This window comes from Nelumbo nucifera, chromosome 3 (genome assembly GCF_055504915.1).
Source record: "Nelumbo nucifera cultivar China Antique chromosome 3, China Antique-T2T, whole genome shotgun sequence".
NCBI lineage: Eukaryota > Viridiplantae > Streptophyta > Magnoliopsida > Proteales > Nelumbonaceae > Nelumbo > Nelumbo nucifera.
The window spans coordinates 21,804,336-21,876,424 of record NC_142651.1 but is presented as its reverse complement, the minus strand read 5'-3'; the positions used below and the strand labels follow the sequence as shown (position 1 = coordinate 21,876,424).

The 72,089-nt window shown below is 37.0% G+C and overlaps 3 protein-coding genes and 5 long non-coding RNA genes across 10 annotated transcripts; 3 read left to right on the top strand and 5 right to left on the bottom strand.

Annotated features, from left to right (window-relative positions):
* The first annotated feature begins 1,980 nt into the window (after positions 1-1,980).
* On the top strand, positions 1,981-3,523 carry LOC104601382 (zinc finger protein WIP6-like). The gene is made up of 2 exons (XM_010264683.3): positions 1,981-2,769; positions 2,899-3,523. The coding sequence occupies exons 1-2, from the start codon at positions 2,371-2,373 to the stop codon at positions 3,349-3,351; spliced, it is 852 nt and encodes a 283-aa protein (XP_010262985.1). The 5' UTR covers positions 1,981-2,370; the 3' UTR covers positions 3,352-3,523.
* Positions 3,524-10,837: 7,314 nt separating this feature from the next.
* LOC148801015 (uncharacterized) lies at positions 10,838-11,639 on the bottom strand. Its single transcript, XR_016083569.1, has 2 exons — positions 11,345-11,639; positions 10,838-11,058 (listed from the first exon to the last, which is right to left on the bottom strand). It is a non-coding gene; the product is annotated as an uncharacterized LOC148801015 (long non-coding RNA).
* A 2,830-nt stretch (positions 11,640-14,469) lies between these two features.
* On the bottom strand, positions 14,470-15,096 carry LOC148801014 (uncharacterized). The gene is made up of 2 exons (XR_016083435.1): positions 14,968-15,096; positions 14,470-14,851 (listed from the first exon to the last, which is right to left on the bottom strand). It is a non-coding gene; the product is annotated as an uncharacterized LOC148801014 (long non-coding RNA).
* A 5,347-nt stretch (positions 15,097-20,443) lies between these two features.
* On the bottom strand, positions 20,444-21,245 carry LOC148801013 (uncharacterized). The gene is made up of 2 exons (XR_016083505.1): positions 20,951-21,245; positions 20,444-20,664 (listed from the first exon to the last, which is right to left on the bottom strand). It is a non-coding gene; the product is annotated as an uncharacterized LOC148801013 (long non-coding RNA).
* Positions 21,246-23,107: 1,862 nt separating this feature from the next.
* LOC148801012 (uncharacterized) lies at positions 23,108-24,768 on the top strand. Its single transcript, XR_016084676.1, has 2 exons — positions 23,108-24,011; positions 24,476-24,768. It is a non-coding gene; the product is annotated as an uncharacterized LOC148801012 (long non-coding RNA).
* A 7,959-nt stretch (positions 24,769-32,727) lies between these two features.
* Positions 32,728-34,075, bottom strand: LOC148801011 (uncharacterized). The gene is made up of 2 exons (XR_016084530.1): positions 33,735-34,075; positions 32,728-33,367 (listed from the first exon to the last, which is right to left on the bottom strand). It is a non-coding gene; the product is annotated as an uncharacterized LOC148801011 (long non-coding RNA).
* Positions 34,076-37,104: 3,029 nt separating this feature from the next.
* LOC104601371 (transcription factor AS1-like) lies at positions 37,105-39,545 on the top strand. The gene has a single exon (XM_010264673.3). The coding sequence runs from the start codon at positions 38,292-38,294 to the stop codon at positions 39,450-39,452; it is 1,161 nt and encodes a 386-aa protein (XP_010262975.1). The 5' UTR covers positions 37,105-38,291; the 3' UTR covers positions 39,453-39,545.
* A 1,343-nt stretch (positions 39,546-40,888) lies between these two features.
* LOC104601358 (methionine aminopeptidase 1B, chloroplastic-like) lies at positions 40,889-71,209 on the bottom strand. Of its 3 annotated transcripts, XM_010264653.3 has the most exons (10): positions 69,844-71,201; positions 69,660-69,744; positions 67,245-67,482; positions 62,487-62,648; positions 62,331-62,372; positions 60,059-60,130; positions 59,815-59,894; positions 58,585-58,682; positions 43,376-43,423; positions 40,889-41,295 (listed from the first exon to the last, which is right to left on the bottom strand). In XM_010264653.3, exons 1-10 carry the CDS (start codon positions 69,977-69,979, stop codon positions 41,150-41,152), a joined length of 1,107 nt encoding a protein of 368 aa, XP_010262955.1. In that variant the 5' UTR covers positions 69,980-71,201; the 3' UTR covers positions 40,889-41,149. The 3 variants fall into 3 exon arrangements, with proteins under 3 accessions (XP_010262955.1, XP_088757901.1, XP_088757902.1); XM_088901775.1 differs by lacking the exon at positions 62,331-62,372 and having other exon boundaries at positions 69,844-71,206; XM_088901776.1 differs by lacking the exons at positions 62,331-62,372; positions 62,487-62,648 and having other exon boundaries at positions 69,844-71,209.
* Between the last annotated feature and the right edge of the window lie 880 nt (positions 71,210-72,089).

Below are 72,089 nucleotides of genomic sequence, written 5' to 3'. Positions count from 1 at the left end.
ATACTAGAGTTTCATTTGAAAAAGATTTTGAGTCTTCTGACTTATATATAATTGGATTCAATACATAAAAGAAATTGGACAAAATGTTTTGAATGCTTCACAATGACAATTATCTAAACAACCGAATTGAATGGCTAATTCTAGCAAATTGCACAAGAATCCATATTTTAAAGACTCTGAATTCATACTTATTATTTCCATGCCCCTCCCCCCTCCGTGGTAGAGGTCTCAGGGATATTTAAATTTTTGTGCTAGAAACGACCAATTGATTAGAAAAAGGTGTGAGGTCACATTTTCTTCCATGTGTCACGACTCATGAGACACGTAACATGTACTAATATTGCAGGAACAGTGGGCCAACTATTACTACGTTGGGCATTTGTCCACAAACGCATCGTCCATAGATCATACTTATGATCCATCAAGATAATAATAAAGAAAGAAAGAAGCACTAACTCACTAATAAGTAATAACTGACCTGATTCAACACAAGCAGTGAAGCAGAGAGTTTGGTTTTACTTTGCTTTATACATATAACATATATTGATATATATTATTTTGTAAAGCTGGAAACTTAGTGGAATTGCAGTCAAGTTGACATGATCTGTCTGTCTCTTCGTTTGTTTCTTCTGGCCAAACAACTCTATAAAGAGTTATAGATTAGAACTGGGTAATATATAATGGCCATCCCGATCGAGAAGGTGGTCCAAGAACAGAAATTAATTAATTAAAATTGTTGACATGGTGACATGCATAAAGCCAGAAAATCAACTTCCATTATGGTTGCATTATGAAAAATCACTATTCATTTTTTCTCTCTTCTGTTTGAAACTCTGCAAAGTGGGGACAGAGAATTTGCACATTTTTCTTTTACTTCCTTTCCCCAACAGTTAAGGATTTCTTCATCTGATGCCAAGTTGCCCAACAAGGAAAGATGTGGTACATCTATCTTTATTGTTAGGGGCACGCCATTTTACTAGTTTTTTGATTCATAAAATTAAACATTGTCAAAAATATAAAAAAAAAAGAAAGTAAAATCCCTCTTCATTTCACATTTCTTAAGGTATATATGGTTCAAATAATCAATACATGCGGTGCGGTACACAATTTTTGCGTCATGACCTGGCCAGCACAATCGCATTGATTGGTTTTATAAATTGCAATACTAGTAGTCTAGTACTAATAAATTTGCTATTTCCACTCTCTTCTAATTAATTAGTTTTAAGACAAGTTATATTGTAGTCATGGATAGATAAGTTTTAAAAGGGGGACATGCTTCAATGAATTGAGTCGGGGCTTGACCCCCCATATATAACTCGAGTTTGCTATCTGGGGTTCTGCAATAGTGCTAGTTCAAGCATCAGCAGCAGCACAGCAGTTGGAAGGCGGCTTGAGCTTGTGACACAGCATCAGCCAATTAAGTGTCGTAGTCGCAGCATCAAGTCTGGGACCATGCATCGATCAGGCTCCTCTTCTAATACTATATATGATGGTCAACTGAAACATGGACATGGGGTTGTGTATATGTATGTATGTTTTGACATCATCAACCAATCAAGTGATCAACCCATTTGAATAGAAAGAGCCAACCATGTGATCCCCCTGCTACCGAAATCAGACGGGCCATCAAGAAAATAGACAAAACATGGGAGAGACCTTACTGAATCAATGGCTACTTTTATCGCCAGGCTGTGATCCCAAAACTTGGTGACTAGCAAACCAAAGTGTGACAAATGCTAAACTTTACACTACGATATATAGGGTCCTAATTTCTTCATGGATTACATTCGACAACGTAGCGTTTCTCCATTGCTAAAGTGTGTACTACTGTCTATGACTTCCCATGCATCCCTATCAAACTGACTGAAAGGTACGAGAGAGAGAGAGATATATATATGGAGATAGAGAGGTAAAAGAGAAAGAAAGCGGGAGTAGAGAAAGCAGAAAAAGAAGGGCTGGAGTGAAGGCTCGGAAACCGAGCAGAGCAGCAGCACAAACGCAATGAGAGAGTGTGTATTTTTGGTACGCCATTCCATGCATCTCTCCCTCCCCACCTCTCCTTCTTTGACGGTCTCTTGTCTCCCCCATTCCCAAACACGCCAAAACTAATTTCCACCCGCTCCACGTGCATACCGCCATGCCCCCCTCCCTCTCTCTCTCTCTCTCATATTAATCCAAAGAAACTAAAACCCTACTCAAATCAAATCATTCCCCTGTTGTGTTTGTTTATTTACTTCTCTTCTCTTCTCGTCTCGTCCCCACTCATCTTCCCCGGCGGAACCCAAAAACCCCAACATATATCCCTTTTCATTTTTGTTTTGTTTTTTTTATTTTTTATTTTTTATTACATACATCCATCGATCGATCACCATGCCAACTCCTTCTCTTAGCCACTTCTCTACAGAGACTACTGAGAGTACTTGTTTAGAAGCGAATGAAGAAGATGAAGAGTCAGTCCTTCTCACCCTTCGCCCTCCAGGCCAACACATTTCCAAAGTGGTCAGTCTTTCTCGTCGTCATCATCATCATCAGTACTCCTCCGACCAGGCTGAGAGTGGTTTTGTGAACCATAGCAGTGAAGAGAGTGTAACCGTAGCTCTTCATATCGGACCCCCTAGTGTCGGCATTAGCACAAGCAATGGCATTAACAATGGTGCCCCGGTCGAGGGACAGTACTGGATTCCCTCGCCTGCTCAAATCCTTGTCGGCCCAACTCAATTTTCTTGCTCTGTGTGCAACAAGACCTTCAATAGATACAACAATATGCAGGTTCTTCAAAATGGCCGACCACTATCACTTATTTTAATTGGTCTAAGCTAAGGATTTCTGCACTGGATCATTCTAGCTTAGGTTAGCTAATTCTTTCTTTGTGTTTTTTTTATTTCTCTGTGTTGGTAGATGCATATGTGGGGGCATGGTTCACAGTATCGCAAGGGTCCAGAGTCACTGAGGGGGACGAAGCCAGCGTCATCGATGCTGAGATTGCCGTGTTACTGCTGTGCTGAAGGATGTAAGAATAATATTGAGCACCCGAGATCGAAGCCATTGAAGGACTTCAGGACACTACAGACGCATTACAAGAGAAAGCACGGAGCCAAGCCATTTGGGTGTCGTAAATGTGGCAAGGCTTTTGCAGTACGGGGTGACTGGCGTACTCATGAGAAGAACTGCGGAAAGCTCTGGTTTTGTATTTGTGGCTCTGATTTCAAGCACAAGAGGTCCCTGAAGGACCATATCCGTGCCTTTGGAGGCGGTCATGCACCCCACGGCGTCGAGTTCTGTGAGGATGAAGATGACGATGAAAATGATGAGGATAATGGTAATGGAGGCCATGTCTCTGCGTACTATTAATGTGCATGCATATGAGTTTACAAACTTCTGTTACTCCTTGAGTTTTAAATTTTTTTAGGTAGTATATGGCTATATGCAGTGGTGAGAGAGAGAGAGAGAGATGATGATGAAGACCATGGTTCATTCTGTGTATTATTATTAGTATATGAAGTTTAGACTTTTAGTCTTGTACTAATTAAGAATGGTTATCACATGTGGATGTCTTTGTTAGATAGATAGATAGATGGGTAGAGAGAGAGAAACAGGGATAAGAGAGAGAGAGAGAGAGAGAGAAAGGGCAGAGAGATATCTATTGCTATGAACATGAACAGCAGAATCTGAGACTGTTCTGTACTCATCTGTTGTCATCTGCAGTCACTGAATTATTTACTTGACCACCTTCTACCGGGCTCTCTCTCTCTCTCTCTCTCTCTCTCTCTCACAGTTCTGAGCTCCGACTACCACTATTACTAACACTTTCTTCGACCCTTTGTCAGTAGCCCAGTTACACCTTTAGGTTACGTGGGACCACTGAATTCACTGTTTTTGGGGTTTCACCCAAAGAGCTGCTTCTTTCCTTTTCAGTCCAACAACAAACAGAAACTACGAAAGCGTCTGTGACTGAGACACCTGTTCAAATAATGTGCATGGGGGGGCACGACACACTAGCTATCATGAATTCTCGTCTCTTTGATTGCTTTGATCTCTCATCTTTGCCTCTATGTGCATGATAATGCATGTGAGATGATGATCATCATTATGTTATGATCACGAGGGTCCTTGATAATGGCGATGATAGGTGCATGCACGCTCTTATAGTAACATATATTATTATTTTTCTTATCTTAGAAAGGAAGAAGAAAAGGAGAGTTGTTGAAGCAGTGAAGTACAGGATCCGAGGCACGTTTATGCAGGTATATATAAGATTCTTGTCATCTTCAATGGGTCTCGGTAAAAATTGTGTTTTTGAATCTACAGTTCCCTTTCTTATTTAGTTAGTTAGTCTGTATCTATTAGTTCTATTCCTTTCTTTAGTCTGTGCATCTTTTCTATTTCTGGGGCCGGGGACTACTTGAAGAGGAGGAGCTAGCTCAACACTTCAGTTTAATTACTTACTCCTCAACTCAACTCAAACCAGTCTGACTTATTAGAGCCCCCTGCAATGGGCGCTTGAGGTCATTTGCCTAGCTAAAAAACTAAAAGCATTTCGTTCTCGACACATCTCTCATTGTTGTTAAACTGGGAAACTGATGGGCTTGCTCAGTATGGCTATATAGCTGACTGGATCAGTGACCTACTAACGGATGCAACTCAGCATTCAGTAAAAGAAATTACATATAAATCTGCTACTTTCCAGTCTAATAACAATGCCCAGATCACATTCTAACTTGATCAAGAGGTTATTATATATATATATTCAACCGAAAGCCCAGGACGCAAATTTTCAATACCATTTGATCAATCTACCAAAGCTCCGAGACACTAGGTTCTGTCGAGAAGGAATGAAATCAGAGGAAGAACCTTGTCTCGGTGGAATGACTACCACCTGAGGCCCTGAACAAGAACACTGCATTAAAGTATGAATGCATAAGAATTGGTTTTACAGAAAACCGCTGCTTTGAAGTGAATGCATGCAAAAGTTTGGTGCTTCGTAGCATTAGGAAATGGTGATCAAAGAAATAGGATAACGTCGATCTATATGGAGGAAAAATGCATCCGACGATTGGCTCAATTCAATATATCTATATATTTTGTATATCAAAGGTCTGTGGTTTTCATTCGTTGAGAGAGAAAAGGGCATAAACTAATAATGGAGTGGATGGAGCAAGCAAAGTCTAAGGCATGATCTAATCAGTACTTGTCTAAGACGAAGGGTCTACAACAAATCTCCAGAAATAATTTTCATTCAGTTGTGTTTTAATTAAATTTACGTTGAGAGTTAACTCAAGTCATTGAACAGTTTCAGAGCTAAGAGCCACCCACTGCGTCAGTTGTTGTGATATAGGAAAATGGAAATGGCGCTCGGTAAAAGTACGTATTGTAGAAACCAAAAATTTCCCTCCATATAAAAATACCACTACTTTCTACGTCTTTACGGGATTCTTCAGGCGTCTAGAAACCCAGTCTATTCAGTATTTGGTTGGATGATAGAATTTGAATATCGATCACAGAAGAGAATACTAAAAATGACAGAGACAATTAATAAAAAAGAAAGAGAGATAACTGAAACAATATTGAAAGGTTTAGAGGAAGTTGCAGAAGTTTCTATTTTGAAGATTCAACGAGCTTAGATAGCCTGACGAATATGCCAATATCCCAAGATAATTTTGTTTTTCAAATATAAGGGAAACCTCAGTGAAACTACTTTGTGACAGAACCCATAAGAAGATGTGATCACTGTTGCAATTTAAAGTTAAAGGGGCTAAAAGGAGTAGGAGTAGACAAAAAGAACAAGGGCGAGAATAACAAGCAATGATTTAAGCACCATATAGTTGGCAAAGACTGGATGATGATGATGATGAAATCTCAAGCGATATATATAGATAGTTGAGAGAGAGAGAGAGAGCAGTTGAATGAGTAAGCTGTGTGTTTTGAATCGTCATCGTCTGAGGGTGTGGAATTATTCGCAAGGTTCTAAGAATCCGTATCAGAAAGGCAATTAAGAGATGTACCTATGTTTCACATTTGTATGCTAATCACACATGCATTAATGCATTAATCTACTAAAAAGGTTTATAATATTATACCTAAAGAATTTATAACCAATCAACTGTATTCAAAATTGAACAATCTATATTTATACTACCTATATAAAATAAGGAATGCCCTTTCTTTTTGAAATTTTCATAGTGGAGGACATAAAGAGGGCTTAGAAACTGCTCACTTGTAACCATTCATAAACTATCCATGAATTATAAATAACTTTGTCTTAAACATACTGTCACGTACAAATGCACAAATGCAGCGTACACGTTTACTAATATATTATACATATAAATAATAAAATTTATGCATTTTACAAGTATTAGAAGATATACATTTTTGTATTATATTTTAATAGAATTAAAAACATAAAAAACTTAATATTTAGTAATTTAGATATGTATTGAAATTTAGTCTCTATTACTCAAAGGGTATATTCTGCCCCTCATCAGCCCAATTGTATCAGCTTATTGTATTGGCTACATTGTATCCATGCCTAATTTGAACCTTGTTAAGATTTCTAACCTAAGTCTCCATCTGCTGCACAAGCACAAAGCACAAAGAAGTGCAGCAGATCCTGGATCTTCTAACTTCACTGTGGTACAGTGACCATTCTAAATCCTGAATTTTTTTTTCCTTGGTAACTACACAAATTAAATCTCACGCCTAGACACTCTTCTCTGCTATAAAGGTGTACGTAATAAAGTGATTAGATGTATGGAATCATTATGAAATGTCCACTGATCTTCTGAACAGTGATTAACATTAATTATTATTATTATTATATAAAAACCAACCATAGCACACTCAAACATACAATAGTAGCATTCTTTGAAAAGCTACCTTAGCTTTCAGCATAAAAGTAACTCTCCTTGGAAAAAGAAAAAAAATAAAATAAAAACAAAAAACATTAATTGGGTCTTAATCCTTTGACGGCATAAACAAAAGACTTTGTCATCATCTAGAGCGGGACAAGCAAATTTCATAAAGGAAAAGGTACTCATCAGAGAGAGAGAGAGCTGTGGGAATCTCTATAGATTTATTTTGTTGTCTCACCCAATGTATGTCAGACTCAAACCGGATAAAGAAACCCAAAAGTTCTTTTGGGTCACGATTTTACTGGTTTAACCATCAGTGAGATCGTTCAGACCATAAAAACTGTCAAATCTGGGACCCATAAAACTCACTGGGTCAGCGGTTCGACTGCTGGGTCCGATCTGAGTCTTCTGACAACATTGGTCTCAACTGTATGATCGAGCATTATCCACTTAACTTTTCTTGGGAAATTATCTCAAATCTCCTTCACTTTATACAATGTCTAAGACATTCCCCTTTTAGGTACCCCCACCGAAACCCCTCTCACAAGGTTTTGTAAATCATATATTTACCTTATACCTCATGAAAAGTAAATTTTAAATAACAAAAATACCCCTATCATATGCTATAACCATCTTTTTATCTTTTTTTTCACTCATATATCTAAACTATATAAAGCGGATATTTGATTTGGGTTTAATAAAAGTGAAATCAAAACATCATATATCATATACCAATAAAGAAACAAAGAAGTACATTGATGTGGTTGTTCATTGGCATTACCTAAATTGAAATATAAAAACCGAGTCATGTAATACTTGCAAAGATCTTTGACCATGGCCATGCCATCCATTTAATGCACCAGCACCTGACATTGATACATCCTCATGCTCAACAATGTCACTTAAAACAGGTCCTTCATCTCTAGGCCAGTGGCACTTTGTTCATTTATAGAACACCCATTATTTAAGGGCAATCTGGGTATAATAAAATATACATGTTTGGATAGTATACTGTGTGATGGGTAGAGTACTAATTGTGCATTCTCTTGCTTGTCATTTAATGGAACATCTCTGATGATAAGGGGTTGTTTGAACACATCTATATCTAAGTGAGGGGAGGTTTTACACTTATCATTAATATGAAGGGGGGTTTTAGATAATTTCACTAAAATTAAGTGAAGGTAATGCAAGAGACTACTACTACTACTCTCACACCACACCACACCATGTGTACCAATAACATATCCTAGGAGGAGATGGTCAGAAGGTGTGGATCATATGTCACTTCCTATCTATCTATTATTTCCTAGAGAAAAGGAATCTTTTTTGGTTGTTTCACCACCTTCATAAAGACTAAAGAGGATGCACACCCCTAATGCAACGTTCCATCCAAATGTAGGCTTGCAGCTTTAACTCCTAATAAGGCTGCATTTGTTTCCATGTAAAGGGGTGGAAGACAAAGTTTTAGTCACAAAAAAGGGTGAAAAAAAAAAAACTAAAATTTTACAGATCGAAAATTTTTCTTCCCCTTTTAAAATGAAACCAGCGGAGACTAAGGAAAAAAGTATGAACAGTGAATTACCTTTTCAAATCTATGCATTGGGGTGTGAGTTTAACAAACATTTGGAGGAAATAAAGCACTTAGAAGGAGAAAGGGTGGTAGAAAAGAAGTTGTTGTACACCAATAAATGAAAATTCAATATCATATTGCAGTTGCAGTACCAGTTATGTTTTTTTTTTTTTTGCTTAAGATATATAGGTTCTCTGAACTCTGAGAACTATCTCTTAAATAGAGGTTTTAACTGAATAGGTAGAGAGTAAGGAGAAGAAGATCAAATTCCTTGCAAGGACAAGTTGCATGCTAAACTAAGGATTGTTTACCAACTCTACTGGTTAGACCCGAGGATTCAGGCCCATTTAGATCAAAAGGCATTCTCTAGACTCTAGAGTAGGCTGAGTAGCAATTGGTCAGGTTCATGTTACTGGGCCTACTATTTTCTATTGTAGGAACAAATGGTCCATTGATGCATGGCTGAAGTATTCTGAAAATACATCGATCATTTGTCCAATACATAGAAGAGGATAATGGGATTGAATATTCAGAGGGTTCCCTGCTGGAGGGTAAGTTAGGTCACTATGATATGTGGAAGGAGATAAATATATAGTGCCATTTGGCAGCTTGCAAATTGCATCTTCTAGGTTCAATTTATGCACCATAAAAACTCTCCACACATTTATGCTAAATGCTAAGACATCCCTTGTTGGGTGATATCATGGGACAAAAACCTTCCCTCCCCTCCATTAGGAATCCATCAAAATCTAGGTAATATGGCCTCACCTGCAGCTAAATATTTTTAAAAACCCAATGTCACCCCTTTCATAGTCGTTTTAGTTGGGACAAAGACCTCCCCTCACAAATGTTTTTCCGTTAAAATCTTGGTAATATTACTGGTTGTATGAAAAGCTAGGGAGGACTGTGTTCTTCTTCTTTGTGAATAAGTGGTAATGGTATATACTGCCTTACGAAAAGAAAATGGATAAATACTTAAACTTCCTTTAATGTTGTGTTTGGTTTGAAAGTAAAAGGCAGAAAAAAAAGAAACAAAATGTAGGGAGCCCAGTAAGAACATTGTATCGGTTTCCCCACCTCTCTTTACCTTTTCTTTCAAATCAAACACAATAATTTTAAGGCTGAGTTTGTACAAATGCAAATATGTACAGTGCAAAATCTTATATTTTATATTATTTTGTATGTATTTGTGTTGTACATATTTGCATTTGTACTGCTTCCAAACTGAGCCTAAGGGATATAAATCAGTTTCCATGCTGCACTAAAAGGGCAAAAACGTACTATACTTAGAGAACCGGTGTAAAACATTTATTATGCTATGAGAAACTTGGAGAATCGATACAAACTTTTTATGCTGTTTCATTTTTAAAATTCCAAATATTTTTAGGAATGACTCAAATTGACCCATGGATCAATTCTAACCTTAACATTTAGGGTTATACTCTAACGTTTGCTGGCTCAACCCGGCCTGAAGTCAATCCGATGTATCTTAATCCAACCCAAACCCGACCTACCCAACCCAATTACAGACCTCCCCATCTAAGAGTAATTCATTGCCATTGCCTGCCAATGAAGTTTGACAAGGAGAAACTCCGATAGAGTGGTTGATTGGTTATAGGCGTACATTGGCATGCATGGACCATGGAAACAAGAAAATAGGAGTGGGCTCTACTAATTTTCCTCATTTTAAGCCTGTTAAGATCGGTCCATCACGAGCACTGAGCAAGCCGCTGTAGGCCCAAGCCAAGCCTACACAATCTTTAAGTGGGCTGGCCTGGATTGGTGATTTAAAATGGGCCCTACTGGACGCAGGCCGAAAGGTTAAACTAAAGATACAAGTTGTGGTTCAAATATTTGGTCTAGCTCCCGACATTTACAACCCTGATGAGCATGGCTACGGCCCAACTCCCTGCTTGGGTCGGCCTCTATTGTGCATGTATATTGGGTCGGCTTCAGCCTTCAGGTTGGGATTAGGATGAAGCAGTATTGGGCTACCTAAGGGTTAGGCTCAATGCCAATCAGAACTTTTGGGACCAGGCTCAGTTCAAGGACTATAAATCCAAGTCCATCCCATGTAAAATTGTGGGATCGATTGGTTCGGGTTCGGATTGGACCCACTAAAATTGTATTTCCTATTCCATAATTCTGAATTGAATAGAGTGAATAATTAGTAATTACTATTGGAATGACCTTCTTGGTTGGTTCAGAATTGCCTCCTTTAAATTGTTCACGTTTTAATTAAGAACAAAGAAGGCAAAAGCCACTCTTTTATTTAAAATGGTATGCATTTGATTAGAAGAAGAAATGGTAGAGAGAAATAAAGGAAATAAACAACTAGTGCAATTAAAATTAATTATTGTTTATTTAGAGGAAGCAGAAATCTTCCATGATGATGATGATGATGAAAAGGGAAAAGGGAAGAGAAAGAGAGAAGGATGGATTATTGATTTATTGATCAATTACAATTGTAGACACAAACACAGCGAAAAGAACCAAATCCAACAGGAGCGCAAAGACCATTGCCATTGTAGGACTGGAGGCACCACTGCCGGCATGAGGCCAGATCACAACCCCTCCCTTCCTGACTAACTTGGCATCTTTTTGCACCATCCGAACCCGCCACCATTGATGCTGCAACTGCACCATCCATCCATCGTTAATTAGTTACACATTTAATTAAAATTCTAATTAAGAATATTTATAGAGCTAAACACAAATTAATCTATACATACTAATTAAAATCAAAGAATAACAGAATAACGATATTGGACCGTGTTGAAGGTTGCACCATGCATGTGATGTGACCATGGCAGTGTCAGTGTGGAATGAAGATGCATATATATTCGTGTACTATGTTATAAAAATGATCATCATAAAACGCATATTCATGTGGAAATTAATTATATTATGTTTAAGAAGAAACCTGAAAGGAGTAGGAGGACAAAGAAGAAGAAACTGCGGAAAAGCTTAGCCATCTTTCTTTCTGTCAACTACTTAGAAAAATTTCTTATCTTCTCGATCGATATGGAAACGCTGATGAGCTGTAGGGGAATTTATATACAGAGTTGTGGTGGGTCTGTAGATTTATTATTCCTAAATAGAATTCAATTGGGCACAAAGTCAGGTCAAATATGCATCTGATCACTCACTTTTCTAAGCCATGAGATATTACAACTTGGGAGGAAAATACTCAAACAGATTAGGTCAAGACTCAAGACTCAAGAGGGTATGTTGTTTGACTGTGGCAGTGGCACACAAATCAAAGACAATTAATGCTAATTCACTCAATGTTGTTTGAGGGTATGTATGTATGTATATATGTTTCTAAATTCTAATCCAATTTTGCATGGCCTAATGTCAAAGGGTTGATCAGTTGAATGAGCAAATAAAATCTTGGCTCATCCCCACCGGTTTAAGTTTAGGCTCTTACGGTCCTACCTGTAGGCTGTAGATGAGATGGTTGTGTCCGGTGACTCCATACCGGAAAACACAGCATTTCTCTGCTACATATATGGTAGCAGCAGCTGCCAGCAGTAACAAACACCAAGTTACTTTGAAGTTTTAAAACCTTGGTGAAAGGCCCATACGGTGCCATGTTAAAAAGGCTCACCAATCATACGTACTGGAGGAGCTATTGTCTTTTATAGATTTTTGGACTATCTTACATCCATTTGCCGGAAACACATGTGATTGGTAGATAAAAATTCATCTGATTGGTTGTAAGCTTTTCAGTATTACGTCTTTCCGGCATCGTAGTCAACAAACTCTTTCTTATATATATATATATATATATATATATATATATTGTCTTGCCAAATTCAACAATTTGTTGATGAAAACTCACTTTTAAATGAATTCTTGTTCCTTTCTCTCTTTTTCCATTTAAGCATTTCCAGCCAATATATATTCAAGCAGCAAATTAACCATTCATACCATACCTAACATTCTCAGAATCAGTGCCATCTCTAACATTTTCAGAATCAGCGCCTGTTTGGGAGGGCTGAAGCGCAGCAACTTCTGCTTTTCTGAGGTGGGCCAATATGAACAATAATAAGCTATGTTTGGTGAAAAATCCAGAAAATCCAGCCAAAAGCTGAGACAAAGTTGATTGAATCTACTCTCTAGAATTAAGGGTTTTAGAGAGGCCAATTAAAAATAAAATAAAACTCACAAAGAGACGTTCAAGTGAAGTGATTGACTCATCCACAAGGAAATTAATGCTAACCCATGCCACCATGGACCTGTTGCTGTTGGTTTGGATTCAAAAGTATAAAGGTTAATTGGTGGTTTTGGGGGCATCCTGCGAATTGAATGGGGTGGGTGACAATGAGTTGGAACATATCAGGTGAATCTGGCTCTGATTTATAGCCTAAAGTTGGCCTAATTTCTACGTGGAAACGTCATATTGGTCTGGTCTACCAAGCATTCAAAATACATAATAATAATAATAATATATTTCAAGCAATCAGATAAAAATTTATAAAAATATTTTTGCAAAATTTGTAGAGCCCTCAATAGGGATTTACTTTCTATATTCAATTTGCAAAAATTTACAATATATTTCAAATATTTAAAAACATTAGAGATCTTTGAAATTTCTGATCATAGTCTTCATTCTTTCAAATCTTCAAATCAAACATATGAGCAAGTGAGAGAGGGATAGTGGTGGTGCAACGGTGACCTTCAAACAGTAAATCTAAGCAAGCGTGTGCATGCGAGAGAGAGAGAGAGTTTTGGGAGAATAAATCTAACCCTAAGTGACCCTTTTTCCCTAACTCGTCATTCAGGGGCAGTTTGGTCATGAAAAATGTATTTATGCTGATGTGGACAATTTCTGCTAATGAACACTAGTGGTTCCCTGATGGAAGGTGGGTTTTAGAAAAGAAAAACTCACTGACATGGGGTTCTCTAGACGTTTTAAAATGCTATGGTGAGTTTAAGAGAAATGCTGAAAAGTCATTATGAGTTTTAGACAATTTCCCTAATAATAAATTATACTAAGTCGCAAAGAAATCTACTTAAACACAAGTCCCAAAGAGACCTGGATATGTGTTTGTACATTTATAGATCCTAAATTGCAGAAGTTGCAGATTTAAATATGTGTAACAGATTTGTTACACTATGCAGTGACAATATAGATTAGGTCCGAAAGATGTTCATTTTCAATTCATTGGTTTCATATGGGATAATAAAATAGTTTCACTACATAAAAGAATACCAAAATAAGGTTAAGGTATTAATCCTGTGCCAATGTCTGATTGAATTATTCTTTAGGTTCAGTATGGAAGGAGTACAAATGCAAATATGTAAAGTGCAAAACCTTATATTTTGTATTATTTTACATGTAATTGCACTATACATATTTGCATTTGTAGTACTCCTTCCAAATTGAGCCTGAAATGGAAAAGAGTACAAATACAAATATGCTATCAAAACCTTGTATTTGCATTCTACATGTTTGTATTTATATTTTTTCCAAAACTGAGACTTAATTTAGACTAGAATAGAGCCCATGCTAAAATTTAGGCACCCATCTGGTAGACTGGGAGCTAGAATGTTGTATCATCCTCATGGGTGAGAGAGAGAGAGAGAGTAAAGAAAATTTTCTGAAATATTATAAAAAAGGAGAAAAAATAAATTTCACCCTTTAAATAGCACTACGATCATGATGTAGGGACATGTTCCACTTAGCAGTGGCGTTATTCCAAAATTTGGGAGCAATTAATACTTGGCTCCTACCACGTTGGAGGGCAGGCCTCCTACCCTTACCACCTAATTCTAGATCTAAACCCTAAATTTCCTAAGCTCTTAAATCTTAAACCCTGAGCCCCTAAATAAATCAGTTTGATTGATTCCTCTAGATCTATATCATATTCGATTTCTGAATGGCTTAATAAAGAGAATTTATTCATGTAATTGTGTGAGAGAATGGCTTCTGATTTCTGAATGGTCCACTCCCGTTCCAACTTCCAACCTACACTTTTCAAAGCTTCCTTTTCGTTTAGAGTGAGTAATGAATGACCTTAATATTTGATACAGAAACCAGAATTGCCTGCTCTAAAGTGTATACAACTTTACATTCTGATTCTGATGAGAGCATACAAGATGACAAATAATGAAACACTGTAAGCTTAATTTCCACTCTGCTTTGATTTATTATATATGCATTTATTAATTTAAAGGAAGGGATGGTAGAGGGAGGGAGAGAGGGAGAGAGAGAGAGAGGAAATTAATAACTAGTAATTGGATGGAGTTAATTAATTACAAATGTAGAAACAGATACATCGGCTAGGATTAGGGTTGCAAAGAGCACGGCCATTGTACTGCTGGGAGCACCACTGTTGACATTGTTCCAACTGGGCACAACCAAAGCCCTCGCGAACAACATAACAATTCTTTTGATCACTACTGCACCTTCCCATTGATGCAACTGCAACAATTAACCATCATCATTTCCATCAACTATAACAAAATGTACGTGAGGAAAGTTTAAAAGTGTAGCTTGCAACTGTCCAAACAAATGAAAGTGAGGAAAGTTTAAGAAACCTGAAAGGAGTAGGAGGACAAAGAAGAAGAAGCTGCGGAAAAGCTTAGCCATCTTTCTTTCTGTCAACTACTTAGACAAATTTGCTCTATAGTATTGTGCGTACAAAAAAGCTGTGTCTGTGTATCTTATTCTTATCTTCTCCATCGATATGGAAACGCTAATGAGTGTAGGGGGGTATTTATATATAGAGTTGTGGTGGGTCTGTAGATTTACTATTCCTATATAAATAGCATTCAATTCTAAGGTGCATCAATTCATCAAAAAAATTTCTAAGCCATGAGACACTAGAACTTGGAAGGAAAATTTTCAAACAGCTGATTGGGTCTTCCGTTTGTAAAGGATACACGACGGGGTAGCTAGCTAGCCCATACCCTGTCCCAACCCAAGTGCAGGCGGGGTTTGATCCCAGGTCTCCACTACGACAAACAGGAGACCTTATCAACCAGCCAGCTGGCCCTTTCTCAAAGAGATTGGGTCAAGAGCATATGTTGTTTTTTTGATTGGCACACAAATCAAAGAGCAGCCTGTGTGGCAAAGAAAAGCTACTTCGATCTCAGAATGTAAAACCTGTACCGTAATAGAATTGGGTTCATTTTCTACGAGGGTTGCAGCCTGTGTGGGCCCAACCCGACCCAGATCAATCCAAGGTGCAATTTTATACGGCATAAACACATATTAGCATGCATACAACATACATGCATAAATATATATACACATACATATATATCAATTACTATTGTGAGTTATTTGACCAACTTGAGCCTAGCTTGGGCCTGACCGCAACCTGAGCGTATCAAATTTTAGTGTGGTTCGGGCTTGGAATGGATACCTTAGGCGTTAGGCCCAATTCTTTGGGATGCACCTGGATTGAGATAAAACATGTCCCAGCCCGGCCGCCCAGTTTGCACTCCATTTTTCTATTATGATTTAATGACTTTGTGTTTATTCTAATTTCTTAGACAAAATATAATAATAATAATAATTAAGGGTGAGCATTATTTGGTTAAAATCGATAATTTGAATTGAAAAAATTTTGTATTTCAAAATGAGAAGTTTTGTTAACTGAAAATTTTCAATTGAACAGAATTTTGGTTTCAGTTTGGTTCTTTGTTTTTAATTTCTCGGTTTTTAGAATTTCATTTTACTGGATTAGTTTTTAAATCAAATAAATCGAATGCTCATCCCTATAGTTTCATGATTTTATTTATACCTACTCTATAGTTTTCATTTGACTAAAACATCCACTATAGTTTACAACTTATTTACTTAATTGACCTTTTACTAAGAAGTGTTTGTTCTTCCAACCGAAAATAATAGCAACATGATGGCATAAAGTGAGTGGAAATGTTCAAGGGCATGGACCCATGATTATTTGTTCCAAAAGTACTCCTAACAATTCTTCATAGAAAACAAAAAGGATTAAAAAGCACGAATGGCCTCAAGAATATTACTGGAATTTTCTAAGGATAAAATTTATCCCTCTATATTTAAATTTATTGATAAAAAATGAGGGCAAATAGCGTAATAGGTTCTTGATATTAAATGAGTTGAAAAAGATGTAATTTAAAGATATTCAATGCATTCAATTCTCTCTGATTAAATCCAACATTTAAGTGATTAACTTGCATTAATGTTCATTGAATCATATATTTAAGCCATTTTTGTTTCTTCTCATCATTAAGTTCTATTAATTGAATCCATACTTAATAAATTAATAATTCCAATAACATAAAAACTTATACTTTTAAAATCTACCTAGCAAAAATAGTGTTTTCATCTAGGTGGTGATAAGAAATTAAATTATTTTGGGTCAAATGGGTTAATCCATGTTGCCATGATTAAATAATAAAATTAAATAATAGATAAAATGAAAAAAAATAGAAACTTAAAAAATTGGGATCATTTTTAACAGACATATTAAACAATAATAAGTATTATAAATAAGAAATATTTTTATTAATGATGAAAATTGAATGTAAAATTTTAAACAAAATGGGAATAAAAATATTTTCCTATTCTCTCTCATTAAATCCTATATTTAAGATATATTTTTCTCATCATTAAATTCTTGCAATTAAATCCACAATATTAATTTTAATAGTAAAAAAATAAATATTTTGAAAAGTAATTTGAAAACAAAACCATTTTCTTCCTTCCCAGTGGTGGGTAAGCAATTCGACCATTTGGGGTCAAATGGATTAAAAAATAATGTCATAGTTTAATGATAAAAATTTAAAATAAATAACTATGAAATGTAGGAAGTATTTTTATTAATGATGAAATTGGAATGTCAAATTCAAAATCTACCTAGAAATGAAATGATATCATAGTCAAATAATAAAATTTTTAATACTAGAAAATACAAAAATCACAAAAAAAATGATAGAGAAAATTTTGGTCACATATCTAGAGTTGTCATCCACAACTCAGGGCGGCTAGCAGCACCTCGTCTAGGGCCGACTTGTGGTACCTCATTAGTACCGGCCGAAGTGACATCGACGTGAGAAGCGACCTCCCTTGAAGGCTCACCGACCTGATTGAGGTCTAGGTGGCGACCTACGAGACGTGCTCGTCGATCAACTTTGCATACATTATGTCACTCTCGGGTCTCTTGGAAGTCAATTCTCACATCGAGTGTTCCGGAGGAAACCGAGTAAGGCACAAAAGTCAGCCTACATGCACAACTACCTCTAAGGACTTTAGACCAGTTAGGCACCTCTTCCAAGAGATATTGGACACGGTGCGTGATGCCCATGCCAAACAATGCCTATATAAAGGCCTTACCTCCAACCTCAGTAGGTAGATGCACAACGTAGCTCTCTAGCTCTTTTACTTTTAGCTTTCACAAAATCTTCGCATTCGCTAACTTAAGCATCGGAGTGCCCACCTTGGGTAAAGAAGCCCGGGCACTCTGACACAGTTTCCTTGCAGGTCGAACCAATAAACTATGTAGCTCGCCACTTTTAGCTAGGGACAATTCAGCTAAGAGTCAGAGCCACCTTCCAAGTAGGGAAAGTTCAGCTAGGCATCCCAACCACCTTCCAGCTCGTCACCATTCAGCTAGGCGTCCGAGCCACCTTTCAGCTAGGAACCATTCAGCTATATGTCCAAGCTACATTCCAGGTAGGAATTGTTCATCTAGGCATCTGAGTCATCTGCTAGTCGGTAGCTACCAAAACATGCATCATCAATGACTGCACCAACACCTGACATTGATATATCCTCATGCTCAATAATGTCACTTAAAATAGGTCCATCTCTAGGTCAGTGGCATTTTGTTCATTTATAGAACACCCATTATTTAAGGGCAATCTGGGTATAATAAAATATACATGGAACATCTTTTATTAAAGAACTTCCACTTTGTTAGGGGTCATTTGAAAACTGCTGAATTGGCTGAACCCAATTGCTTATTGGTAATACATAGTGTACTGTGGGTGGAAGATACATAGTGCCATTTGGCACCTTGCAAATTGCATCTTCTAGGTGCAATTTATGCACCATAAAACTCTCCACACATTTATGCAAAATGCCAAGACATCCCTTGTTGGGTGATATCATGGGACAAAAAGCCTCACCTGCAGCTAAATATTTTTAAAAATCCAATATCACCCCTTTCATAGTCGTTTTAGTTGGGACAAAGACCTCCCCTCACAAATGTTTTTCAGTTAAAATCTTGGTAATACTACTGGTTGTATGAGAAGATAGGGAGGACTGTGTCATTCTTCTTTGTGAATAAGTGGTAATGGTATATACTGCCTTACGAAATATTTAAACTTTCTTTACTGTTGTGTTTGGTTTGAAAGAAAAGGTAGAAAAAAAAATGAAGGAAAATGTAGGAAACTCAGTAAGAACGTTGTACCGGCTTCCTCACCTCTCTCTACCTTTTTTTTTCAAATCAAACAAAATGTTAAGGTTTTCTATAAATACTAATGTCGTATTTGACGATCCTTATTTTAAGGACTTATTTCTTTTTTTACAGTTAAAATGCCCCTAAGAAAACTGAGTTGTTAACTAAGAAAGGAGATAAATCCTTAAAATAAGGATTGCCAAAATACAGCTTAAAACCTCCTTTAATGATTCTGGCCTCCCTTGTGGGGTGGGGTGGGGTCATTAGACAAATAGTACCTTCTGTTATTAGTTATTCATCATGTTAATTGGGTTTGCATGCACAATTTATATTATTTCAAAAACCCAAATTTGCCCTTCTTTTATGATTGAACACAGAAATTTCTTCATAGAAACTAAGATACCCGTATTACATGATTTACAGATGCTAAAGGGATTTAATTCAATTTCGATGCTGCACTAAAAGGGCAAAAACGTACTATACTTAGAGAACCGGTGTAGAACATTTACTACGCTATGAGAAACTTGGAGGATCGATTCAAACTTTTTATGCTGTTTCATTTTTAAAATTCTAATTATTTTTAGGGATGACTCGAATTGACGCATGGATCAATTCTAACCTTAACGTTTAGGGTTATACTCTAACGTTTGCTGGCTCAACTCAGAATTAATCCGGCCCGAAGTCAATCCGATGTATCTTAATCCAACCCAAACCCGACTTACCCAATCCAATTACAGACCTCCCCATCTAAGAGTAATTCATTGTCGTTGCCTGCTAATGAAGTTTGATTAGGTGAAACTCCGATAAGAGTGGTTGATTGGTTATAGGCGTACATTGGAATGAATGGACCATGGAAACAAGAAAATAGGAGTGGGCTCTACTATTTTTCCTCATTCTAAGCCTGTTAAGATCGGTCTATCTCGAGCACTGAGCAAGCCGCTGTAGCCCAATCCAAGCCTATACAATCTTTAAGTGGGCTGGCCTGGATTGGTGATTTAAAATGGGCCCTTCTGAACGCAGGCCTAAAGGAAAGATACAATCATGGTTCAAATATTTGGTCTAGCTCATTATGAAGCCTACATTTACAACCCTGATGAGCATGGCTACGGCCCAACTCCCTGCTTGGGTCGGCCTCTATTGTGCATGTATATTGGGTCGGCTTCAGCCTTCAGGTTGGGATTAGGATGAAGCAGTATTGGGCTACCTAAGGGTTAGGCTCAATGCCAATCAGAACTTTTGGGACCAGGCTCAGTTCAAGGACTATAAATCCAAGTCCATCCCATGTAAAATTGTGGGATCGATTGGTTCGGGTTCGGATTGGACCCACTAAAATTGTATTTCCTATTCCATAATTCTGAATTGAATAGAGTGAATAATTAGTAATTACTATTGGAATGACCTTCTTGGTTGGTTCAGAATTGCCTCCTTTAAATTGTTCACGTTCTAAATAAGAACAAAGAAGGCAAAAGCCACTCTTTTATTTAAAATGGTATGCATTTGATTAGAGGAAGAGATGGTAGAGAGAAATAAAGGAAATAAACAACTAGTGCAATTAAAATTAATTATTGTTTATTTAGAGGAAGCAGAAATCTTCCATGATGATGATGATGATGAAAAGGGAAAAGGGAAGAGAAAGAGAGAAGGATGGATTATTGATTTATTGATCAATTACAATTGTAGACACAAACACAGCGAAAAGAACCAAATCCAACAGGAGCGCAAAGACCATTGCCATTGTAGGACTGGAGGCACCACTGCCGGCATGAGGCCAGATCACAACCCCTCCCTTCCTGACTAACTTGGCATCTTTTTGCACCATCCGAACCCGCCACCATTGATGCTGCAACTGCACCATCCATCCATCGTTAATTAGTTACACATTTAATTAAAATTCTAATTAAGAATATTTATAGAGCTAAACACAAATTAATCTATACATACTAATTAAAATCAAAGAATAACAGAATAACGATATTGGACCGTGTTGAAGGTTGCACCATGCATGTGAAGTGACCATGGCAGTGTCAGTGTGGAATGAAGATGCATATATATTCGTGTACTATGTTATAAAAATGATCATCATAAAACGCATATTCATGTGGAAATTAATTATATTATGTTTAAGAAGAAACCTGAAAGGAGTAGGAGGACAAAGAAGAAGAAACTGCGGAAAAGCTTAGCCATCTTTCTTTCTGTCAACTACTTAGAAAAATTTCTTATCTTCTCGATCGATATGGAAACGCTGATGAGCTGTAGGGGAATTTATATACAGAGTTGTGGTGGGTCTGTAGATTTATTATTCCTAAATAGAATTCAATTGGGCACAAAGTCAGGTCAAATATGCATCTGATCACTCACTTTTCTAAGCCATGAGATATTACAACTTGGGAGGAAAATACTCAAACAGATTAGGTCAAGACTCAAGACTCAAGAGGGTATGTTGTTTGACTGTGGCAGTGGCACACAAATCAAAGACAATTAATGCTAATTCACTCAATGTTGTTTGAGGGTATGTATGTATGTATATATGTTTCTAAATTCTAATCCAATTTTGCATGGCCTAATGTCAAAGGGTTGATCAGTTGAATGAGCAAATAAAATCTTGGCTCATCCCCACCATTTTTAGTTTAGGCTCCTACCCATACCTGTAGGCTGTAGGTGAGACATGTCTGAAATGCAAGCTGCTTCATTGTGGTAAGGGGGGGGTCTGAGTCGTCTGACGATGGTTGTGTCCAGTGACTCTCCATACCGGAAAACACAGCATTTCTCTGCTATATATATATATATATATATATATATATATATGACGCTGCCAGCAGCAACAAACACCATGTTACTTTGAAGTTTTTGGTGAAACACATGTTGTGAATTTTGAATTTTGATGAAAACCCGTTTCATTGGTTGTAAGTTTTTTCAGTATCACATCTTTCAGGTATTGTAGTCAATAAACTATTTCTTATATGCCCAACCAACCATTAGAGGTATAGAATTTGATAGTAATACACACACAGGGAGAGTATTTATGTTTAACTGCTCAACCAGCCTCTCTTGTCTTGGCAAATTCAACAATTTGTTGATGAAAACAAACCAACCTTTAAATGAATTCTTGTTCCTTTCTTTCTTTTTTCATTTAAGTATTTCAAGCAGCAAATTAACCATTTATACCATACCTAACATTCTCAGAATCAGTGCCATCTCTAACATTTTCAGAATCAGCGCCTGTTTGGGAGGGCTGAAGCGCAGCAGCTTCTGCTTTTCTGAGGTGGGCCCAATATTAACAATAAGCTATGTTTAGTAAAAAATCCTGTGAACCCAGTCAAAAGCTGAAAACAAAGCTTATAATTTTTTAGATAAATTCAAAACTGAGTTTTATAAGAAAAAAGCTAATTTTTCAATCAAGTATGTAGGTATAATTTCTCATGTAATTGACCAATCAAACCTATTGGATTTAATTTCTTATGAGATTAAAATCCAACAACAACAACAACAACAACAACAACAACAACAACAATAATAATAATAATAATAATAATAATAATAATAATAATAATAATAATAATATAAAAAAAGGTCAGTAGATATAAGATTGACAACTGTGGTACCTGATAACCACTAACCAACCTGGGAAAAACTCCATTGGTCTAATGGGTCAGGCCAACAACTAAATCATAAAATTATATAACACCTACCCATGCATCGATGGATTCTTGTTCACTGATTATGCATGCACGAACAGGCGTGCGTCTATAAGATGTAAAATTTGAAATGCATATATATACACCCACCTTTTTGGTAGGCAACTTGGAGCAATAAAAGAGTTAAAAAGGCTTTAGTAAATTAAAAGCCAATCCAATCATAACAACTAGATAAAATATTATCCTAAACTAATGGAGATGAGTCAAGATCTTCTCAGCTTGGCCTCTGGCTCAATAATTGATGGTAGGGCTCAGGTCAGTTCAGTTCATTGAAGTCAATCCTTTGATATTAGGCCAAAACTGGATTAGAAATATACAGCCCCAAATGCGAGACCACAGTAATTATTTGAAGATGGTGAATAAATAAACACCATGTTTAGCAATATGCAGCTTTACTATCTCTTAAGAGATGGCATTTACAGTACTTGTACGCTTGATCCTAACCAAAAAGTATAGAAAAACTTTACTTGCTTACTTTGTTAGCAAATAATTTGTTAGTTAATAGGACAGAGAACAGGTGGATCCACTAATTACTTGGTAAGTGGACACAATTAAGTCCAATAGTGTGGAATAAGTTTTGAATTGTCCTAATTTGATGGATTGTAGGATAAAATTTCTTCATGTTAAGCTTTATCTTTCATTGTTAACCAAGTTCCAAGCTTCTTAATAAGATGTGCTGGACCCATTTGGTACTTCAAAAGTTGATACCATCCACTTGTTTACTAAGTTGGAATGAGCACATGACTACTCGAGCCCATGTCATTTGCTTTCCTTTTGTGGGGTGGGTGGTAATTACCAACTAGAGGCACTGCTCCGCCCTATCTCATGCTTCTATAGAGAACATACTTAGCCATCTTCCCACCAACATGGAGGTAAAACTGGATTCCAACACCAAATCTCATTCATAAACTGAACTATTTCTGATGACCAGTCAAGTTGAGGATTAGATACAGATCGTTCTATGGGTTAAGAGTATCTTTAAAAGATGGGCATATGGCCCCCATTCATCAAGGCTGTTCCACCCATTGAAGTTACACTGTCTTTGATTTGTGTGCCAATCTAACAACATATACTCATGACTCGATGTGTTTGAAAATTTCCCTCCCAAGTTCTAATATCTCATGGCTTACGAAACTTTTCTACCAAAAAATATGGATTAAAAAACTGAGATGCATAGTTGAGCTGACCTTGGAACAAACAAAAAAAATTTGAGCTGACCTTTTGCCCAACTAAAAGCAAACTATTCTACTCAAAACTGATTTTGTTAGCAATCCAAAACCTAGAACCTAGATTAAGGCCTTAGAGTGCTCTTTATGAATAAATCTACAGACCCACAACTCTATAAATACCCCCCCTGCAACTCATTATCATTTCCATATCCTGAAGATACACAGTTTTCTTGCACAATAGGACACTCTGCAAATTTGTCTAAGTAGTTGACAGAGAAAGATGGCTAAGCTTTTCTGCAGTTTCATCTTTGTCCTCCTACTCCTTTGAGGTTTCTTAAACTTTCCTCAGTTTCATTTGTTTATCTCTCTTTACCCATCTGTTTATGATCATTTCTATATACACGAACACATTTTTGTGTACCAGCATCCAAAGCAGACATGCTATTTGTGAAGTTGCAAGCTACATTTCTCCCACACTTCATTGCAGCCATGCATGGTCGCACATCACAGTAGTGCACCACATAACATCACATAGTGCAACTGTCAACATTCCAACATTGTTATTCTTTCTTTTGTTTTTAGTATTGATATATAAATTTGTGGCTCTATATTCCTAGAATTTATAGAGATTGCCTTCTCTTTCTATACATGAAGCCATTTATGGGTGACAATGGGAATTAATCCTGGTGCAATAGATACAGACTTGGTGTGATTCCCCCACCCCCCACGCACCCTTTTTTTAATATTCATTTGCTTAATTATTGTATAAACGATCGATGCATGGTTGTTGCAGTTGCATCAATGGTGCCCAGTTCGGATGCTGCCTTATGTCGAGCTGTTGGGAATGGCAATGATTGTGATCTGGCCTCATGCCGGCAGTGGTGCACCCAGGAGTACAATGGCAATGGTCTTTGCAGTGGCAGTGGATTTAATCCCTTACGCTGTGTCTGTATCTACAATTGTAATTAAGTAGTTTAATTAATAATCTCTTGCCTGTTTGTTGGTGATGCATGGATTATTAATTCGGCTTCATCTAATTAATTAAATAAACGAGAATTGCACTACTAGTAGTTTGCTTTCTCTCTACCATCTATTCCTCTAAGTAATTAAATGCATATTAAATAAAGTGTCATTGCTCTTTCTTGTACTAATTGAAGACAAAACAGTTTCTTTAATTTTTGTTTTCTGCTTTAATTTGTATGTTCTTAATTAGAACGTGAACAATTTAAAGGAGGCAATTCTGGACACTAACCAAGAAGGTCCAAGTCAAATCAATAGTAATTAGTAGGAAGCTTATAGCGTTACTCAATTCATGGTTGGGACGCCAATTTCTACCTTACTAGGTGGGTACGCACCCCTATCCTCCTCAATGGGGTGTTTTTTCACTTGGAAAACTGACTTTTGGGGCAGGGACGATTTTTGAGGTTTCACAATTTGTACGAGTACAGATAGGTTATGGTATTGGGCTAAACCCAATCCTCCGTGACCTGTATATTGTTGGAAGTAGGGGTGTCAATTGGACTGGATTTGGTCAAACCTGACCAAGTCCAATGTGAATCCATTACAAATTGACCAGGTCCATCCAATCCAATCCAATCCAATAAATACTTTGGACCATTAAGTCTGCACTAGTCCAATTCAATAAGCTATGTTTCGTGAAAAATCCAGAGAACGCAGCTAAAAGTTGAGACAAAGTTGATTGAATCTACTCTCTAGAATTAAGGATTTTAGAAAGGCCAATCTAAAAAAAAAAAAAAAATCACAAACAGAAGTTCAAGTGAAGTGATTGACTCATCTACAAGAAAATTAATGCTAACCATGGTTTTTAAAATCGGATCGGACCGGATGATTGGACCAGAAAAACCGGGAATCGGTCAGGTGACTGGTTCCATTTTCCCCCAAAACTGGATTTTCCTCAAAAACAGTTGATTTTGGTCAGCAAACCGCTGAACTGGGTGATTAACTATTCAAACGGCTTTGACCATTTTTTATTTTTCTTAATTTTTTATTTTTTGTCAGAATGGGCCAACCGTTCTGTTTAAACAATCGGACCATTAAACCCGGTAACCAGACCCCTGACCGGTTCGATGTCCGGGTTGATTTTAAAAACCATGATGCTAACCCATTTGCGTGGTGGCACATGCACCTGTTGGCTGTTGCTGTTGGTTTGGATTCAAAAGTATAAAGGTTAATTGGTGGTTTTGGGGAGTTGGATCACGTGAATCTGGTTCTGATTTATACCCTAAAGTTGGCCAGATTTCAACATGGAAACGTCGTATTGGTCTGGTCTACCAAGTATTCAAAATATATAATAATAATAATAATAATAATAATAATAATAAACAGGCCAACAACTAAACCATAAATATATTAAAAGTTAGGCCTAAAGTGCGGCCCTCGGGCTTGGCCCAAAAATTTTTGGGCCTGGGCCTAAACACAACCCATGCTCAAGCTCAGAATTCTGTGCATCAGTAACTCTTCGTAGGTATTGGTAAGTCACTTGTGCTCCATAGCAGATTCACTACTCAAATCTAGTTTCATTACTTAAATCTATTTTGGAGTCTCCTGGTGCTTCCCTTACTCCATTATGGATTGAATTTAAGAGGTCTAAGCAGAAGGGGATTCATTCCCTTACTCCATCATGTGGGGGTTATATAGCATGAAAGAAATATCAGAATTCTCAACAGTATAAGTCAATTAATGGAGGAAGTCACGAGGAACACTATTGGAATGCGTGCTTCTTGGCTATTGATACTTTAGGTTTTCAGGGTCATTAGTTAAATTTCTTATATTGAACCTCTTTTTTTTTTGTAATTAGTTATCTTGTTTTCTTTTTTTACTAATAAGTGTGCACATGCTTTGTATGTGGCATGTCTAGATGATGATAATGATAGTAACAATGTATCTAAAATTTTTTATAAACTTTATGCATTTTTTATTTTTTATTTTTTATTTTTGTTTTTATTATTAATTGGATGCATAATACAAAATCTAAATCTGATTACATAAATGTCTCATCCAAATATTTAATAATCGTATTAAGTTGTGAAGTTTCAAGTATCATTGACAGGCCTACTCACTTGGCTATACTCTTCTTTTTGTAATGTTTTATCTTTGTGGTGTATCTTCTTTTATTCATTTATAAAAAATGTAAGATCTAAATAGAGAGAATTGAATGAGGTCAATAGTAGTTCAATTTACAATTTAAACCTCAAAGTTAAATAAAGATTAAGTTAAAAATGAGTATTTTAATCAAAAGAAAGTTTCACAATCTTATTCATATTTTTAATAGTAGTGTAAATATAGAATTATAGATGTGTTCAATTTTTCTACACTTTTGTGTTTAAAAATAATTTTGATAAGTCACACTTACTTTTTGTTTAAACATGATAAATATATGATATTATACATGTGCCTAAAGTTTTTTTTGCAAAATTTATGTGTTTTTTCATTTTTGTATTTTTATATTTTATTATTTATTTATCATATTAAAGGTGAGCACATTTGACCCAAAAGTTGAACTATTGATATTTGTCAAATAGTAAAATAATTTCATTTTTGGTCAATTCTAAATTATGTATTTCATTTTCATTTTCAATAAAAATAATTCTTGTGTTACAATTATTTTTTTAATTTGATTAATAAAAATATCATAAATGTGTCTAAATTTTTCAACATTTTTATAATTTTTTATATTATTTCTATTTTAAAATTTTTATTACCTGATTATGACTTCATAGGTTAATCAAATTTATTCGAATGGTTGAATTGCTTAGCCACCACTTGGATAAAGAATGGTTTTTTTTTTAATCAGCTTCAAACTATATGGGTTTATATTGTTAAAATTATTGATATAGATCTAATTAGTAGCATTTATCATTGTCGGAATCGGAATCAAAATCCTTTGGATCGGAATCAGAATGGTCCATTCCCATTGTCTGTTTGGTTCAGACATGAATGGGAATGGGAATTAAAATCAACAGGAATGGGATTTTATTCCCAAGGGAGGGGCAAGGAATGGCCATTCCCTCAAATGGGGGAATGCCATTCCAGTAGGAATGGGAATGGGATTTTGATTCCGCCCAACCAAACAGTTGGAATCGAAATAACCCATTCTGATTCTGATTCCATACCCCTATTCCCGTGAACCAAACGGGGCCTTAAATATAAGATTTAATAAGAGAAACTGAGAGTTAATACCTTGAGTATAAGGTTTAATGAGAGGGGTTTAAATGAGGTGAAAAGTAATAAACTAATAATTGAAGTTACATTTTAAACCCTTACAATTAAAGATGGATTAGATATACAAATATGAGCATTTTAGTAGCCATAAAAACTGACATTAAAGTTGTAATAAAATGACTTTTATACCCTTAAATAAAAAAATAAGATGGTAATTTTAGTTCAAAAAAAACTTTCATTCTACATCCACACTTTTATATACAGTATAGATATGTTTTTTGGGTGCCATGTATAACCACTCGATGTACATTATGGGAAGCCATCAATAATACAAGTATTTCTTTATATTCTTCAAAAAAAATAACAAAAAAAAAAGATAGTAAACCTTCTAGTCCATTTAATTTAGGTCCAACTTAAATAGGGGAAGTAGCATAAAAGACATTCAGATTCATACGTGGCTCTCATATTAACTTGTCCCCATAGAAATTTGAAAATTTACATGGCCTCTTTATCAAGCTTGTCACCATTTTGTTGGCTCATTCCAAATATTCAAAATTTTGGCCAAGCTGAGTATGACTCAGTCAGGAGTAGACCTATTCATGGGCCGGGCTTTCATTCTGTATTAATAGATTTTTCTAAGGCCCGAGCCTGAGCCCGGCCCGACCATCGGGCCTACAACTTGGGCCCAAGCCCAGCCCTCATAAAAAGCTCGAAGCCCAGGCCTAGGCCCGAGCCCAAAATTTAATTCATGCTGTTACTACTGCTGAATCGGCTGAATAGAGAGAGAGAGAGAGGGGAAAGAGAAATTATAAAGAAAAAAAATAAAAATATATATATTTCAATAAATATTATATTATTTATATATTTTATGTAATATATAAAATACACATTATATATTTTATAAAATATATAATGTTGAATCAGGCCGGGCTAGGCTAGGCTTTTTTGACAAATCTCGAGTTCGGTCTGAAACATAATCGAGCTTACTGTGTTAGGCACGAGATCAGGCCCACGGGCCTAATTACATGACCAAGCCCGACCAGGGTGCAGGCCGGACCATCGGGCTACCCGGCCCATGAACAGGTCTAAGCAGGAGATCCTACTCAATTCTGCAAGGAACCAACCTAGTCATAAATAAATTGTGATTGCTTTCTCTTCCCCTAATTAGTTTTCGTTTCTCTAACTAGGCTGAGTTGCTGGGCATTCCATAACTGGTTGTACATACTAAAACTGATACTGAATCTCTAAGCCCTTTTCATGCCACACCAATATATATGTACATCTTCCAATGTAAACCCAAGACAAGGGTTAAGTATTCCTTAGTAAAACAGCAACATGCAGAACAAAATAATTTATGTTTCAATTCATTCGTTGATAATGAAAAAAGACAAGGAGAAAGGAGCTAAGTGCTACAGACATCAGAGAATTAACAAACGCACAACCACAAATGCATAAAACAAGCAGATCTAAAAGCCACCATCTGAATTGCTCACTGAATTTCTCTCGTCTTATACCAAACTTTAGATCCCATATTTCCCACTTTCTTGCTAAAAGTCGTAATATTAAAAAAAAAAAAAAAAAATTAGTTTCTGAAGGATATTACCACACACTTGGACATATCCTCTTCGTCGGCTCTGATTCTCTCATGGCAAATCCATAATCAATTTCGTCGAATTTCACAATTTCTCATTCTCTCTCGTTTGAAAATTCTCTTCGTTTACCTGGGCGCTGATAAAATAAAGTAGCGAAAATAAACGCTCAAGAACTAATACGTTCGAAGATTCAAACTCCGTTACAAAGCAAGTCCGATTCCTGACCCGTCCACTCTCTTCCCACTTTCGATCTGCTACCCACAAAACATCACCACTGTGTATTGATCAAGGGAGATATTTTCATTGCGCAGCTGTAATGTCTCGTAGTCGTAGGTAGAGATTGGAGCCCCTCTCTTCTCTCTTACAACCAATTTCCAACCCCGCGCTTTTCAGTATTCTCACCACATGTGTCTTTTGAGACATTTGGCTCTTTGGGTAAATTGCATTTTAGTACTCTGATTGACTGCATTTGAATTTTTGAAAATTATCAGTCACTCCAAAATCGTTAATCGATATTAGATGGCAGATGAAAGGACACAGATATCCTTCCAGTTTACTTTGATTAGGTAAGAAATGTATAATTTTGAAATGGTTAAAATAGTCATATTTAAATATTTTTTAATTTTCCTATGATTGAGAACCACGGTTCACTTTATATTTCTGCCAAGAATTGGTACTTCTTACCAAGAAAGTTATATGAAAAAAACTCTATTGGAAAAGAGGATTTTGGACTGTCGTCGTTGTAATCTTTTTTTAGTTATTCAATCAATAACAAAGAGGGATTAGATAGATTGTCGTTGTTGCTGGAGAAGTGAGTAATTCTTTCTCATTGTCGGGAAAGACAATTAAGGTAAAATGGTTTCAAAACTATTAAAAAGGGTAATTTTGACATTTTAAAAATAAGTTGCACATATCATCATGTAATACAAAAAACTATAGACCACTATTGATAGGTATTAAATTAATAGTTTTCCGATATAGTTTGAGTACTAAAATGAGACTAATTTGCAATTTACCCTCTATTAATGAAAATGAAATGGCTTTATAAGAGACCAGAGATGGCAATAGGGCAAGTTTGGGGGGATTTTATAAATTCCAAATCCTACTCGTCTAACCCCACTACACTAGACCTCTTAACATGTGCCCTCTAAACCTATAGTTGTTGGATTTTCACAATCTAAACCCTTCCAACACATGAAAGTGCAAAACTCTTCCTCACACCTAAGGCTGTAATTGGATCAGATGCAAAAAAATCCACATCTGATCCGATTAATGAGAACCTACATCCAAATCCAATTCGAAATTCGATCAAATTTAAAGACTCAATTTTGAATTCAAATCCTAACGAACTCAAATAGGATTCAAATTTAATCCAACTCCACTATAAATTTTCTAAAATATCAAAAAAATTAAAAAATATTTATTTTTCAACTTTTATATATAATAAATTAATATAAATATAACATACTAAATTATTATATATATAAATTCATATATAATATATTTTTATAATTTTAAATATAACTATATAAAATTTATATATTAAAATTAATAAATATTATAGTATAATCGGATCGAATGGGGTCAAATCAGAATCCAATCTGATTATTAATTAGATGTAGATTGTAACATCTGAATCCAACCCAATTACATAAATACATCATCCGAATTCGAGATAATCGAATCGAATGTCAAATCGGGCCATAGATTTTTGGGTATCATTGACAGGGCCTAATCCTACCCTCCTTGCATTTGAGTATGGGTGGGTCAGGTTAGCAAGTAGGGTTCAAAACCCACATCTAGTTTCCTTTTATAGAAGCAATAAACAAATAAAATAGCATGAACAAACATCAAAATTTTCAATTATTTGATTAAAAAATGTATAAAACATATAAACTATCAATTATCTTTCACATAAAATTCAAAATATTATTAAATTCAACACCAAATACATAGGTTCATATGCCTTATAACAATAACTTAATTCCATATCCAACCCATAGGGGTGAGCAAAAAAAACCAAAAAACCAAACCGAAAAATTGAATAACTGAACCAGTCAGTTCGGTTTCGGTTCGATATTCTTAAAAAATCAAAAATTTTGGTTCTATTTCGGTTAACCTTATAAAAAAGCCGACGGTTAACCGAACCGACCAGTATATATACAATAATATATTATATTATATATATATATATATTATATTTTTTATTTTTATTTTTTAAAATTGAATAAACCTAGGCATGCCCCTGTGGCCTGTCTGCCTTTTCAGTTTTCTCCTTTCCCAATTTCCCCTTCTTCGAAACCTAATAGGCTAACCCTTGCCCCTTGGCTTTCTCACTCTCTCAGTCTTGTCTCTTCGTCTTCCCCAATCCCCTTGTTTTTCCTCCGACGGTAATCGTCCTCCGACCAATGGCCTCTCACCTAGTGGCTAGTTTTCCCCTTGCTTCGATGCTTCCCCAGTTCTCGGTGTCTCTTTCTCTCTCTGAATCTCTGTTGCCTGTTATTTTCGTCTCTGCCGCGCCAACCATCAAGTAGACAAGCACGCAGCAACAACACAACATCGGTTGCCGCCTTGCTGGCAAGCAGCAAGCCAGCTTAGCCAGCCCTAGCTACAACAACCAACCAGATGCCGATCGCCACCTCGACTCCGCCAGGACCGCCACCTCCCAGGCTCTGTCTCTGTCTCTCTCATCTCTCATCTTCGTGGCTCCGCCACCTCTCATGCTTTTACTTCAGGCAACAACAACCACCAACGAGTCCAGCACTGGCAAATCATCGGCCACCACTTCTCCCTCGCCAGCTTGCCCCTCTGCCATGCTTGTTCAGATATTTTTTCCCTTTTTTTTAATTTTGAGTGCAAAAAAAAACCGAAAAACCAAACCACGATTAACCAGTTACATCGGTTTGGTTTTGGTTCAGATTTTTAAAAAACCAATCAAGTCGGTTTTGTTCAAAAAAAAAACCACCGAACCGTGAGCACCCCCCTACCTACCTATACTCGTGTGAATCGTAAAATCTCAAAACCCGTCCTGCCCCGAAAATTTCAACCACGAAAACAACTCATTGAGATGGGTAGGAGTGGGTGGTAAGCACTGAGTAGGGTAGAAATTGCATTCTTAGCATGAATCAAGTGACACTATAAGTTGTTCATGTTCTTAGAACATACAAAGCAGGAAATAAATAATAAAACTCTTTGTTTTCACTTAGTACAAGAGCAATGTCACTCTCTTTTATGTAATATCCATTTACTTAAAAGGAAGAGATGGTAGAGAGAAAGCAAACACTAGTACAATTCCAATTTATTCAGAGCAAGCTGAATTCCATCACCAACAAAAGGGAAGAGATTATTCAGCTCAATTATAACTGTAGACACAGATACAGCAGTAGGAACCAAATCCAGTGACACTGCAAAGACCACTGCCGTTGTATGCCTGAAAGCAGCACTGGCGGCATGAGGCAAGATCACAACCATAGCTGTTCTGAACAACTTTGGCATCTATTTGCAGAATTGCTTCCTTTAAATTGTTCACATTCTAAGATCATACAAAGCAGAAAGCAAATGACCGAACTTTTTTTGCTTTCATCTAGTGCAACAGAGATGCCACTTTTATTTAATATATGCATTTACTTAGAGGAAGAGATGGTAGAGGGAAAACAAACTACTAGTGCAATTTCTATTTATTTAATTTAGAGCAAGCTGAATTCTATCACCAACAAAAGGGAAGAGATTATTCAACTAATCACAATTCTAGACACAGATACAGCGACTGGAAGAACCAATGGTACGGCAAAAACCATTGGCATGGAACACCTTGAAGCACCACTGGCGGCATTCCTCCATTTCACAACCATAGCTGTTCTGAACATCTTGGTATCTATTTTCAGCATCGGAAATGGGCACCATTGATGCAACTGCAACAACCATCGCATTTATACAATAAGCAAATGAATATAAAAAAAAAAAAAAACAAATGAAAGAAAGGTTGGGGGGGAGGAGGAATTAGACCAAGTCTGTTTCTATTGCATCAGGATTCCCATTTGTATGTATAGCAGAGGAGGCAGCCTTTATAAGTTGAAGAAATATAGAGACACAAAGAATAAATACAAATCTATATATCAATACCAAAAGTGAAAAATGTGTTCTTCCATAGCAAGTTGGTTTTTGATATTGATACAGAAAGATGTGTTCATGTATTATAGAAATTAAATGATCTCAAATGGATGGGTAAACACTAAACAGAGACAAACAAATGAAAATGAGGAAAGTTTAATAAGAAACCTGAAAGAACTAGGAGGACGAAGAACAAAATGCAGGAAGGCTTAGCCATAATCTTTTTATGTCAACTAAGACAAATTTGCAATGTGTGTACTACTGTGTATCTTATGGATACGAAAGTGATATTGAGTTGCAGTGGTATTTGTAGAGTTGTGGGTTTGTAGGTAGGAAATTTTTGAAACACAGAGTCAACAGCGTATGTTGTTTTGAATGGCTCACAAATCAAAGACAATGTCAGTTCAATGGGTGGTAAAGACTTGATGAATGGGCTAGCTATATGCCCATATCTCTTATAGATACTCTAACCCATGCATACACTGAGTATCTAATCCTCAACTTGAACTGGAACAAAGAATTTGATTGGGTCAATTCTCAATGAACAAAAACCAAAAAATTGGCTGGTCATCATATATATAAATAGTCCAGTTTGTGTAAAAGATTTGGTGTTGGAATCCAGTTTTAATTAGCAATTACCACCCACCCCACAAAAGGGAAACCAAATGATATGGATATGGGTAGTCATGTGCTCATGCCAACTTAGGAAACAAGTGGATCGGATAGTAGCAAATGGGTCCAAACTCCAAAGCATCTTATTAAAAAGCTTGGAGCTTAGGTAAACATGGAAGACAGAGCTTAAGTTGAAGAAAAAAAAAAAATCAATTTAGAGATAGTAGAGCCACATGCATATTGCTAAACATGGTTGCTTTAGATACCGTCTTCAAATAATTACTGTGGGTCTTGCATTTAGGGTTATATATTTCTAATCTGATTTTGACCTAATTATATCAAAGGATTGAGTTGAGCCCTACAATCAGTCACTCATCTCGAATTTGCATTTTTAGGATTCAAGCCTAAAATAAGCTCAGATTTCTTACTCTCTTTTCCTACCCACTCTCTACCCGCCGTGAATTGCTTAATTCAGAAGGGGTAGAGAGTGGGTAGGAAAAGTGAATAGGAAATAGGCTGGCAGGTAGTTAAAAAAGTGTTTGACTGTTTGTGATTGTCTCTTATCATCAGGATGGTTGTGTTCAGTTCATACCGACCGAAGGATGGTGACCCATTTCTCTGCTGCATGCCAGTAGCAACGTACACCATGTTACTTTGAAAACTTGAGATAGCATAGAAGAAGGCCATCTATACCATGTTAACAAGGTCCACCAATATAGTTAGGGTTATTGCAAGTCAACATGAATATGAGCTAGTTTTCTGTTTTCTTATAATTAGACAAGTACATATTCCATCTTTATGTAAGGCAGTTTGGTAGCAACATGTATGTATGTGCATCCCTAACAAGAGGGAGTATTTAAAATGAATTCAAGAATTAGTTGATGAAAGCTATACTTTTAAATGAATTCATATTCCTTCCATCATTTTTTACCTTTTAACTTCCAGCTAAGCTAATGTTTAACACTCAAAGCAAATCATTCATCTCTGAATCAGTGCCATCTCTAACATTCTTAGAATCAGTGCCCAAATTGGCCGTCGTGATTTCTGATTTGAAGGGCTGTCTGTCTGCCTCAACCTTTTCGAATAGTTTATCCCAAACAATTCAAATTCAAAGCAGTCGAACCGGCTTAGCGGAATCTTCCCAACATATTAAAAGGGAAGACACACTACACAGTCTCCTACCATTTTTGGTCCGAGAAGAATTGCTTCATTTTTTATTTGTCCATCGGCATTTTCTATTAAGGGCTTTGTGTTTACTAGCAGAAATCTGGCTGTCATCCTCAAATGGGCTCCATCACCAATCCATCAAAATAGAAGAGACCACATATCTTTTGGGGACAGGGCTGGTCAGTGATAAGTTGTTAGAACCCGTGTCTTCAACGGTTCAACCTGTTGGTGACCGGGCCGGTTCAAGTACTGAAATGGGGTTGTTGAGGCCCATGGGCCAGTATGACATAGCCCACATATATAATATATATTTATATACATATATAATAATTATACAAGAATATATTAATATATATATATAATTTTATTTTATATCATATATATAAACAATTGTATACATCAAAATTTACATGAAATAAAATTTTAAGATTTTTTTTAATTTATTTTTTAAGAAAAAAAACTCATTTTGGCCTGCAACCCAACCTGCAGCCCGGCACGCACGGTACAACACAGCCCGCTACAATACAGGCAACCCACATTAGTGGCGCAAGACACAGCCCACCACATTACACCTCTACAAAAGCCCATAGACTTGATCAACGGTCCATGGATTCAGGTGGTTGACGACATCACGTTCACGGGCGCTAGCGGTCCTAACTCTCCCAACCCACTTTCTCTTGATGGACTATGAAACTATATATGCTAGCGATGTGGACCTATCCCAAAAATTAATGGTTTTGCTGATGGACAGTTGAGTTTACTTCCCACCCACCAGCCCCATCATCAGAGAGCATAAACTTTTACCATTAGGAATGGCTGAATTTCTTGATATTGTATTTGTCTGAATGGGTTCTAAACTACAATAAACAATAAACTTTTATCACCAGTTCCATCATCTTTTTCTTTGAAGATAATAGGTTCAGTCTCAAGGTAGAAGATAATAAACAATATCTTCTTTTGAAGGGTAATTTTAACAATTTCAATAGATAATTGACGGACAGGGACCAACTTAATACTTTTTAAAAATTTAAATACTACAGTGACACGTTTCAAAATTCAGATACTAACTTGATACTACCCCAAAATTTAAGGTACTAAATTAGAATTTTCTCTATTTTATAATTCATTTACGATAACAATAGCTCAGGGGAAAAAAACTGATTCAACTTGTGATCCGGATGGTGCAAAGTGCAAAGGCGTCCAATTAATCCGTAATCGTCATCAGTACATTTCATATATATATATATATATATATATATATATATATATATATATATATATATGCGTATATATGCGTGTGTGCGTTTCTGCATCTCTTGCCTTGTATATGGATGGATCATTAATGCCTTAATGAGACAGTTTTGTTCAATTCAAATGACCAATTTTGGGTGGTGATCAGGTGGCTTTCTGTCCATTTTTTATGGATGGATCGAGTTTGGGAGCCAGAGAGAAACTGATCCACCCACACCTGACACCACACGGCCTTTATTATAAAACACAAGCATGCATGAAGCATCCAACTCACTCATCATCCACCACGTGTAGCACAAGTGAACTACCACGTTGACATCTCAAGAGGTAACAGTTAACAGAGGGGATTTATATCGCTGGTTCTGGCAGGACAGCGCCATGAGCAACAAAGCAAGAGCAACAGTCAGTCACCATTCAATGCACCAAGCAAGAAAGAGAGAGAGAGAGAGAGTAACTGATCACAGATTAACCTGCACGAAGAGATCCGACTGAGAACTTATTTAATCAACTTAAATTCACCCTCTCTCTCTCATATCTCTCTCCCCTACTGTACAGTAAATAACAAACATTTACATCACTTTATGGATAGATTCTCTTTTCCCTCAGACCCAGATATGTAGATTTATCTCCTGGTCTTTACCCGAAAAAGAAAAAGAAAAAGAAAACTCCTTATCAATCAATACAATGGAATAATGGGGTGGTCACTACTTACTACTCCAGGTGAGGTGGGATCTCCCTGGATGTGGCTGTAGTAGTTGTCACATTCACATACAGCCCATCAGTAATTCGGTATTACTATCCTGAGCTTCACCTCAGCACTTCTTTTCTATACTAGCTATTTCAGTGGAGAGTGCCTCAAAATCAGACAACGACCTCTTCTCGCCTTCTGATAATCGAGGTTTCATAATTATCAAAATCATTAACCTACAAAAAAAGAAAATCCACCAGACCAATTACATCGCTTTCTGTTTGTCTTACTAACTTCCCTACCCATTCTCATCATGTAGCTAAGCTAACGTCGATGATAATAATGAACAAATATAAGGGCTTCCGTCATGAGCCGTCTCCTTAACCAAGCTCATTTTTTCTCAGAGAGCTTGGACTCTTTTCTCAGAGATCCATAATACATGGACTGTTCACTGTAGTACTTGACACATCACAATTCCCACCGCACGTAAAGACAGAAAAGCAGGACTACGAGCCTCTTCAGTATCAGATCCCAGAAAAGCTTTGCTGCGTCCCTTTTTCGTCTCTAGTCGCTTACTGTAAGTCACCATCTCTCTCAAGTCTCACCCAAAGTGGGACCTGGCTGTTCAGGACGAGCTGCGTTCTGGTCCAGTCGTGTAATTTTGTTTATGTTTTTCCTGGTGTTATGAATATTTTCTATCTACCAAAAAAAAATCTCTCTCTCACCTAATTATAGAGACCAACCCATCACCATGCAATTGTTTTCTATCTCTTCTAACGTTTCTCACTTGAATCGGATCAATATTAATCTCTTATATGCTGCTACTCTCACCACAATCCACACCACCTCCTCTCTCTCTCTCTCTCCTTGTAAGCCCCAGAACTCCCATTCTGTATCTGATCCTGATATTCTTTAAAAAAGAAGAAAAAAATGTGGGTTTAGATGGATGAACTGTTTATCTTCATCTGCTGCTTCAAAAGAGAAAAGGAAGGAGATATGGTTAGGAGATGAAGGAGAGGCAACGTTGGCAACCCGAAGAAGACGCACTCCTCCGAGCCTACGTTAAGAAATATGGGCCAAAAGAATGGAACCTCGTCTCACAACGTATGGGCAAACCCCACGACCGAGACGCCAAATCTTGCCTCGAGCGCTGGAAGAACTACCTCAAGCCAGGTATCAAGAAAGGATCGTTAACCCTTGAAGAACAGAACCTCGTCATCTCTCTCCAGGCTAAATACGGCAACAAGTGGAAGAAAATCGCCTCCGAGGTCCCCGGCCGCACCGCCAAGCGCCTCGGCAAGTGGTGGGAAGTCTTCAAAGCGAAACAGCTCAAACTGCAACAACAGCAGCAGCATCAGAAAACCCATCAGCAACAACGTCCCCTCCCCTCGGACTATCCTGACCCATCTACAGCATCGTCAATCCCACCACCCACCACCACTCTTCACGGCCAATACGACCATATTCTGGAAACTTTTGCAGAGAAGTACGTTCAGCCCAAGCTGCTTAAGCTCCAACAGCGACAACCACAACCATCGCTTCTACCTCCCTCGTTACTGATGCCTAGTCACCTCTCGCTCCCCGAAGCTCCTCCTCCTATTCTATCACTGTCCACCACTGTTCTACCTGCCTGGATGAACACCCCTAATTTGGTCTCCTCGACTCCATCTTTGTCTTCCTCGTCTTCTACTACCCCTTCACCGTCTGTCAGTCACTTACATTCTCCTCAGGAGCCCACTTGTCTGGACTCGGTTTCGCAAGAGATGGGACTGACCCACCAGCGTTTCTTCACGCTTCATGAAATGGGCGTGCTTGCTCAGTACTGTAAGGAGATAGAAGAAGGGAAGAAGAACTTGTTACAGCGAAAGAAAGAAGCTACTTGGAGGCTGAATCGGTTGGAGCAGCAACTGGAGTCGGAGAAGGCAAGAAAGATGAAGGAGAAGATGGAGGAAGTGGAGGCCAAGATCAGATGTTTAAGAAATGAAGAGATAGCTTACCTTGATAAGATTGAAAATGAATGCGAAGAACAACTTAAAGCCATTCAAATAGAAGAAGAAGCGAAGGAGGCCAAAATGGTAGAAGCATGGTGTAGCAAGCAAGTTAAACTCGCTAAACTTGTAAAACACATGGGCATTCACAGATTCCATCTTACAAAAAACTTGTATTAACTCACCAATGTTCTCTTCCGATTTGTAATAATCATCTTTTTCATCTCTCTTTTTTTTCATGAGTAATATGATATATAGTCTGGTTTTACCTGCTCTATCGTACTCAACTGTGGTAATGAGTATTTAAATCCTAGTTTTAAGAGAGAGAGAGAGGGGGAGAGGAAGAGGGTGGTGGGCCTGGTGGCCTGTATACCCAATAAGGAAGCTGAGAGACACATTGATAGAGAGAGAGAGAGAGGAGGGTGGTGGCCTGTATGCCCAATATGGAAGCTACGAGAGTATCCCTGTTTCAAATAGTGTCTGGCCACCCATCTTTATTTTGCAATTATTAATGAAACCAAATACTACAGATTCTATGCTGTCTATGCCCTTCACGGCTAGAGCCCTAGAGAACAAAAACAAGAAAGAATGATCAAGGGAAACTGGGAAAGTTCCTCGAGTGAGTGGTTAAGAAAATGGTAGAAGATAGTTATTGGGTTAGTACTTGCGGTGTGCGTCATAGGATTGCCTATGAAACGTGTGCAACTGTGCATTATGGATGTATGATATATTGATATGGTGGCCATGGCTTCTACTTCTGTGAGAGTGTGAGGTCATTTGCTTGCCCATTAAATCATCCATTGAATACGCCCATGTCCTTCAGTTCAGACTTCGAGAGTTTCCTTAGCACCCAGGTGTATAAGATCACTCAAATGGGGCGACTGCTCAAATGGAGTGTCATGAGATGATCCATTACAAATCCTGCTGGGCAATGTAGCCCTAGAAGGAAGCCCAACAAGATAAGCTTATTTGGTCCACATTAAGCGAAGGTGCAATAAGTTTGGCGCCAATTTTAAATGCAAGTTAACACACCATAGATAGACTATAGACATTGCTTACCAGAAACCGATTACCAAATCTGCCCTTCACCCATTCACCGACTGCATATATATGAGTATGACCAGGTTTTTCCTTCATCTCCTAGTTCAAACGTGGAAAGACTAATTCAAATGATAGAGAAGATGATTTGAAAGATTGGATTTTAGGATTATCTTAGTATCTTACAACCACAACTATGTTAAACTCTACACCATCAGTCCATCGCTATTCGCCTTTTGAACCAGGTGCAAAACGGAAACAAGGATCAAAATATCGATCGAGCATAAGGCATATCGTGTCTGCAACTGATATAATTATGATAGAAAAATACTTTTGTAAATCAATCTGTATCCATAGTGGTATAATCACTCCCCAAGGTGTTTTCTTGCACCAACATGTCTCTTGCGCTTCCTTTAATCTAATAACTGCACTCACCTGCTGCACCAGGACCTATTTAGTTCCATTAATGGCCTCTGTTCTCACAATGTTATCCATATCCCAAATCTTGGGATACTTTCACAGTTTCCACTATTGAATGAAATTCATTCTAGTCTTTTGCCATTTCTTGGATGATGAAAGATCAGGAAGGCTCGAAGGAATATATTGTCATCACAAATGTGAGAAAGCAGGTACTCTACAAAATATACACATGATATCTTTAACACCAATTACAAGGTGACAGTTTGCACCAGTGAAGTAAATTGGTGCAAGCTCTAAAAGAACAAGGGGAAGACCGAAGAAATGACCTGAAGTAGTAAAAAAATTATTCAAGAACTGATAATTTGACAAAAGAACATGAACCATCAAAAAAATTACTAATAAAGTTGACATATCTGATATCAGAACTTTGTCAATATTTCAGCACCAGTCCTGGTAATCAAAATAGTATGTTCAAACTGTGCAGCAGGACTGCCATCTGCAGTGAGAGTTGTCCAATTATCACTCCATGTTTTATACTCGATGCTTCCAGCTGTAAGAATAGGCTCTGCAGTAAAAGAAGAAAATTAATGTCAAGTCTCAATAAGGTTCCATTTCAACATGGAGCAAGTATTAACACTTCCACAGGTATAAATTTTGCAGAAATTTAGGGGATTGATTTCAGAACATTCCAGTTTTTTTGTAAACTGGGAAAAGCACTAGTGAAAAGACAGAATTAACTGGCAAGTGTAAAAGTCAAAAGACTCGAACCGGGGGAGGGGGCTATTGTCTTTTGAGGCATGAATCTTTTGTATGATTAAATATGTGCCCCCATTAAAAAAATAATAAGAAAAACTTTGGGTGTCCATATTATTTCAAGTAAAATTAAATTCTTACAACTTGATAATATGGTACATTTTAGTGACAGAAACTATAGGTCAAAACATGATTGAGAAATTATCTGTGCTGTTTGTTCCTTATGTTCCTTGTCGGTAGAGAATCATAAATGTCATCCATAAATAACTATAAAACGAATCTAATAAGAGCCATATGCTTTTGTACGACTGATAGCATGAAATAAGCACTAGTGCATCCTGACACATGTGAACTAAGGGTTGGGATGTCATGCCCCCTATGAGCATTTTTAAGTCAATCTAGAGATTTCTCCATTTGATCAATGCCAGAGCAACAACCTACATATCCCCACATTACAACCCAAACTTGAAAAGACCACACCCTATTGAGTGGGAAGGCTTGAGTTTCAAACTGTCTATATTGGACAAACTGAATTTCTCAGATTTTCTAGTCAATCTCTTCCTTTCATTGAGATGTTCCTTTGAGACACCCAATCAGATACTTTCACATGATCACTCATCTTCTTACAAGGGTCAGAATGCAAATTCTTGCATAGGAATCCACTTAGTTTAAGAGGTGGGCACTTGTCTTTCCTCCATTACAAATTGTATAGTATTTCTATATATGCTGCAAAACTCTTTTATTTTTTGATAAATAAGGAGGTGAGCTATACATGCTACAAGTCTGTATACAACCATCATTAACCATGTATTTGGCAGTTACAGGCAGGAGATCATCGGCTTCCATCAGGGCAAGCCCATGCCCACACCATTCCAACCGCCTTTTGCAACCTTGCATTGGGAATATCTCCCCATGAAATAAAGTACAGAAGTACGGAGATATTCTCAATGCGAGGTTATAAAGGCTGCTCGAACAGGCTTTGCCCTGAACGAAGACGAACTCTGCAGGCAGGATATCATGCCATACTTCCTCCTCAAACTCACTAATACATCTAGAGCCAATCTTCAACCCTAATCTCCTATACATGCTACATGATAGGGCTTATGTTCTTATCCATCCTTCAACTTCCCAATTGACTTCTGTAGATATGACATTGGCTTCACTAGATCAAAAACCATTGTTACAACTTTTCAACCATATCTCATCCATTATCCTTTTCCTATAAGGATTTGCTGTCTCCAGTGTTCCTGTCCATGCATTATTTCCACTAATCAGGAGACTAAATCTTTCACATAGTCAAGATTTCTTTTTTTTTAGTCCTGATTATGCACCTATGATAATCTGACCTTCATTTTATCCCAAGTATACATATTGGACAAAGCAGGATATAGGTGTGAGTATGAAAATAGGAATTAATGATACTATTAATGTTAAATATGTAAAAGTCAAATGAGTAATGCAAAAGAAATACAAATGATATAGTACAGATTAATTTTGTGTAAAAGCTACTTAAATTCTCCTTTTTTTTCTCTACAATTTAAACTTAATGCATACTGTAAAACTAGTTACTAGAGCATAGAAGTTTCTGCTCTTTCCAGTTTAGTTTATTAAATAATATCTATAAATCATTATAGAACATGGAAAATGAAGTATATGGAAGCATGCTGCATTGACGCATTTTTGTATTATACTATAATGCTTTCAGGCTATATTAGAATTCTACATTTTTATTGATTACCAGTCAATCATTAATCATGCCATAACAAGGCTGTATACATTCTTTCATGTACACACTTCTGGAAGATGATTCTATCTGGAGAGGATAAATGATCTATTACATCTTAGAAGAAAAAAGTCTGCAGTTATTATAAACATAGAACTGATGTGCTTACCAATGGTAAATGTTTGACCTTCAACCATGCACCCAGGTTTTTCATTTCCTGTCAAATGATCAACTATTATATTATGAAGATAAGGAAACCAAACAATAGAAATAAAAACATTAGAAGAAATAATATTATAATCAACTAAGAGAATTTATCCTACAGACTAGGAAAATCTACAAACCAAAAACCATAGACACTGTAAAACTAAAAAAGAATATGCCAACATATGCTCTTGACTTTATAATCTCTAATCAGCAATTGCTCTTATACAGAAATATAGTAGACTACAGAGCTGCATCATCACCTTATTTATTGACTTACTAAATGAAGAACATGTTGAGTTTTGGGCTGATATCAGTTGTTTTTATTTACATAGCATAGTTAAGGAGTTATCGGGCCCAAGGCCCATTAGCTTATATTTAAGTTAAGAGTGTTTATTTACATTTTTTAAGTAACTGACTTACTAAGGGCATACTTTGTCTTTGTATTCAGTTTTTTATTTGTGAGTATATAAGCTAATGAAAGGAGCGGCCAGACCTAATTTTGGCTTCTCCCATTCTCTTCAATTTCTCTCCTCTTTTCTTCTCTACATAAACCTTCTCTTCTCTTTCTTTTCTTCTTTCTTACACAGGTTTTATATCAAAACAGATCTTCTAAACTTTTCTAATTGGTATCAGAGCCAATTTAGAGAATGTTTGAGTTGTTCCATCATGCAGCCCTAGATCAGCCAACTGCATGATGAGGTAAAGGGCTGATTGAGGACTTCAGGTAAGTCCAGTTTTTGGAATTTTTGGTGGATTTGCAACCCCTTGTAGCTGGTCTAGAATTTAGCACCAAAATCAGGAAGAACTGGAGAAAGGGGAAGAGTCCTGATTTAGTAGGACTCTTCAATCTTGACCTAAGAAGTGGCGCTCTGGTTTTTTAGGGTTTCTTGAGTTTTTCTGAAGAGGGTGGTTCAAGTCCTAGTCTTTTTGGAGGCCTCTGGAGGGAGCGGCAACCTCTTCTCTTTCTTCTCCTGCTTCTACAGAAAAGGGAATCTTTAGAGGGAGGGGCTTCTAGGGTACTAGGAAGGTGTTTGAGGTTTCTAAAATTTTTTATGGGCTAACACAGCTAAGGAGATTTGGGATGGAGTGGAGAAACTTATCCATAGAATATGAATGTTGCTAGAGCCTACCAGTTGAAAAACCAAGTGATTGTTACTAGGCAGGGAGATAAGCCTATTGCCATTTATTTTTCAACCCTCAAAACCTTATGGCAGGAGATAGACCATTTGGAAACTGTGGTTTGAGAAAGTAGCAAAGATTCAACAACTTATCAAAAACTGGTAGAGAAGAATAGGGTTTTTGAGTTTCTAGTAGGACTTAACTCTGAATATGACATTGCACAACAGCATATTCTTTCCCGAGACAGTGTAAGGGCCTATTCGTTTGCTCTAAAGTCTGACATCTGAAAGTGCAATAATTACATTAAGAGGTATATTGGTATTGGTGAACTTTTCTTTCAGCTGAACTCTGAATGCAAAGAATGTTGTTCTGAATTCTGAATTATGAAAATTATCAAATATCCATTTTGACCCCATATATTAGAGTTTTTGTTTATCTTTTTGGGGGTATCATTGGAAAATAAAAAGTTGTATGATTGCACTTTAATAGATAAGAGATAAGAAGAAACAAACAACCATTTTTCTCTTAAAGTTAAAGATTCCTCTTAAGAGATAAGAGTTAAGAGGAAACGAACAGGCCCTAACTCTTTCTTAGGCATATGCCTTTGTGTCTGGAGAGGAGAGTAAGAGGAATGTGATGATGAGGAACCCAAGCCTTAAGCAATCAGCCATGGTTAGCACAGTGAAGCCTAAGTTGAGTGGGGATAAGGGTAAAAATGAACCGAGGAAGGAGGACAAGAGGATCTGATCTATGACTACTGTAAGAAACCTAAACATACTAGAGATACCTGTTGAAAGCTTTACCCACACCTTATATCGAACCGACTCAGAAACAAGAAGGGAAATGTGAATATGGCAGTGACTGGTGATTTATTAGGACCACCTACTATAGCTTCTCTAGAGTTTGTTGCAGCAACTGCAATGAGGGCAGAATTGGAGAGATATGGGTAGTTTCTGAATCAGAGGGGTACAGTCAATTCCAACTAATTATTAGGTGGACAACAAGATGCAGGTGGATCAAGAGATAGCCATTCTACTTTGTTTGCACATACAGGTAGTTCACATGCCACTACAAATTATGTATCCACTACAGGTAAGGGGGGACCTCCTTGGATTATAGACTCAGGAGCCTCAGAACATATAACCAACATTTCCACCATCTTCTCTCCATACCACCTCTTCTCTAGCAGAGATAAGAGTTTCCACAACCGATGGATCACATGTTCTCATTGCTGGGAAAGGGTCTGTTAGTCAAGATAACTGATACCATTACCCTACCTTTTGTCCTTCATGTTCCTAGACTGAACACTAATCTTTTATCTGTTAGTAGCTTAACAAAGAATTTGAACTATTCAGTGATTTTTTTCCTCCTGGTCATTGTGTTTTGCAGGGTCTGGAATCAAAGAGGACAATTGGGAGTGGTCGTGAGGTGAATGGAATTTATCTTCTCGATGCGCTTCCTAGTCATCAGAGACATCATGTCAACGGGAACATTGAGTCAGAGTCAGTGGATCAGATTATGCTTTGGCATAATCGGTTAGGGCATTTGTCTTTTGCTTCTTTGCATTTTTTATTTCCAAAATTTTTTAAGTCTGTCAGTTTGTCCAGCTTGGAGTGTGAAGGTTTCCAACTTAGAAAGCATTGTAGACATTCCTTTAAAGCAAGCAATAAAAGATGTTCTTCTGTTTTTTATATTGCTCATACTGATGTGGGTGGCTATCGGTATTTTCTTCTATTTGTGGATGATTATTCTCGATACTCTTGGATATATTTGATGAGGTACCATCTTCGGTTCAATAGTTCCATCAAATGGTGTTGACGCAGTTTGGGGTACGAGTGGAAGTGTTTAGATCAAATAACGCTAGGGAATACTTTAAAAAAAAATCTGCCATCATACCTATTAGAGAATGAAGTAGTCCATCAGAGTAGTTGTACATACACTCCACAACAGAATGGTGTAGCAGAAAGGAAGAACAGACATATTGTGAAAGTAGCAAGAAACATTACGTTGAGCTCTAAAGTTCTAGTTCGATTATGGGGTGATGCAGTTCTTACAGTAGTTTTCTTAATTAATCGAATGCCTTCTCGTGTTCATGGATATAGCACTATGTTTAGCCTTCTTTTTCCTGAGGGGGAGATATTCCATAGTCCTCTAAGGTTTTTTGGATGTGTATGCTTTGTCCATGTTCTTGGCCTCACCGCTTAAAGCTAAACCCTAAGGTGAAGAAGTGTGTCTTCCTTGGGTATGCAGGAAATCAAAAGGGGTATTGTTGTTATGATCCAGTCTCTAGAAGTCGATATGTTATTATGAATGTTACCTTTTTTGAGTCCACACCTTTTTTCTCGAGGGGTTCTTCTCAGGGGGAGTGTTTTGGGGAAGTGAGCAATCTAAACCACTTCCTATTCCAACTCCTTTGTCCACTCCATTGTCTAACCCACCTACTCCACCCACTTTGCCACCTCCATTGTGTCCTGCCTCTCAGTGTTTTACACGACAACACAAGGAGGTTGATTCCACAACAAAGGAACCCACGTCACTCCCTATCGGCTCATCAGAGATTCTAGTTTCAACTGACACAAACCCAGGTATGCCTCTTATTTCCTCTGATGGTTTAGTTCCTATTGATACTACTACCCCTGCTCCTAACACCATTGCAAATGACCTAGATCTCCCTACTGCACTACGAAAAGGGAAAAAGTGTACTACTCATTGCATCTCACACCATCTTTCCTACAATGGATTATTCCCTTTCTACCGAACCTTCCTTTCCTCCCTCGACTATGTGTCTACACCGAGGAGTGTTAGTAAGGCTCTCTCCAAACGTAAGTGGAAGACAGGTATGCATGAGAAAATGAAAGCATTGATTAAAAATCAGACATGGGAGATTGTGGATTTACCTAATGGCAAAGAGACAATTGGATGTAGATGGGTTTATACAGTGAAGTAGAAGGCTGATGAAAGTATAGAAAGGTACAAGGCGAGGCTGGTTACAAAAGGGTACACTTCTGGCATAGATTACTTGGAGACTTTTGCACCAGTGGCAAAGATGAGCTCAGTCCGGATTCTTCTATCACTAGCAGCTACATACTCTTGGCCACTCTTCTAACTTGATGTAAAGAATGTTTTGTTAACGGGGAGTTGCAAGAGGAGGTGTACATGGATCTTCCAATTGGCTTTTACAATGAAGTGGATAAAGGAAAGGTATGTAGATTAAAGAAGTCTCTGTATGGTTCACTCTTCCAAATTGATGTAAAGAATGTTTTTCTTAATAGAGAGTTGCAAGAGGAGGTGTACATGGATCTTCCAGCTGGCTTTTACAATGATATGGATAAAGGAAAGGTATGTAGATTAAAGAACTCTCTGTATGGTTTAAAGCAATCACCCAGAGCTTGGTTTGACAAGTTTAGAAGTGCATTGGTTGTATTTGGCTATACTCAAACCCAATCTCATACTCTTTTTGTGAAAAGGAGGGGGTCACTGGTGTTAGTTTTGATAGTGTATGTCAATGACATTGTAGTCATAGGAAACGATTTGAATGAGATTTGTTTTCTTGGTAAAGAGGCAGTACGATCCCAGAATAGTGAGAGGAGAAGGAGAAGAGAGAAGAGATTAAAGAAAAAAGAGATTGGAGAGAAAAAAGTCAGCTGGAGGCACCAGCTTTTTAATATTTATACTAGGGCGACCATTCAAAAGATAAAAAGAAGTACAATTACATATGTACCCTTGTGGCACTAAACTGAAATAAAACTAAGTTATTCACACTCCCCCTCAAGTTGGGACATAGATGTCAATCATACCCAACTTGTCACATAAGTCATTGTGCCACGAGTGATGCAAGCCTTTTGTAAATATATCTACAAGTTGCTCCTTAGAACTAACATATGGGGTGCACACTTCCCCATTAACAATTCTCTCTAATAAAGTGTTTGTCAACCTCTATATATTGCAATATTGATGGCAGCCTTGTTATCACAATACAAGGACATAGGGCTATCAACAAGAAAACCCAGTTCGCTCAACAAATTCTTTATCCACATAGCTTCAGCCACCCCATGGGACATTGCTCTATACTCAACTTCAGCACTAGACCTAACCACCACACTTTGTTTCTTGCTTCTACATGTGAGTAAATTTCCTCCCACAAGGGAACAATACCCACAAGTGGACTTTCTGTCATCAATTGATCAAACCCAATCAGCATCTGTATACACTCCAATCTTCAAATGACCATTCTTTTGGAATAATAAACCAGCTCCTAGAAACTTCTTTAGATATCTGAAGATTTTCTCTGCTACCTTTAAGTGTGTGGTCTTAGGAGCATGCATGAACTGACTAAGAACACCCACTGCATAAGCAATGTCTGGCTTGGTCATAGACAAATACAGGAGCCACCCCACAAGTCTCTAGAATTGTTTTACATCCTTGACAACTTTGCCACAACAGTCACCCAGTCTGTGATTTGGATCAATGAGAGAGACAGATGGCTTAACCCCTAATTTTCCTGAATCATGTAACAGATCTAGGATGTATTTCCTTTGAGAAATGAAGATCCCCTTTTGTGAGCGGGCCACTTCAATTCCAAGAAAATACCAAAGGGGACCTAGATCCTTCACCTCAAATTGAGTGGCTAAGAAATCCTTTAGCCTCTGAATTTCAACCTTCTTGTCACCTGTGATCACTATGTCATCAACATATACTATCAAGGTTGCTATCTTTCCTTCCCCCCTTTTCACAAATAGAGTATGGTTAGTCTAACACTGTTTGTAGCCAATTTGTTGTATAACCAAATGAAACTTGCTGAACCAAGCTCTTGGTGATTGTTTTAGACCATACAAAGACTTCTTTAGCCTGCACACTTTTTGCTCTTTGCCTAGGGCACTAAAGCCAGGAGGTTGTACCATGTACACCTCTTCCTCAAGGTCTCCATTTAGAAAGGCGTTTTTAATGTCTAGCTGATGAAGATCCCAACCAAGATTTGCCGCAAGGGAGAAAAGAACTCTAATGGAGTTCATCTTGGCTACTGGAGCAAAAGTCTCTACATAATCTACTCCATATACCTGGGTAAACCCTTTTGCCACCAACCTAACCTTGTACCTTTCTATTGTGCCATCAACCTTGTGCTTCACTGTGAACACCCACTTGCACTCTACTGGTTCCTTACCCTCAGGAAGATCTACCAACTCCCATGTACCATTTTTATGTAGGGCATTTATATCTTCTTCCATTGCATCTGTCCATTCAGGTACTAAGAGAGCTTCTGCCACATTTTTAGGGATAGGGACACTGTTAATGGAAGAAAGAAAGCACGAAAAGAGGGTGAGATGTTCTCATAGGAAACAAAATGGGAAATAAGATGCTTGGTGGTACAGTTTCAAGTTGCTCCACAACTCTTGAATTTATCTGACCCTTGCGACGATGAAAAACACGGAATGGAGGGGGGCAAGTAGAGGGGGGAGAACCTAAACTGGTTTCTCCTCCACCTTACTCTCCCCCTGAGGAGAAACCGGGAAAAAAGGGTCACTTTCAAAGAAAGACACATCTATAGAGACATAGTATTTCTTGGAAATGGGGTCAAAGCACCGATAACCTTTTTGGGAAGAAGGATAACCCAAGAATACACAAGGAATGGTATGAGGATCAAGTTTACCACGAGTAGGAGATAGGTCCTGGACGAAACAACAACCAAACACATGGATAGGAATGGAGAAGAGGGGAGCCTTGGGAAATAGAAACTGATGGGGGCTTTGTACCCTAACAAGCGAGATGGCATACGATTTATGAGCTAGGCAACACACAACACAGCATCCAACCAAAAACGTTTAGGAACATTCATGTGTATGAGTAACCCACGAGCAAGAAGGTGGCGGTTTTTTCTTTCAGCAACACCATTCTGTTGAGGGGGTTCTAACACAAGAACTGCGATGTATGGATCCACACAAAGCAAAAAACTCCATGAGATCACTGTGAAAATATTCTTTGGCATTGTCTGATTGGAAATTTTGGATTTCCATTTGAAATTGAGTGAATATCAAACGTTGGAAATCTTTAATGATTTATAGTACTTCATCTCTGGACTGCATAGGATACACCCATGTATGTTGGGAGTTGTCATCAATAAGTGTAATGAAATACTAATAGCCAGACTCGGATGTTAAAGTAACAAGGCCCCAGACATCAGAATAAACAATATGGAAAGGAAATTCAGATTTATTATTTCTTGAAGTAAAATGATCTCTACAATATTTGCTTAACTGACAAGTTTGACATGTGAAATACGACACTGACACTGATTTAAATAAATATGGTAACAAAACTTTCAATTATTCAAAAGATAAATTACCCAAACAACTGTGCCATAAATGGGCTTGACTCTTACTAGACAAACTCTTAGACTCAATAGCCGCAAGACTAGCTTTATTCTCCAACATGTAAAGACCATCTACCATACGACCTCTACCAATCATCTTCCCCGAGGCCAAATCCTGTATCATACAAGAGGAAGGAAAAAAGGTTACTGAGTAGTTTAACGAATTTGTTATACTACTAACAGAAAACAATTTATGGGTAGTTTAGGAACATGTAGAACATCAGAAAGGGTGAGTCCAAGAGGAAGGGAGATGGTTCCTTGATCGGCTATGGTGGAGAAAGAACCATCAGCAAGTCTCACCTTATCCCAACCAGATAATAGATGATAAGATTGAAAACAATTGGACTTACCCGTCATATGGTTCGAGGCTCCAAAATCTATTATCCAATGAGAGTTTGAGGAATGAGAAGACACATGGAAAGTTGTGGCAGAATTACCATTACCTAATGTAGATGCAAAGGAAGTCGAGGGGAAGAAGCAAAATCCATCTCGCGGATTGCCCTCCTATACAACTCCAAATGGTCATGGAAAGAATTAATGATATCTTCCCTAGGATCAGTCACGAAAGAACTCATAGTAGTGGTAGATGATTAAGGCTCTTGAGAGGCTAAGTTTGTTGCATTAAACTTCCTTTGACCTTGTTGTCCTAGCTTCTTACTCTGGTTTGGCTTTTTACTCAGCTCCTGAGCCCACTTCGGCTTTCCATGAAGCTCCCAACATGTCTCCCGAGTATGTCTAGATTTCTGACAATGTGTGCACCATAGTTTATCTTTGTCATCAACTTTCCTCTAGAAGTCATTCTTCTTGAAGGAATTACCACCACCTATAGCAACACTCCCTTTTGCTACTAATGCAATCTGCTCTCCCTCAGGATTATTCATCACATTCCGTCTACTCTCTTCTGGCTGTACTAGAGCATATACTTCTTGCACTAATGGGAGATCTTTACTCCCCAATATCTGAACCCTGATAGATTCATATGTGAAACTCAGCCCTAAAAGAAAGGCAAACACTCGTTGCTAGGAAACTAGAGACTTGTATGCTTTGGCATCTACACCACATTTCCAGTCTATATTCTGATAGTGATCTAGTTCCTTCCAAATAGAAGTCAAGTCTGAATAGTAGACAGAGAGACTCATCTCCCCTTGCTTACAAGTTGAGGAGGCAGCCTGCAATTGATATATTTTGCCATAATGCCGTTGTTCTAAATATTTAGATTTAGCCTACTCCCATATCTCATGAGCTGTTTCTACCCACATGAAGGTCTTTTTCACTTGTGGTAGCATAGACAATAACAGCCATGACATCACCATCTGTTTTCCTAGTTCCACCTATCATGTTCCACGCCTCCAGACTGGGGTTCTCTGATTCTACCATTGATATACCCCACTTTTCCCCTTGCAATTATGTAGAGCTTGATTCCCCTTGACCATTATAGGTAATGAAGGCCATCAAAGGGAATCACAGCCATGGGAAAACTCATGTCAAAACCTCCACTCATCCCACTCTGACTAGAGGTCACACCAGACATACTAGAATCCTCAGAAGACAGAGAACTTGATTTCAGTTCAGTCACAATCCAGTCAGAGAACAAGCTCTCAGTTTAGTTCAGACTCACAGTTCAGTCAAACAAGGTTAAAGTCTTAGTTCAGTCACAGTTTTGGGCACAAAAGACTTGGTCTCACACAGAATAATCAAAACTGATCACACACCATTACTTGTTCTCAGATTTCAACCCTACTAAACCAGTTCAGATGTGCAAAACGTATCAAAAAACAGGTCTGACCAGTCCCTCCAGAAATAACTCATCAACTTTCCACACAACAATTTAAGTTTTAATATGAACTGAAGAAGAAAAAAAAAACTGCTGCCACAGCAGTTATAGAACTGCAGACCTGAACATCCCACCTTTCTGAACATAAAAAGGACCACTTGATCCACAGATATTGAGAGAAAACACTCTCACACCAGCCACAGGTCATTAGACCCACATAACCCACTCATCTGGGTACAAAAGGTTCAGTTCAATCCACAAAGCTGAGGAAGAAAGAAGGATAAAAAACCTCACAGCATTCGGCTTCCCTCCCCTTGATGATTTCTGGGCTCATGACCAAGAGAGGAGAGGAAAAAATACACAGCAAGCTCCCTCACACATCCACCAGAAACCCCTTTCCTTTTATTCGATCACCAATAGACAAATAAAGTAGTTGGAGGAAGAAACACACAGATCGCCCTGCTCCTAAGATCGAATCTATCGCTCTGATACCATGTTTTCTTGGTAAAGAGGCAATACAATCCCAGAATAGTGAGAGGAGAAGAAAGAGAAGAGAGAAGAGAGAAAAGAAAAAAGAGATTGGAGAGAAAAAAGTCAGTTGTCGGCGCCAGCCTTTTTAATATTTATACTAGGGCGACCATTCAAAAGATAAAAATAAGTACAATTACATATGTGCCCTTGCGGCACTAAACTGAATAAAACTAAGTTATTCAACAAGATTGATACCTTGAAGAAGAACCTGCACAAAGAGTTTGAGATTAAGGATCTTGGGGAGCTGAAGTACTTTCTGGGCATTGAGGTGGCAAGGTCCAAGCATGAGATCTTCATCTCACAGAGGAAGTATGTTTTGGATCTACTACAGGAGACAGAAAAACTTGGAGCAAGGGTAGTTGATACACCTATTGATCAGAACCACAGGATAAATGCTTCAAAAGGTGAACTAGCGAAGGATGTTGGAAGGTATCATAGATTAGTGGGCCGGTTGCTATATTTATGTATGACACGACCAAACATCTCTTATGCAGTGAGTGTGGTGAGTCAATACATGCATGCCCCACGAGTTCAGCATTGGGAGGCTATTGACAAGATACTTTCCTACTTGAAGGGACACCCATGTAGAGGCATATTGTTTGCTAACCATAGACAATTGAAGTTAGAGGCTTATACAGATGTTGATTGGGCAGGGTGCCTAAATGATAGGAGATCTACATCAGGAGTTTGCACTCTTGTTGGAGATAATCTAGTTTCATGGAAGAGTAAGAAACAAACAGTTGTGGCAAGGTCAAGTGCAGAAGCTGAATACAAAACCATGGCACATGGTGTTTTAGAGCTCCTTTGGGTCCGTTCCTTGTTAGGGGAGATTGGAGTTGAGGCCGAAGAACCTATGATGCTATACTGTGACAATCAAGCAGCAATTAACATTGCCCACAACCCAAATCAGCATGATAGGACGAAACATATAGAAGTGGATAGACACTTTATAAGGGAAAGGGTGACATCCAGAGAAGTTTGCTTACCATATGTTGCACCTGACTTGCAACTTTCTGATGTTCTTACAAAAAGTGTTGCAAGAAACAAGCTAGAGCATGATCTACGCAAGTTGGGAATGTGTGACACCTATTCCCAACTTGAGGGGGAGTGTTAAGTTTTGGGCTGATATCACTTGTTTTTAATTTACAAAGCATAGTTAATAGTCATTGGGGGCCCAAGGCCCATTAGTTTATGTTTATGTTTAAGTTAAGACTGTTATTTAGATTTTACAAGTAACCAACTTACTAAGGGCATACTTGTCTTTGTATTCAATTTTTTATTTGTGAGTATATAAGCTAATGAAAGGGGCGGCCAGACCTAATTTTGACTTCTCCCGTTCTCTTCAATTTCTCTTCTCTTTTCTTCTCAGCATAAACCTTCTCTTCTCTTTCTTTTCTTCTTTCTTACACAGGTTTTATATCAAAACAAATCTTCTAAACTTTTCTGCTGAACATAAAAACGGGTGCTAGTGGTGAAAGGATTAGTAAGCCGTCATCATCATCATCATCCATACCTTATCCCAACTATGAAAGGATTAGTAGGTACCTTCATAAAATTTTTTAAGTGGAGGAGACTTTAAATAAGATGAAAAAAAGGCATTAGGACCCGATGATATCACAACAGAAGTTTAGAAAGGTATGGAAGAGTAGGAATGGAAATTTCGCGGGAATTTTCGGGTATCCGACTCATCCCGACCCTAATAGGACCCGTTTATCAAAACCCTATAGGGTTTGGGACGGGTTTGGGATTTTAGATTAAAACCCTATAGGGTTTGGGATTTTAGATTAAAACCCCATAGGGTTTGGGACAGGTTTGGGTTTTGACTTTAGGGTATCCAATACCCGGGATGCATAAATATAAACCTATTATATTATATATCATGCACAAATTTATAAATTTTAAGTACTAAGATAATTATTCTATTATTAATATTTTATTTGTATAAATTTCTTGGGATTAAATTCATCATTTGATGTAAATTTGGATTTGATAGATTGTTTATTTCATTTAGTTATAAAATGCTAATTTTAAATAGTATTTCTTTTAATTTTTAGTTGGAATTGTTAATCATATATATGTATTGATTGTTTTGATGAACACAAAAGTTAATAAAATCTATTTTATTTCATTAAATAACACAAAAGGCAAAATGGCATAGTTGCTTAAAGGAGTGCTAAGAGATTTGGTGTTATCATTAATTGATCTGGGTTCAAGTCACGCTATAAGCATTACGAAACTTTTTTTTAGTAGAAAACGTTTGGTCAAAGGATTTAACGGGTGGAACGGGTTGGGACGGGTTTAACGGGTTTGGGACGAGACGGGTTTGAGAAATTGAGAGGAAAGTTAGACGGGTTTGGAATTAGGGATACATAGGCGGGTTCGGGAACGGGTAGGGCAATTTGCACGGGTACCCTACCCATTGCCATTCCTATGAAAGAGGTACACCTATGCCACCTATCATAACTAACTAGATTGTTCAATAAGATGATGAAAACAAAGAACATGCCAGATGAATGGAGAAAGAGCTATATGGCATCTATATTTAAAAATAAAGGTGATATACAAAGCTATAATAATTATTTAGGGTTAGTTCAATAAAGGTTATGGCATGGAAAAGAGAGGAAGTTATCTTTTTATTGAGATGATTGATAAAAAAAATGTTTTCAGAGAGGAAGAGAGATCTTCATATGGTATTCATTAATCTAGAGAAAGCATATGATAGAGTTCCTACCAGTTATTTAAAAGGCGCACCTAGGCGCATAGGCGAGGCGCATTTTGGGGTATGCGCCTCGCCCAGGTCCGAGGCGCACCCCTTTCAAAAAGCGCACGCCTGGTGCACCTGACGTGCCTTGTGCCTCAGCCCAGGCATGTGCCTTTTTAAAATTTTGCGCTTCTTGCTTTTTTTTTAGTCTAACGGCCAGGCTGGGGGCTTCGCCCCCGGACCCCCAGCCACGCCCCTCGAGGCAAGCCCAAACAAATCTATGTTAGGGTCTGAAATTCTTATTTCTCACATAAAAAATAATGGTTTTATAATTTTCATTGCCTTTTAAGAAGATATTTTATTGCAATTAATGAAAGAAAAACATTAGCAAATAGACTTGTTCGAGCTTGCCTCAAGGGGCGTGGTACAAAGGCAACTCATAGAATCAAGAATGCAATATGTTTTACATCACATTAGCTACTTGATTAAATGTAATTAAGAAAAAAAAAAGAAATTGTGGGTTTTAATGCTTGAAAATGCTTTATATGTTTGCTTTTATTTTTTATTTTCATTTGAATACGCATTACATTTTATGTGTATGTAATTTAATTTTAGATAATAGGTTTTTTAAAACATTTATTTTAAAATTTAAGTTTATATTTTTTTATTAACATTATGTTTAATATTTTTTGCATTTTTTTAATTTTTGGCTTTTCTTTAATTTTCTTTTTTTTAGCTTCTTTTGTAATTTTACGCCTTGCTTAAAAAGGCATGCGCCTCACCTTGTGCCTTGCGCCTCAGGCACAAATTGGCCCTTGCGCTTTTAAAACACTGGTTCCTATAGAGATAATATATTAATATGGTAGATATTAGAAAAAAAAGTGTATTAACTGCTAAATAGGTATATAGATATGATTAAGGACATGTATAAGATTGCAACAACCAATGTTAAAACACTTGAGGGAGAGATATCAAAGCTTCCGTTTACAATGGGACTTCACTAAGGCTCAACACTTGGCCCTTATTTATTTACACTAATCATGTAGGAATTGACTAAACATATAATGGTGTAAGTTGTTTGCTAAATGCTAATGATATAGAGTTTAGGAGTGGAAATGCCAAATTATATTTATGGGCAAATACCTTAGAATCAAGAGGCTTTAAAATAATCAGGACTATAGTAAAATATATACAATGTAAGTTTAATAATAATAGAAGTGAAAATCAAGAGAAACTTAGGATTGGAGACCAAGAGATATCTCAATGAGGCATCTTCCATTTCCTTGGTTCAATGATCCATAACAAGGGAGAGATTGAGGATGATGTCGCCCATAGAGTTAAAGCAGGATAGGGGAAAATGGAGAGGAGAATCCAAAGTTTTATGTGATAGGAGAATACCACTTGGGTTAAAAGGAAAATTTTATAAAATGGTTGCAAGTCCAACAATTTTCTATGGAGTAAATTGTTTGGTAGTCAAGAAACAATATGTCCACAAAATGAGTGGTAGAAATATAGATGTTGAGATGGACGTGTGGAAAACTAGAAAGAATAGGACCAGAAATGAACTCATACAAGGGAACCTAGGAGTATCTCCATTAGGTGATAAAATGAGGGAAAGTTGACTAAGATGGTTCAGTTGCATGCAATGAAGACCATCTACAACATCAGTATGAAGTGATCTGCTACAAGTTAAAGGTGTTAGAAGAGTTAGGGGCAGACCAAAAAGGACATGGGTTGAAGTAGTAGCAAATGATTCAGGGGCTCATTGTTTAACAATGGATATGAAACTGAATGGAATGGAATGGTGGAACAGAATTCATATATCCACCCCATCCAGTTGGGACAAGTCTTAGACAATGATGTTGATGATTTATAAATTCAATGCTCAATAGCATTAGAAGGTAGGTTCAAGCCTGAAGCAATCACCTTGTGCAAAAAATGACAAAGATTAGATCAATCTGTATCCAGTCTGCCCCTCCCAAGACCTAGAATAGCCAGGACCAACATTGGGTAATGTGGCCCTGTCTTATTCAAATTATAATTTTATTAGAGGAAATATCAAGCCTTGTATTAATACTAGAAAATGTAAAAGTAATTTGATGTGTTAGAAAGAAGGGAGAAATCAGTTTGGTTCTGACATTTTTAGATTATATGGTCCTCTTCAATTTTAGAAATTTCTGAAACTCTGACCTTATCATTTAAGAGAACACATTGGACAGCCATGTATGCTGATATGAATTTTTGCCTTAATGGATGCCCCTCTCCAAACATTAAAATGACCTATCACTGTAGGTGCATACATCCATCACTTGCACTACCAACTTGCTCCCAATTTAGTAAGCATATGCATGTTAAGTTGTAACATAAAGAAAAATTGTCATGCGAAATTTGGTTGACACAATAAATACAATTATAAAGCAGAATATTCTAGGTGCATATCTCATCATAACACTGGTTAAATTTGTTGGAGAATCTTCATGGTTTCAGTAATTTTCTCTTAACTAACCCAACAATAAAAAGTAAAATTTAAGGTCATTTGTTTGCTTTTCATATCTATGCTGATATAACTTGTTCATTGCGTCAGATTATACTATTAAAAGGATCTATAGATTGTTCAATGAGTAAAAGAATTACTCGTCGAAAAAAAAGTAAAAGAATTGAAATCGAGAGGTTACTTACGGTAATGTAATATGATTGGTTCAGAGTGAAATATAGTCCCTATGCCATGCCCAACAAACTGCTCTACCACATTATATTCAAAATTTTCAGCATGTTCACTGAAATAGCATCGCATCAACAATGTCAATAAATATTGTCAAAAAAATTCAAACCCAAACAATTTATCAGAAAAGAACAGGAAACAAGGTTAGCAAGGAGAATAATTTGAAATAATAAGGGCAAAAGAATGTTTTTTTATTTATCGTTATATAATATACCATGCCAATCAAATGAGAGACGCTAGGTGGTATTAAAAAGTGTCTTTTTTGTAAGAATAGCAAATGGATGTAAATTTACCATTACACACCATCTATATTACTTAAATTAGAGATGCATGTGACTTTAAAATGTCTTTTAACTCTGAAAAATTAGACTGACTATTTCCATGTATTATTTAGTAAGAAACAAAACCTGGAAATAACAAATGTAATCCATGAAAATTTCAAATTATGGCAAATGAGACACCTCAGTGATGTTAAATAGCCAATATCTTTGCAAAAGGAGGGAGGGAGGGAGGGAGGGAGGGAGGGGGAGAGAGAGAGAGAGATGTTACAACAGATGGAGTGTATTTTATCATAAGAATGGCTATTAAATGTTTCATTTACCATTATTTACTATATTGTATAATAATCTCAAATAATTCAATGAAAAGCACATCGTATAATCAATATAAAAATAACCAACCAATTACTTGCCAACCAGAACAGTGCTTTCTTTTAATAGCTGCACACATAAAAATAAAAGCAATTATATACCCCTCAATGATTAAAAAAATAAACTTATGATAGGATAGTCGTACATATGGTAATATAAACTGGCATTTTGGGTGGGTTATGGGCATACACTTTATTAACATGACTGACAGCCATTTGGACAGTTTAATATCTAGATGTCAGAGTTGGAATGACTAAAATCAGTGACTAGGCACTATTTCATGACAATATATGCATTACAGAAACCATGATGTAGACATCCCACAGCACGTAAAAATAAAATAAATAAATAAAAACTAGTCCTCAATTGTAAATCTTGTACTAGTCCCTTATTCGTACTAATATTTTCATGTACCTTCATAAAATAAGCAGCTGTACATTCTCCAAACATACAACTAGCATAAGCAATGTAATTATTGAAATCTTGAAATCAGTGTAATCTTGATGCTAGTGTAACTATAAAAATATAAGCTACTACCTAATCGTCTTTCCAATGTTCATAAAGTTGGCACCATCTTTACACACAGATATGGCCCTCTCCAAGCACTCTTCAGTTACCTGATAACAAGAACTAGTGAATTGAGACCTAGGTAGAAAAATATCAATAAATAAGATGGTTGTGAGAAACAGGATAAAAGCTATGAAATGGAAAAAAAAAAGAATTTCCATAGATGTTGGAAAACATAGATTAAGTATTCATGAAGTCAAGAATGAAATTATACCTTCACAAGGCGTTTTGTAGCATCATCAACATTGCCACAAAGAAATGTCTTTGAGGTATCCCCATGATAACCCTAAAATTCAATTCGATAAAAGTGCATAATAAAGAGAAACATTAGCCCTGAAGAATAAATGACAAGAAATAAGAAATGCTTTAGATACTGTAAATTATGAAGATCAAAGGGAACTGCAAAATTTTGCATCCTTTTAACTTGTTATACATTTGTATTATGTTCAATAAGTTTTAATTAAAAGGGAGAAAAACTTGAAAAAGAAATATATTTAAACAAGCCACAATGCCTTTATTCACCTGAAGGCTATGTGATGCCCTGATAATATTGCTTGAGCTATTATTTTCACTTTCTAGTCGGTCTCCAACTGTCCATAGAATGGAGCAGTTGTTACTCAAGCAGATTATTAGCTCTTTGTGAATGATGATCAGTCCTAATTCCTAAAGAGTTGTGGAGCTGGGGAGGTTAGGTAAAGGAATCTAAAAATGAGAAGCAAACTCAAGAAGTGATTACTAGTCAGAATCTAGTTAAAAAATACAAAAAGAAAGATTAGTGCAGTTGCCATGATCTATGATCATGGGAAATCATAGATCAGACAGCATGCCTCTGTCAGGTGGAAGAGAACAAGATCACCAGGTCTTAAGGTTCTGAAATGATTGGCTATCAGTAGCTTGCCAGAGATCTTCTTAGTCAATTGAGATATAAAATGGAATGGTTTCATTTTCATTTTTTTCAACAACTTGAAGAAGAGAGGACTAAGAAAAATTCTAGGAATACTTTTTTTTTGGAAAAGGTAAAATAATTTTATTCAGCTCAAAAAAAAATACAAGCTGGGTTCAGACCCAGAAGGGCAGCCTAAAAACCACAGCAGTTACACTCTCCACCAGGACTTAGAGCAAGAGAAAGAAGACAAATTCAGACTTTTGAATTCCTCAGATACAGATATCCAAGAAATCAGCTTGCCCACAGCTCTCTGAGTGATATCTTCAGGACTTTTAGCTTTATTACAGAAAATTCTACTTTTTTTTTTGATAAATGAGTGAAATTTTATTAAACCAGCAAATAAGAGTTACATGCAACCCGTGGAAAGGCACGAGATGCGACCTTCTCTTAGAAGCTAATTACAGAATTATAAGTACAAAAGAAATTACACTGAAGCCCAAAATAAAGTATCCCGGGAAACCCCTTGTTTTGCAAGTGAATCAGCCAATAAGTTTGCTGATCTGCCTACCCACTGAACTCTGATTGTCATATTCCTTGTTAACCATTTAACCTTTTTGAGAAGATCTCTAAAACCCCAAATCACAGTGTCTGGATCCTTAAGCCAACCCACTATCACCTGGGAATCCCCTTCAATAATCAGAAAATTCTACTATTCCTCTCAGCCCAAATAGACCATAAGAAAGCAGCAGGAATAATCCTCCACACCAGGCTCCCTTTCTTGCTTAGGCCTCTCACATCCCAACAACAGAGCAAATCCTTAACCGATCTAGGCATTACCCAACTGAAATCCAAGGCTCTGAGAAAGTGTCCCCAAATCTGAGAGGAAAATGGACAATGAATACATAAATGATCTGTCAATTCAGCATGTTGCCCACAAAGACTACATGAATGATCCATAACCTGGATGCCACTTCTCACCAGATTAACTCTGGAAAGATTTCCAAGGGGAACTACCCCAACATAGGGGGGGATCCCTAGATCTCCAGTTACCCCACTCCACCCCATCTGTATTCTAGGAATACAGATTGGGTTTAATCTTAATAAATACTATTTTGTTATAACAGAATTGGATCCGGATGTCTTTGTTTCTTTATAAGTTTTATGAGCTTTAAGTAGTTAAGTTTGAGGGGTATGTAAAGGGATGATCACTGCTAGCCCATCCCAGCAGGACTAGCCCTCCCAGCCTGGAATTATATGATATATATAGTCTTTAGACCAAGAAACCCAGTTGCCCGGGACTGGCCTGGACCAGCTTATGATCAACCCTAGGTACATGCAGCAAGCTGACCGTGGATTTGTGTACCAACCAGCTTGACTCAACGATGTTTTTGCTGCTGAAACTTCAGCAGCAGAACCGTTCTCAGCCTCCAAGATCTAAACTAATAAATACATTCTTAGGAAAAAAATCTGCTAAACATATGGCAATTAGAAGTGGAAATTGGAAGACATAGCACTGGTAAAAATAAATGAATGACAACGGACAAGAACCAGTAGCAGTATATGTGAATAACCTTTAGCAAGGAACTATTCATGAACATACATTCAAGAAGACAGTGACATCTATGTTTATTATGTCGCCATCCTGCACAAAAGATTACCATCAATGTAAAAGACTGGATACCCAAGTGTAAGTTTTACCATGTAAAGCATATCATGAAAATATGGAATTAATGATAAGAAAGAAAGCACAGAAAACCTGTAGCTGGCGTGAGTCAGGTATTCCATGACACATGCACTCATTAACTGATGTGCATACACTTTTTGGAAACCCTCCATAGCCAAGAGGTGAAGGGTAAGCCCCGGCATCAATAATCATCTTGTGCACTGCTTTGTCAATTTCGTCTGTTGTTACTGATGGCTGATAAAGACATTGGAACATGTAATAGCAAATCTTTTTTATAAAAATCATGTCATGTTAGCCAAACACAAGATAAGGTTATAACAACCCAAAGTACCAAATTTAACAATTTAACAAATTAACAAGCAGACCAAAATCATATTTAAAAGGTAGCATATTCATCAGTAAAGGGAAATACATACAGAAGCACACTCTTCCTGTTGCTTAAATGAATAAAATGATTAACAAGAAATGAGCACAAAACATTATAACCTTTTCTGCATTGAGAGCAAGATAGCCAGATATGCATGAATAGAAGAATACTTAAAGTCCACCAAAATCTATGCAAAAGCATCTATAATACTTCTTTTTATTTAATTTTTTGATTGGGTGTTACCTATATTCTTTGTGATATTTGTCTTTATCAATGAACTTTCTTTCTATTTTATTATAAGAAAAATCTAGAATATGAGCATGGGAAGATCCTATAGTTTCTAAGAAGATATGCAGTACAATCAGATTAAGATGAACCTATAAGAAAAAAGAAGACTGCACATTAATCTATCATTTTCCTTTTTTGTCTTTTTTTCCCTTTTATCAATAAAAAATTATTAAACTTCAAAATAACCTACAGAGATTAGGAGAAATAAAACCAAAAAAAATAAAAGAAACAGAAAATTAGAGAAGAGATTGAATTTATATGGTTCATTTAGAAGAGCAATCTGTGGGAGGAAGTATCAATCTATTATCAAATAAAAACCCCTAGATACTGGCCAACCTCCTTGATCTCACTCAAAACCCTATTCTAGACCCTTCGATGACTTAAACAATCCCAATATACAATGATTCTAAAATCTTAGATAGACTCCTTGTACTCCAGAATTGTACAATAATGCAAGATATATAATAATCTCAAATAAACACCCCTATATCCTACAACACACAAGAGGATAAAATACACATACAAGGAAGCCCAAATAATGGACAGGAGCAACCACCCATAAAAGATAAGCATACACTAAACACTCTAGGAAATATGCAGTTTTTTTTTTCGATAAATGAAATATGCAGTTTTTTATCAGAAGAAATGTACAACTCAAGCTCAACTCAACTAAGCCTCATCCCACTGAGAAATGTACAAGTCAAAACTCAGAAAAAAAAAAATGAAAACTATCCCAACATGAACAAGCTCTAATACAGCTCAGGTCTTCCTAGACCTTAGTTTCCTCCTTTGATAACGAATTAACTGACCTTCAGATCTACCTGAACCAGCTGATAACCCTCAAGGCCATGGCATGAGCTTCTCTAATATAATGTCTCATTGATCACAAACCCAAAAACCCACTGCTCATCCAACAAATTACCACTCAAGCCTCACCCTCAACCTCCATCCTGGTTAAGTCCCAAAGAGAAGAGAAGTTGATGGCTATGAATAAAAGATAAAGAACTCAACACGCAAAGCCACCTTTGCCAAAAGGTCCTGAATACACCATCAGAATGGCTCCCTATATCTCTGAAAGTTTCACCAATCGCAGATGGCCCCAAGTAAAAACTTTTCTGTTTCATTCACCATTACTACAAGCAACAACACTATTGGCAATCAATTCCAAAGCCCAATCCAATCTACTCTTTTTTGGCTGGTAGATAGGTAAAGATAATTGAAAGTGTTTCAAAAATGTATTAAAAAGTTTGTGCAAATGATGAATCTGGATCCATCAAGATCCAATTGATTTTGTTCTCACAGTATTGGAATAAGTCAAGACACCTAATTTGAAATAATCAGCTCACCTTACTTGTATTTCCATGGCAAGAACTACCACATTGTAATATGCTCTTATCACATCCAGCCACATCAATCAAAACCATAGTCGTCAAGGCGACGCCTAGGTGTCTAGGCACTTTTAGGGCTCGCCTCGCCCAAATGCCATGACATTTATATATAAATTCTTCAAGTTTCTTATACTTTTTATATTTTAAGCTTATAATACTAAGGTAAGTAAGATACATTGAATCATTCTGTTTATTTCTTTCATAAAATAATATATTTTTTATTAGTTTCTTATTTTGTTAGGGTTCTGATAGCTTCTTTCTTTGAAAAGTAAAAGGCAAAAATTAAATTAAAAAGAGAACAAGGAAAACAAGATGCATCCTCCAACAGTGCCAAGGTGGTACCACACATCAACAACTCACCCACATGACCAAACAGCACAAGACACAAAGAAAACAGCCACACAAACATCTTAATGAGAATTGTAGAGAACATTGATGTGGGCCCCACAGCTGTGGTCCCACTCTGTCCGTAGGGTAGAATGTATCTAGTCACAGCTGTGGTTATTTTACTGTTCTGTTATTTCTAGTTTCAGTTTTATATTGTTTGTTATTTGTTAGCAGTTATGATGTAAACACCAAGGGCAGATATGTCCTTTCATGTAACTAGCATAACCTATATATATTAACTTAAAGTGGCGGCGGCAGAATTTTTTGACATTCTGTTCTTCTCCTCAAAATCTGTGTTCTATTGCTCTTCCATCACTCTTTCTTCTACATCTTCTTCACTTTCTCTTCTCATCGAACCTGAAATCTCTTAGTGATCAAGACTGAATAGCAGTCTTGAAAACCTACAAAAATGATTAAAAACATGAGAAAAGGCAACACTGCCAAAACACCATCATGAAAATTTATTCCTCATCAAAAATTGATTCTTCCTCCCCTCCTTCCTCATTCCAAATTTCTCCCCTGTTCCCTCTAAAGGATTTTGAAAAACTCTCATCCTTCCTCCTTTTTACCAACTCCTCAAAAGCCCTGCCTCCCAAGAAGAACAAACCCAACAATTTTCCAATTTCTGCTTCCCTGTCAACAAGTTTTTTATATCCATGTCTTCGTGCTTCACCTACTCCTTTGACACCACCTCCCCCTCCACCTCACTTTCCTTTCTAACTTCCTCAGCTCCTTTACTATTAATTGGTTCCTCCCCTAAAGGGATCACCGAGAGAACCTGTTTTCTTTCCAAGACCTTGCTTTCCTTACCAGGGAATACAGCTCTTTGAACTTTTGAATTAAGACTCCGTCTATTGTAAACCTTTGTAAGTTTATTGGTTGGGCCTGCCCCAATTATACCGTCCTTAAGACGCAAAAAGACCTTTGTGACATGCACAATGTGAGTCTTGTTCCAAATTCTTGTCTTCTTCGTAGCCAACACTGGAGCATCTGCCTTAGAAGGTATGCTCCACCCCTTCTTTTTCTTTTTCTTTTTCTTTTTTTGGAACAAAAATAGGGGCTCTACCCCTTCTTTTTCTTTTTATTTTTGGAACAAAAATAGGGGCTCCATCCCTTCTTTTTATTTTTCTTTTTTTTTCAAACAAAAACAAGGGCTCAGCCCTTTCTTTTTCTTTTTTTTTTTTGGAACAAAAAAGGGGCTCTGTCCCTTCTTTTTCTTTTTTTGGAATAAAAACGGGGGCTCCACTCCTTTTTATTTTTTTGGAACAAAAATAGGGTGGAACCCCTTCTTTTTCTTCTTCTTCTAGAACAAAAACAAGGGATCCTCCCTTTCTTCTTCATCATTTCTAAGGATTTTATTCATGCTTTATTTTTCTATGAAAAAAAGGGGTTATGCCCCTTCTTTTACTAATATTTCTATGACAAAAACAGGGGCGCCCCTTACTGTTCTGTCCTTTTTTGAACATTAAGCAACGCCTAGGAAACTAGGCAATTAAGCGCTCTCTTGTTGCCTAGGTTTGTCTTGGCACCTTGAAAACTAGGATCAAAACATGATCAATTACCCATTGCATTTTTTCCTGTAGTCAAATTTAACATAGATCACTTCCTAATTTAACATTCATAAAGTTCAGTTTAGTCTTTTCTCTTAGTAAATTTATAACTTGGTTGACTCTCTACATTACAAATTCTCAATTTCTGGCCTTAACACTTCCTAGCTTAACATTCATAATGTTTAGTTTAGTTTTGATATTTATAACTTGGTTGATTTCCTAGATAACAAATTCTCCATTTCTGGCCTTATTTTAAGGGAACCAATGTCATCAAATCACCAACCAATCAACTGGAACTGACTAATCAGTTGAGGGGTCATACTAACTACATTAGTAACTAGTCGGTCAGTACACATGATGAAATTACCTATGAAGACTAAGCATTGTATAGGTTGACTAATAACTAGTCCACTTAGTTGACCATAAATTTTATTTACAGCTTTATTTGTTATGAATGCCAATTGCTTTTAACATATCCAATCATAGATGGTTGGCTGATGGCGTATAAAATACAAAGAAGGTCTAAAGTATTTTTTTAAAGTAAAAGAGATATGGTTGAGTAGTTCTTTCAGGTCTTCTTTCAATGGCTGGTTTGCTCGCATGGAGTTTCCATTTTCATATCAAGGAAATGACTTTATTCAAATGAACAATTTGATGACAAAAGGATGAACTATATCAACATTCATGTTTTAATTACATGAACTTCCATTTCGAAGAGAAGAAATCCTATGATTATTGATTAGTATGCATCACATATAGAACAGAAAACACTAACCTATGTTTGTGAGTGGGAGAACTTAGGGTAAAATATAGAGAAAGTAATCTGATAAAAATAATAAGTAATTCTCACCCTAATGAGTGTCCCTGCATAGTCTAGGACACGAGCAGCAAGCTCACATGCAGCCTTCATGTGAGGAATTCCCTCAGCATCATGAATCTGATGTTCACTGGACAGTTCAGGCAACAAAGTTGTATTCAAATAAGGAGGCTTTGGAATGTGATCTGGCACAGGAAGACGTGGTGAGACCTTTCCACGCCTTAAAGGTGGCCTTCTCCTGAAACGTGTTGTTGTTCGAAGTTCACGCTCTCTGCAAGTGAGTAGATAATGACCACAAAAAGGAACATAGAGATCACTTAATGACAACATGATTTCCATAATAAACAGAACAAACTAATTTAAACCAGACAAAGATGGAAAAAGAAAAAAAAAAAAAAAACATAAGAAATGGCATAACAAGAACCTACATTACTAGCATACCTCAAACTAATGGTCTAGAAGTATCGTTACCAACTCGACAGTTGGCATAATACTTCGGTAATGTGCTGATGAATGATGATGCTCCAAGCTCAAATTTTCAGGAAAAAATGTTGCAATTTTACAAAATCCTTCATAGATAGACACAGTTGAGGACAGTATCCCCTCAAGCAGCTGTTTATTATGCTCATCCCAAATACCCAGCATCACAGCATGAATATGGAAAATCTAGACCCTCAACCTCAGAACACAACAAGAGGTAGTCAACTATAACTACCAACTGTCATCCCCTTGTAATAGCATCTAGAAAAATGCCCTTGGTTTCTTCCTAGCATAGACCTAATAATCACCAGATCAAAAATGCTATGGCATTTTGTTTTTTAACATTGAAAATTCTTGATATACCATACCTTTGGTCTATTAAATTGCAGTATTCTTTTTCAATGAATTGGCACAGTAAAGTGAGAGAAAGAGAGATTCAAGACTCAAGAGATGCAAATGATCAAATCCCTAACCTCTACCTACCTGAGAAGATAAGAGAAGACAAAGTGGGTTAAAGGCTAAACTAATTTAATTCTCAAAGCTTGAAGCAATGAGGACTAGACATCTGAATAGGCATGCATATGGTGTTTTTCCTTTCTTCCGTTCTTTCTTTTCTTCCTTCCTTCTTCTCATTTTTGGGGTGGGCTTGCATGGAAATATCAGGATTTTTTATCAGAGCAATGTTCAGCTGCTGCAGCCAGCGTAAATGGGGCCATGCTACAGCCTTTAATGGAAAAGGAATATTTTTCAGATATGATGTCACACATCATTCAGGGACATGTCTTTCCTTCCATGCACCTCAGGCACTAGGAATCCCTTGCCCTTGCACCTTTTGATTTTAAAACAGTTGGGCAAATAGATGATCCCTTCATGTCTATTGAGGACAAATAACTGCATCCAAATGGAGTGATATGGAAATTTGAGGGTTCCAGAGTACCGAGCAGGGAACAGAAAGAGCATGCTTTAAATTTTGAGAGAAGATATAGAAGCCTATCATGTTGTGTGGTATTAGGTATTATTATTGATAAAATGTTTGGTATATCTTAAGGTTAAAGCTAAAGGTAGGACAAATGCTTCACAAACTCAGCCACTAGCTCATATTCTGCAAGCTGTGTAAGGAAAGAGTCTTATTGGTCAAAAAATTACAATGAAAGAGTCTCATAAGGTGACCTTAGGACCTTATCAATCTGCTCCCTCTTTTCAAACCATGATATATACTAAAGTGTGCCATTTCCACAACCTGTATCCAACAGATTTTTGCATAATTCTCACATCAAAAGTATATGATGGACATATTTTCATGTCCAGAAAATATCTGCATGCTCCAACCTAGTAACCTAACCATAATGTACTTCATTTCCTTTCAGCATAATTAATTTGGACATGCATTAGATATCCCTAAGACTACTTTACTTTAATTACCACTGATAATATGATGATATGTTGTATATTTTGTTGATCCCAAAGTAATTCATATACTGAAGACTTTTCAGACAAAAAAAAAATCAATCCAATTGAATAAATTAATAAACTACAATGAATCTTTTTTGAATGGTCAAAAACAAGGATAATGTTCTTTGAGAAATAATCTATTTATTTGATGGTTAGAGGTATTCAACCAGATTGGTTTTTCATCTAATAGATCTCTTACATCGGGCCTACAGTATAAAAGGTTCAATTCAAGAAGATACTCTACCTATAAAATAAAATAGGCATTACCATGCCCATGGTAGTACAGCGGTTAATGAATGTCTTTCCTATTATTTTTTTCATTGGTTTCTCATTTTATTTGTTCTTCTATTCTTTTCCAAGTTTTGTCTTTCAGAGTTTCACTTTCCCATAAGAGATTACCAACATTTACAAATTCAAGCATTATGCTAACTTGGGTTAGGAAAAAAAAAACCCTACACACTCTTATTATAATAGAAAGAAAAACAAAAAAAAAAAAAAAAGAGTGCAGCAATATACCTCTTAATTCTCATGGCCTCTTCCAACCCTGATATCCTCTTCGAAATGATTACAAGATTCTTTTGCACAAAGTGCCTTTGTTTTCCTGAATTGCACAATAAAGAAGTAATAGTAAACTAACGACGAAACAGACAGGAAGGTGCCAGTGATTGCAAAGGAGACCTAGTGGATAGAGTAGACGGACCTGAGAGAGTGGAAGGTGAGAAATTCTTCAGTGGAGGACCGATGAAAAGAGTAGGCGACGACAAGGAGTCCCCAAGAAAGGAAGACGAGAGTTGCAGAAACGATGACGCATGAGAGATCGAAGCAGCGGACGCCATGGCCAATTCGGTAAGTGTTTTCCCGGGAAACTTTTGAAACTTGGCAGCGGGGAAACTGGAAATATTAACGAGCAATCGGTTCTGTGATTTTTGAATCTCTTTTGATTTTATCGATTTCTCTCCTCCACCAATGGAAAACGGATAATGTTAAGCAAGCTAGCCACCGTTTGGGAGTGATTATTTTCTTCGGTAAAATACAAAAACCTCCCTGAAGTTTCTGAATCATAAAAATCTCTCCAATAGTTTTTCTAAAAATTCAACAAATACCTTCCTTCCATCGATGACCAAGATGAAAAATGTTAAAAGGATGATATTTTTTAAAATATTTATTTTACCCTTTTAAGAATTAATGTCCATCTATTTTTAATTAAATAGTTCTATCTACATATTATACCTCTTTGCCCTCTTTTGTTATCCCAATTTCCTCAGGGCGCATAGTGGTGGTCTGGTGGAATGGCAGTGCACTCCCCCTCCAACCTTTCCTCTTATTTAATTTTCCCTATGATTCTCTCTCTCTCTTTCCTTCCTCCTCATCTCCCATCATTTGAATTTCTTCGCCAACACCCCCTCGGTTATCGATTTTATCTATTCAACGGCAGTAGTGGTTGTGCTACTATGACCACCTCGTACCACTGCTGCAACTATGGTCCTCATTTTTCTCAATCATTCTCTCTCTCTCTCTCTCTTTCTCTTCCCTTCCTCCTCATCTCCCATCGTTGGAATTTCTTCGCCAACACCCCCTGGGTTATTGATTTCATCTATTAGAACAGCAGTAGTGGTTGTGCTACTATGACCACCTCATACCACTGCTGCAACTATGATCCCCATTTTTCTCAATCTCTCTCTCTCTCTTTTCTTCCCTCAGTTCCTTCCATTTGTAACCTAAAGCCACCGCCTCTTTACTTCTACAAATCCATCCTCAGTTTTTCATCCGTCGACTAGCTCTGAATCTCTAGACTCCCTCTTACCTTTTTCTCCCATTATATTTATATTTCTTTTCTCTAGCATTTTTTTCTCTTATTTTATTGTCATACCTCTCCACCATGCTTCCTCCTGTAACGCAACGCAAGAGAAAACAGAGTACCGTTCCCGCCTATTGCTAAAACAAAATTCCCAGTATCATCGTTGGACGTCAGACAGTTCAAATTGTCATCCATGTCATTTTCGTTGAAACAAAGATTGGCTGTTAGTAAGAAATTCTCAGACGTGTTCCCTCTCCCCGACTGAAACACATGGCGGCAATTGAATTCGATATGAGAATTCCTCACTGACGGCCAGTCCACCATCATGACATTTAAGGGTAAAAATATAATTATACATGTTTTCTGTCTTGGTCATTTGTTGCTGATTGTCAGAAACTTCAAGAAAGGATTTTATATTTTATCCTAAATACCCTTATTTTCTTTTACAAATGCTTTAGAGTGCAAATAAAAATAATGCAAATTCCGATTTAATTTTGTTTTGGGTTTTACTTTATTCTACTTCATTTATATAGTGCAATCAAAACAAAATAAATTTGCACTTTCATGATTTTGCATCCTCTTTCTCCTTCTTCTCTTGTTGAGGAAACACAATAGAGTCAGAAACGCCCAACTCTAACATCGAACATTTCACCAAATCCACTACTTTCACCTGGGTGGAGCCAGGATTTTTTGTAGGAATTTTTAAGACATAGGGGGCCATGGCTCTCCTCCGCCACTGACCTTATATTAAAGAATCACTACCCAAATTTGCCTTGTAACCCCAACTCATTAAACTACATATTAAACTATTGTTTCAAATGTTAAGCTCAAAACTGTCTCAGGTGCTCAAAGTTAATTAGACTCCCTATTACCAACTTGAGATAAAGTCTACTACCAACCATTGAGGTTCATGGCAATGGCATGGACAATGTCTTTATAGACATCACCAATACCGGGCCCAAAGATTCCAAATATCTATTGTCCGGTGGTGGATGGAGAGGAAGGAGAAGAAATGGATGACTTGTTTTATGTCTGGTGGTGTCGATGGAGAAGAAGAAAGGTTTACTTTGATAAACTTATACTCTGAATCAAGGTAAATCATGGCAAGCAAAAGTGTAGTGCTACCTTTATTCAAAGTACTTTTCTCT

Bases quoted from the DNA above. Each gene is read 5' to 3' on its own strand.
- LOC104601371 (XM_010264673.3), top strand. From the start codon at position 38,292: ATGAAGGAGAGGCAACGTTGGCAACCCGAAGAAGACGCACTCCTCCGA.
- LOC104601382 (XM_010264683.3), top strand. From the start codon at position 2,371: ATGCCAACTCCTTCTCTTAGCCACTTCTCTACAGAGACTACTGAGAGT. The intron at 2,770-2,898 runs GTTCTTCAAAAT...CTGTGTTGGTAG, and splicing joins ATAGATACAACAATATGCAG to ATGCATATGTGGGGGCATGG.
- LOC104601358 (XM_010264653.3), bottom strand. From the start codon at position 69,979: ATGGCGTCCGCTGCTTCGATCTCTCATGCGTCATCGTTTCTGCAACTC. The intron at 60,131-62,330 runs GTATGTTCATGA...ATTGAATTTTAG, and splicing joins ATGTCACTGTCTTCTTGAAT to GGTTATCATGGGGATACCTC. The intron at 58,683-59,814 runs GTAGTAGCTTAT...ATGCTATTTCAG, and splicing joins AACATTGGAAAGACGATTAG to TGAACATGCTGAAAATTTTG.